We start from the raw sequence: 72,089 nt of genomic DNA, 5'->3' as shown, positions 1-72,089 counted from the left end.
ACAACAGTGCAAAGGAGCCCTTTTTCAGGGCTAGGAGCACCTCTGCTAGAAAAGAAGATGGACAGCAGAGGAGACAGTGAGGCTAGAGGAAGAAAGTGGCAGCCAGACTGGCAAAAAGGACCTGTGAAGAGCAGGGGACAACCGGAGCCATGTAAGGCCATTGCTGGGCGAACCTCTGACAGGCCCACAACTTCACTTTTCCTCATTTTCTTTTCCAACACTTGGGTATAAGGCCCTGGAGCATCAGGCATTCAGGTTTAGCCTGTGGCACCAAGTTGATTCAGGCTCTAGGCCTGCGGCATCAAGTAACTTCAGGCTTTGACTGTGCTGTTCATGATCTGAAGCCTGTGGAGCAACTTAATAACAGCATTATCCTGTGGCAGCAGTAACAGCCAAGGTTAACCCGTGACCCTATTTAATTTATGAGCTAGGCCTGAGTTTAGAATGGCATTAGGCCGGTAGCAGTTAGGAATTACCCTGCATTTGAGACCATAACAGGTCTGTTTCCAGTGTAGTAAATTTAGGAAGCTGTTTTGTAGTATAGCCTGCATTGGAATGTATGGTGTGACTTGTTTGTAGTATTTTCCCTACAAGGAATCCAAAGGCAGGCCCCCATTAAAGGTAAGCTTTTGATATCCATTTCCCATCTGGAAAACTGTGATTTGTGTTAGTGTACAGTGGAGTGTAAGCTAGGGTAGTACACCACACCTAGTGGTAGTAGTCTTATAGTTGTGCAGCATCTGATCACCGAGCTAGTTATTAAGATCAGGGTGCTGCTTTATTGTTTCTGTAGATACCGCTAGTGTGAGAGGAACATCTTAGATAGTAAATAGCTCAGTGGGGTGGCTGTGTTTGTTTTCGCCTCCTTTCTAGGTGTCAATTTGCAGACGGCCATCAAGAAGAGGCGACGATTACCTGGTGAGTACTATCTTTCTTGGTGGGTGCACTCACCAGTTCAATGGTGAGTCGGATATTCGGGAGGGAGACTTCTCTTTCCAAAGTATCCGTAGTCCCAAGCCCAGGCCCAGGCCAAGAAGAAAATGAGGTATCGACAATCGGGGTAGAGTGAAGTGACTCTACTCCTAGCTATCGCCTCAGACACCACTTCTCTTCCATTCAGTATTCTTGTCCATCAGTAATCTGTCTGGGTTCTTCCCTAGATCAAAGTAGTGAGGGGAGCAGTGCAAAAAAGTCCATACGGCCATTAAGTGGACCGTTTGTGGGGAAGTAAAGACATTTCTGTGCAACTGTTGAGTCTCCACAGCCAGGATGAGTTTAGACCAGTGGAACTTGTAGTGAGGTATGCACAGTTTCCCCACAGTCATCCCTCAGGAACAGATGAGTACCTGAGGTGTAGGGAAGGGATTTTTTGGAGTGATAGGTCTTTTTCTACAGTACTCTTTACAAACAGACCTATTTCACCTTACCAGCACTGACATTAAATTAGAAGCATTCAAATTTAATAAATAGACCTATTTCCCCCTAAAAGCCCATAAATTAAATTAAAAGTACTGACTTTTAATAAATGCACAATTCCCCCTCCCCAACAACCTCAATATTTAATGATTAGTATTCACGTTTAATAATTAAACCTTTTCCCCCCACACTGACCCACCATTAAAAAAAACATATGCACAATTAAATCTTGTATATCTCCAATAAGGGGACACGGCCCAAATGACCTCACTCTCCGTCCCCCCTTACAATAGATGCCCAAGATTAAGTACCTCAGTATCTGGATTTCTAGTGACATGAGTCGCTATATTGAATATAATATTCAACCACAGATTGATTACCTGAAAACTCGACTTCATACCTGGAAACATCTACCCTTGACAGTCAAAGGCAGAATTAATCTTGTTAAGATGATCCTTCAGCTGAAGTTCTTATATGTTCTACAGCAATCACCAACTTATATTCCATAATCATTATTCCGCACAATTGACCATCACATCTCCTCATTGGCATGGTCAGACAAGAGGATGCAAATTAAACTTACCACATTATGTAGATCGAAGTAAACAGGGGTACTCGCTTTACCAAACGTCTGCCTTTATTATTTTGCCTCCCAGCTAGCAAACGTTGGGGTGTGGATGTTAACTCAAAAAGATACAGATCTTCATGACTTTCTAGCATCTAAAATAAGTTCTCCACACTCCCAAGTTCAATTTCTTTTAGCAAGTAGAAGCACCAAGCATGATCCTCCTCTAGTGTCCCTGGCTAATGAATCCGACATGCTTCAACAAAATTTATAGATAGTCCTGAATATGACCCAATGACCCCCCTTTGGAGTAATTTAAACTTTAATGAGTTAGTGAAGATGAAAGAGAAAAAGGCCTGGTCCAAATATGGTATCCACCACATTGGTCAAGTATATGAAAATGGAATTTTATGTGCATTTGAGCAGCTACAGAAACTGTATGCTCTCCCTCAGAGCCACTTCTTTAGACATTTACAACTTAGACATGCAATAAAGTCGCAGTTTAATGGAGATGACCCAAGTCTCCACACGGATCTTTTAAGAATGAAATTGGCAAGACTTGGAGCTAGACACCAAAACTCATCCATCTACTGTATCCTAATGAAAAACTTAAATATGGAAGAACTCAGGATACTGCAACTCACTTGGAAGACAGATTTGAGGGAAATTAGTGATAAGGACTGGGCTAATAGACTTGAAAGTCCTTATAAAATCACTGAATCTGCTAGATTTTGTCAGATCCAAGTTTTTCTGCTATATAGCGCTTATCTTACCCCTCAACGATTATTTAAATTTAGTGGTAATCACAAAAAACTGACAGGGCGATTCTGGCATATGTTGTGGGATGTCCGAAGGTGTCTTGCTTCTGGGAGAGGGTTATGGACTGTGTAATGCAGCTTGAAGTAGGGATTTCACACCTTAATCCTAGACTCTGTTTGTTTGGACTAGACTTAAAGAAAAAGATGCATAAACTCATTAAACTACTTATTACCACATTATTTATGTTGGCAAAAGTAATAATTGCCAGGAAATGGATGGCCCCGGAAAGTCCCACATTGAATGATGGATATCTCTTGTCAACGAAACTGTAGGTCACAAAATATTTATATATACCCAACGTAATCGAATCACCAAATATGAAAAAATATAGAATACATGGTTGACTTCTTGTCACGAATCACGGTAGAGAATAGGGTCCCTAGGGCTTGTCAGGCTGGTATCGCTCAGCAAGCAGGTATCTGGAAAGGAGCTGCAGTGATAAAACAATACAGGAAGAGATGACAAAACTCTATGAGCTGAAGTCCTGAGTGGAGTAGCGCTGAGTAGCAGTGAAGTAATACAGGAACAAATGGTTAAACTCTATGAGCTGAAGTCCTGAGAGTAGTTGCACTGAGTAGCGGTGAAGTAATACAGGAACAAATGGTTAAACTCTATGAGCTGAAGTCCTGTGAGGAGTAGCACTGAGTAGCGGTGAGGCAATACAGGCGCAGGTGGTTAAACTCTGTGAGCTGAAGTCCTGAGAGGAGTAGTGCTAAATAGCGGTGATGTAATACAGGAACAGGTGGTTAAAGTCTGTGAGCTGAAGTCCTGAGAGGAGTAGCGCTGAATAGTGGTGAGGCAATACAGGAACAGGTAGCCAGGAGCAAAGAGCCACATCCACAAGCAGTCAGGATGGACAAACGAAGAAAAGGCAACTTGAGTATCAGTACAGGTGCCTTAAATAGTGAGCAGATTGAAGGACTGGCAAATGGAAGCAGAGAACATGTCTGAGATGGCAGGATGAATCTGCGCAAGTGCAGAACCAAAACCAAGATGGCTGCAGTCACCAGAGAGACGCGGCACTCGGCTCTGAGATGTGATACTTCTCCATATGTAGTTGAGGAACTACGAGAAATAGACCCCCTTTAAATAGGTATCCTGTCGCTAACTAACTACATAATGATTTCCTATACACAACAATCATTCATAAATAATATCATAACTCATATATAAAAATACTAAACTATTATTATTATTATTATTATTATTTGGGTTTTTTTGGGTTTGTTTAAATCGCTAATTTGATATATGTTCATTTTCATGACACTGTAGAATCTCCTGCACAGGCTAATTAGAATGTTTAGTTAATATGTATAACTTTACAAAATTGAAATAAATAAAAAGTAAATAATTAAATATTGATTTAAAAAAAGTTATAATAATTAATAACTAGCCCTTCTTCTCCCCAAACTCAGTCCAACATTCAATTAATAGCTAACAAATCAACCAAGCATTAATTAAATAATGCCATCACCCCACCTTAAATTATAGTCACTACCTTGACCCCACTATTAATTTAAATAGTCCACATCATCAAATAAATTGTCCCCACCAATAAATTAATATATGTCTGCCTCTCTTGTTTCTTGCACACAGGGGACTGCACTATGACATGTGCTGTGAGCCCTATGTGTGTTAGGCTGTCAGTGCAGAAAAGGGGTAACGAGATCTAGAGTGTAAAAGGGAGGGCGGAATGGAACTATAGATCTGTGGCAGCAAAATTGCTGGTCCAAAGGGAGGGACCCGTCTGTCAAACAGTTCTAGCCAATAAAGGGGGGTTTCAGGGCAACTGGAAATCATCCCAAGCTTGTGCCTGAGGTGGATCTACAAATACCAGCATGGATGCAAGCTTGGTCCTGTAGTATTACAACAGAAGGTAAGCCACGTGTTATCTATGCTTGATGCACGTCATGTGTTAAGGGAGGGTGGATTAGCGGAGCATGTGTTTAATTGTACAGAAAACAAATTATTTTAATTATCTTACATATAAACATAAATACCATTTACAAGAAATATCTTTTCTATCAACAATAGCAATATTCCAATATTTTCCAAGTGACTTCTTCAAAAGAGGTGTAAAGTAAAAGTAGTCCCTTCTATTGAAAAATGAAGTATTTCATTAACACAGTACTCTTTCTGTCACATTTATATAAATGAACATACAAACTCATTATTTTACCACCTTGGTACTTTGATCCTGACTGTGCATATATGTTTATTACTGATCAAAGCTTGTTTTTAAATTACACTGTCTATAATCCTGATCTCTGCTTGTTGATTAACTTCAGCCCTCTCTTGCTGCTACTGTTCCCTACATGGCATGTAGGCTTTGGTATATGTCTGTCTTTCGAGCCTCCCACTGCTGTATTCTGCAAGCCCGATGGTCAGACACACCTTGGAAATAGTCCTCAGGGAAAGACAAAAATGAACAAAACAGTCAAGTGACCAGAGATCATTGCATAATAATCTACTGGAGCCTCTACAGCAGCCTCTCTTTCAGACTCAGCAATTCTGTAAATCATCAGAGTGGGGCACCTTCATAGAATACATGTGCAGAAAAGCCTTGACTGAAAACAGTGGGTCTCGGGTACAGGGCCAGTTCTAAGAGCTCTGGAGACCCCTGCAGATAGTTGCTACATACGTCATAAGGCCCCTTTAGCACACTACTGCGCATGTATGAAAGTGTCTGCCACACTTCACAAGCTTACTGTGTTCCACCAGTCCTGCTTCTGAGGGTAATCTGGCATCGTTGGGCCCCCCTCATATCCAGACTCAGTGGAGGCTGCACCCCCTGCAGTGTTGGTAGTTCCTCAACTGAGAACATTGTTTTTAACAGGTTTGGAATAGCTGTAGATAGATTTGTAATAATAAAGAATGTAATCGATCTGGGGATACTCTTGTAATTCTATTGGCTAGTCCAAATCTGTATCAAGATTGCTTTCACCCATTTAAAGATTGTTCAAGTATGATATAGTTTTCAGGGATATGGGAAATGTAATTTATCAAGCTCTGCAAGCTTAGCTTTTGGAGGTTTACCCCTCTCACCTCCAGATGCATCGAGACACCTGTGGCACACTGGCTACATTGACATTGCATTCAATATACAGTATTTTACTGAACAGTAAATAGGGTTACTTCCACTGGTAAGCATTTTCAAGCTATCAATCAATTTGGTCCTCAGGCACACAATAGCTATAACATAGCTGTCCACATGGGGTTGCAACAGAAGCACAGTGATGTCATACTGAGATCTTTGGGGTTTTCACAATGTGGGGAAAGTCATGTCAGAATTAACCCTGCTCTTGCATTTAGCTCTGCATTTATAAATAATTGCCAAAAATTATCTATTGCCAGCTGGCATGATATCACTATTTAAAGTTATCTATTACTGGAGAGCCGTAGGCATGACAAAGATTGTGTTTTTCCTGGCCTGACATGGCTCACTAAAATATAATATCAATAAATATAAAAAACAAACAAACATACAAAAAATGTCCCCCACCTCACTACAAGGTCCAACCCAGCTGACAAAAATGATGTCCTCATTCTCAATGACCCTCAAGGCAGAAAATATGAAATAATTGCCCCTGAGAACCAAAATATATCCCATTATTTCTGGGCTCTGTTGGGTATCTATGCAGTGGATAATCATAAAACACGCACATGTATCCTCGTACATGGGAGAGTTAGCACAATATAGTTTATGGAGTGCTTTCCTGTGTTGTGTTGTTACCTGTGTTACCTGTGTTGTGTGTGCAAAACACATTGTTAAAGTAAAGCATTAAAATTACACTATACTTACAGAAAAACATTGGTCTAAGAAAACCCAATCTTGACCCCACCTTCCTCTCTAACTAGTGCCTCATTTCTCTTCTCCCCTTTGCCTCCAAAATACTTGAACAGCTTGTCTACAAGCATCTCTCCAGCTACCTGTGTGACAACTCCCTCATTGATCCTGTCCAATCTGGCTTCTAACCCTTCCACTCCACGGAAACAGCCTTGACCAAAGTCACCAACAATCTTCTCTTGGCCAAATCCAGTGGTCAGTTCTACCTATTTGTCCTCCGGGAACTATCTATGTGGCCTTTGACATCGTGGATCACCCTCTCCTATTGCACACCCTTCACACCATTGGCCTTTCTATCACCATCCTTTTGTAGGTCACCTCCTACACCTCATGGGTCACCTTCTTGTGAATTCCTCCTTCTCTGTTTCTACCTCTGGTTCTTCCTACCCCTTCCATTCTTCCTGTAGTAGTCCCATAGAGTTATGTCCTTTATCCTCTGCTCTTTTCACTGTACACCTCCTTCCTGGGTGAACTCATAATTTTCTTCAGCCTCCTGTATCTCCTCTATGCCGACGACGCTCACCTCTACCACTTATCTCCTGATCTCTTCCCTTTCTTCCTTTCTTGGGGTCCATTTGTCTCTCCGCCATCTCATGTCCTTATGGTTTCTCAAACTTAACATGGCCATAACTGTACTTGTCTGTCACGATCTGCCTGCAGCATACTGCTTTGCCTGGCAGCTCCTGCCTCCTGGACTATCAGACTTTATCATTTGTGTTCATTTTATGTGTTAGCAGCAGTACCTACGAGGCTTCTCATAGTGCTGTCTGCCCCGAGGCTTCTCACAGTGCTGTCTGCCCTGAGGCTTCTCACAGTGCTGTCTGCCCCGAGGCTTCTCACAGTGTTGTCTGCCCCGAGGCTTCTCTCAGTGCAGTCCCTGCCAAGCCTGTCGCCCAGTCTGGGCCTGCTGCCAAGCCTGCCGCCCAGTCTGGGCCTGCTGCCAAGTCCGAACCATCTGTTACAGAGGGTGCCAAGTCTGAACCATCACCTTTCTTTGAGGGGCATCCTTCCCAATTTAATGCCCTTCTGAGGTTTTTTGCTTCACAGATCCCCTCCATACAAAGCCTTGTTAGTAGCCCTAAGAGACAGGTACTATTCCTAATATCCCATTTTAGGAGAGAGGCTTTGGAATGGGCAAACCCATTTATTTAAATGGATCATCCCATCTTATCGGACTCACAATCCTTTATTGAGGCAGTAATCAGCAAGTTTTTAACTCCTCCCGCTATGCCATCTTGCGGGGCCTCTGCATTGTCAGCAATACCACCTATCTCTCCTGGCCAAGAGATACCATTGTGCTCCTCCCAGTTGGCTCAGGTCCCAATCCTGAGGAAGTCCCGTAAAAGGGGAGGACGTAAAAAGAAAGGAGGTTCTGCAGTGCTTCAGCTTCCATCTGGTATGGTCTCCTTTGCCTCTCCGCCCATGGACGAGGGCTTTTCTGCCAGGCCCCCAATTCTGGACTATGATTCAGATGAACTCAGACATTTTTGGTAATTTGGCATCTGGAATCCGCCCTTAAGGGAGGGGGTACTGTCACAATCTGCCTGCAGCATACTGCTTTGCCTGGCAGCTGCTGCCTCCTCACCTATCAGACTTTATCATTTGTGTTCATTTTATGTGTAAGCAGCAGTACCTCTGATCACCAGAGGTGCTGCTATTGTGCCTGTTGTGCTCCTAGTTCCTTAGGAGTTAACACTGCTTCACTCATTATCTCATGCACCTGGGTGTGTTCCATTTATACCTGTCTCTCCCAGCATTCAGGGCTGGTTATTGTTGTCCCATCCTGTTGTTCCTTTTCTCTGCTGTGCTTTTGGTTTCATGCTGCCTGGATCTCTCCATATTACCACTTACCTTCATCAGCCATCTACCCGGTATTTATTCCTGCATATTCCTGTATATTCAGTATTCAGCAATAAACTTTGTGTGTTTTTACCTCATTCCTGGCTCCTGAGCTGCACTTGTATTTGAACCGTGACATTGTCTTCACTCCATAAAGAGTCTCCACCTCTCCCGACCTATCACTGTTGACAAAACCACTACCTTCTCTGTTCCCCAATTCCGCTGTCTGGGTGTCATTCTTGACTCCTCCCTCTCCTTCACCCCAACATTCAATTTTTTGTCCAGTCCTTTTGTTTCAGCTCTGCAACATCACTCATATCAGACCTCTCCCAGGATGCTAACCAAACCCTTACAAAATGACTCACTGATCAATTCTAGTCTCGACTACTGCAGCCTTCCCCTTACTGGCTTTCTCCACTCCCATCTTGCTCCTCTTCAGATCCCCTTACACTGGTTCACCCCCATGTGTCAACCGTTTGTCTGCCCCTTTCCCTTTAGATTGTAATCTCTAATAAGCAGGGTACTCTTCTCTCTTGTTCTCATCACCTATAACTTTTGCGCACCAGCTACACTACGCACCGTCTCCTTGAGCTCACTGCCCCCTCCTCCATTGTCCTTGCGACTCTTTAATTGGCTCTAAACCTGTTAGTTGCTCCCACCCTAATGAGAGGTTTCTACTTTTACTGCATGTCTGGCGCCCCCCTGCAAAAAAAATTACGCCCTCCTCTTGTATAAATTATTTTTTAATTCAATAATGCTTTGCATCTTTTAATACAAATCATATAATAAACCGAACTTCCTGTCCAAATCTCACAATCTATATCTTTCCCCAAATATTGCTAGGAAGATATAATAATAATAATTGAAACTCCCTGTTCTGGTTTGTAGTGTGAGATAACCCTCTATTTGCAGTCTACTCTCAGCCTTGACTGCAGGGGTAAAATCCCTTGGGCTATAACATTCTTCTCTAGAGTTCTCTCTGCCCCTCCTGGGTTTTCCCACAATTGCCTGTCTTTGCTACAATCTTCTCTCTTTCTTTTATCCCTTAGTGTATGCACGTTGCCACTTGTATCCCCCTTCCCTCCAGGGGTCTCTCCCCCTTTTTGGGGCACACATTACTTGCCCTTTGCTGCAGCCACCATGCTCGCATTCCCAAGCAATACCGGGGGAGCCCATGACCTCCTCCCCAGTCCCAGGTGCCTGGCTGTGACATCAATTCTCCTCACTGTCTGTGCTACAATCTCTTGCTTACTTTCTCTGCCTCTCCTTTCCCCCAACTTTTTACCAGTGGTAATCATTTTCGCAATGCTGGGAAATCTGACAGTATTAAGTCCTACAAAAAAAAACGATTTGTGAAAAATACGACTACAATCTAAACAGACTTACTTGAACACCGATTGTGCAGCTTTCTGAAGGAACTGCCATGCTGACAGCCAGGGCTTTCCCAGCATCGTGAACACGTACCCAACCTCTTTTTACAGCCCTTCCTTCTTCTTTTTTTAATCTCTAGCGGACTGGGCTAGGTTGCCAGCATAACAAAGTAATTAAGTGGGTTTTATTAAAGTATAATACAAACAATGAGGACACTTACAGCTAAGATCTATGTTAGTGGCATTCAGGGAGGTGCTGGCAACATTAAATAAAGGGGTATAGAGTAAGTTGGCAAAAACAAATGATAACAAAATATTGCCCAGACTCTGCAAAATAGCACGTGCTTAAAAAAAATCACAGTGGTGCCTGGAATATTTTGGAGGACTTTCCATATGCAGGTTTACTATCCCCAACAGTTAATTTAACAGGTATCTCCTAAAAGTGCCTGTAAAATACATTTAGCACTGTTGTTATTCTTCTCATCAAAACCCGTTACCAAAAACAGAAGGTATCTCATACATGCCAACTTTCAAAACTTCTACCCCAAAATGTGACAGGGGGTAGGAGGGGCATTCACCATAGCCCCGCCCCACTATAAAATGCCGGAATTCACGGCATTGAATAGCGGAGGCGGGACTTAATGACTCCCTGAAATTCGTGAGCCTCATGGGAATTCTGGAAGAGTAGGCAAGTATGAGGTATCTTTATGGAGTCTCTCTTTCATTTTTTTCTCCTGAATGAGCACACCCATCCCTGCCTTCATCTTTTCTTATATGAGCTTTTAATACTTTTACATGTTGTTGTAGCTTCTCTTTTGTATCTTTGATTAGTATTATGTCTTGCAGTTCATGGTTCTCTACAACCAGTTTGTTAGCTAATATAAGGCCACTGTTGTCCGTGTGTCTGGTTCATCCCTCTTTTTACCTACCTGCTTCTCTATGGCTGTGATATCAGTTTGTTTTAGTGTTATGTCCTCTTTACTTTGCTCAATTTCATTCCATGAGCTATTAATTTCTAAGCATTGCAGACAAAGGTACACAAGTGCCACACCAAACATATAGATCTACACCAACTTATATCTACTACAAATCATATAGTGAGATCCCCGACAGCTGTTCCCCGCAATATTTCTACTGAATCTTTACTCTGAACTGTTAGCTCTGTTGACACATACTGTAAGTCAATATTTTGTTCTTCACCCAGTTGTTAATAGTGAGCCTAATGCACAGTTGGCTGCAAAATGTGTGTAATTTACACTAAAAAAAGTTGCGTGTAAAAAATAGTATATACTGAGCCTTACACTGAGCCTCTCTAATACAGCAGAAACAACTTAATGTCCCGTGTACAAAAAATATGTTTTATTTAAACATACAACTATAATGTATGCCCGAGCAATGAATAAAGCACAATTCACTGCTGTAATAGCAAACAATCATTACAAGCAGTTCACCATCATTATCTGTTATTTACAAATCCCTCTGACCACCCACAAATAATATGGCTTTCTATGCAAGTATTTGTTTCCTGGATCTGTTTGCAAATCCACAGCTCTCTCCATGCTCAGGCTGAAATATGCGTGTGGCCACTTTCTGGGCATTCACAGAGCGATTTCACGCAAACTACGCTACGTAAACTGACATAGTACTCACATTGCATCAGTCCCAGGGTGTGAAAATCAATAGGATCATATACATTATTATTCAGAGAGGTCTTTGTGAACATACATACCCTAACCTTCCTCCACCTAACCCTGCCCACCTCCAACCCTCTTCTCTATCTTTATTTATATATTTTTCTATAACTTGCCCCTCCTACTTACTCCTGTGCTTCCCTCACCCCAGTGTTCTCGTCCCTCATCCCATCTTGACACTCTGTGTCTCCTGTCATTCTCCCTTTAGATTGTAAAAAATGACAATGACATGCAGGAGATGCTGTTTATGTCCAGAAAAATGTAGGGTAATTTTTGGGACTCTGTAACAGCATGTAGGAGAATGCAGCAGCTGCAAGAAGACTAGCATTTGAGGGGAATGTACTTTAGTCCAGCGAAGTAGTCACCTATGAAGAGAGTGCAGACACGATTAGCTTGAGTCAAGTGATTGCCTTAATTATCCTTTTTGAGAAGCAGATAGAGAAATTTTACGGATGAAATAAAACAAAGTAAATCTGCTAACTATATTGTAATTGTAGATTAAGTACTTAATTCGCTTCACAATCTTGTAATGACGTCTACTCCTTCAGTTTCTCGGGCAACTGCTTGTCGAAAAAACTTAGCTTTCCCAAGACACCCAGTGGTGATGCAGATAAGTCAGCACGATATTTTGATATTTGCTCTGCTCTAAAAGAATTGCCCAAAAATCATGACAGCTCTGCCATAAAATGAACTACAAATTCCATGAGGAAGGCCATTATCAAAAGTCCACTTACTTCTGTGATGGAGGATTCCAGCGGGGATGAATTAGTATTGTTTGAGGAAGATGTACACAATGATGAGGGTGAATATGATGACAGTGTAGATTACAGGTGCTGTAATCTAGCTAAGAGAAGGGAGCTACCTGATGCTGGTATGCCTGGTAATATTTTGGGTAGAATGGCATGTTGGCAATTTTATTTTTTTTCTACATTAAACTTTCACCTTTAGTTTTTTTTCTTTAAAAAGGTACAAGATTTTTATTTACATTTTGGCACCAGTCCTGATGATAGGAATGCCTGTACGTCATCTGCTAAAGCCTATGTTAAAGACTGAGGTGCATAGTGTTTTTAAAGTGAGGGAAAACAAATGTAAAAAAACACAATTTTCCTTGGTAAATTAAAAAACACCTGTAATCAAGGCAAAGTTAAATGGGGTAGGGACTGATGTGAGCTAACATAACTTATAACTATATCTTCTAGATATCTACATAACTAACATAACTTATAATGGTTTCTGCTTAGTTCTCATCTGCTTTGTACAGTGTGTAGCACTGGATATATTATCTATTGTCTATATTGAATATGTGAATTCTCCACAGATGCGGATACTTCCCACTTTGTCCTTCTTTACCATGGGAAATAGATGGGTAGTTCATTCACTCCATTCTACAGGAGAGAGTATACCAGAACCTTCCAGTTTCCAAAATTCCTCCCACCACCCATGGTCGGATAACATATGGTACTGTACGGGCTTTATAAAATTTTGGAATGGTATTTGGCTACAACTCTATACTAGCCTTAGTGCCCTTTAATGTGCCTACCCCTTTGTTGAAAATGGTTTGAGTGGCAGCTAGCAATTTCGAAAGTCTTTTAGTAGCTACATCATTATTAAACACATTAGATATGGTAGGCTTAAACATGTGAATGAACTGCCAATTGAGTTGATTTGTCCTTATCCATTTGCGGCCCAATAGAGATGTCCACCCTGTGAAAGTAGACATAAATACAATTTATATGTATTGCCTTTGTATTTCACCAGCAGTGGGGACAGTGGTTCGCCAGTATATGTGTGGAGCATTGCCAATGTTTTCTTTAATGGAATCCTTGCAAACAGGTGTTTGTAGTCACTTGCATTTATCACTGACACAGCAGAGCCTGTATCTAACACCAGTTGCAATTTATTTCCCTCCACTTCCATACTGACCCAGATCACTGGACACTCTTTTGTTCTTATGGTGTGCACCTTTAGTCAGCTTAGACCATTTTCTTTCCATTACTATCAGTAGAGTCTGACTCATTGTCAGCTACCTGATGCACCAGTGGTGTTGTGTATTTTCTTCCAGGGTCTATTGAAGCTTGCAGGAGGTCGGCTTTTTTCCCCGACCAGCACACCCTTTTAATATGGTCTTTTTTGTGACATTTTCTATACACTTTGGGCCTGAGTCATTAAGGAGAGCAAAGTATAAAGAAGGAGTAACTTTGCACCTGGGCAAAACCATGTTGCATTGACGGGGGAGGTAAATTTAAAATGCTGGGACAGATTTATAGATGGGGTAGGGCATAGCCTAGATAAACTTTAAATTTCAGTGTAAAAATAAAGCTATCAAGTATTTGTGTGCTACATGAAAAAACAGCCAGTATTTAACTTATGTGAAAATAATAAACTAATTTGCACCCCTTGCATTGTAACATGGTGTCACGAAAGCCAGAGAGTGGGAATGGTCTTGATCTTTGCTTGAGTGACAGTTTACCCACAGAGAGGTGTGGAGTCTAACGGAAGATAGGTATTCATCAGGGTGTTTTCGCAAGGGAATATGGTCTTAGCTGCTTTCAATCGCAGGTCACGGTCCTCTAGGGGGCGCAGAGCAGATAATTTAGAGAACCACAACGTAGCTGTAAGGCAGAATGGAATGTGGCCTCAGGTATATGAAAATATAGGAACTGGATGGATGATGAGCAATGCTCTGCAGTGAGGCCACAGGTCTTGGCTGTGTAATAAGCTGAACAGGTAATGCTGTAAAGCGATGAACTGCAGAGAGCAGAAGCACCGAGAGCCACACAGGTGTTATAACTCTGGAACAGGACTGATAACGAGTGAAGCTGCAACTGATGAATGAATGGCCTAACCCACGAAGTCAGGAACAAAGGTACATATAAGCATGAACAGGAGTCAGAGGTGATGCTTCCTATCAGGTAGGTAGACCTGATGATCTGAAACCCATAGAAAGGAGGAGGACCCTTATAAAGGGAACTGGCTGGTGATCATCCAGCCAGTTCCCTGGCTAGATGAACCTTTAAAACCTTGCGGAGCAGAGGTTTTAAAGGTTCCCGGGGTTGCGCATGTGCAGAATACTTGACAAGATGGCGTCTGAGGATAGAGGAACGCCAGGCTGTACAGCAGATAGCAATAACCAAGGGAAACCAATGTGCATAAGGATCAGAATAGAACTAAACCGGTGAGATGCGTGATACATGATTTGTGCAGGAGAAGACTTACTCCTTTTTTTGCTCCTTAATGACTCAGGCCCTTTGTCTTTAAACCAGCACTGATTGGCATCCTGTGAGGACTTACCGCAGAGGAAACAGGACTGCCTTTGATCCAGTGGATTGGATGTGTAGTACATTCTAGCACCTTTCTGTGCAATTCTGATGCATCCCTGGCTGCAGTCTCCATTGAAATATGATGGGCCTCCATCAGTAATGAAAGTAAATGAAATGTTAACCCAACATAAAAATAAAAAAACAGGCCCAAAAACATTTTACATTGGAGAGGGAGTTACATTTGTATTCTGGAGACAGATTTATATTTGGGGTAGGGCATGTCCTCGATCAACTTTGAAAGTCATTCTAAAAATTAAACAACTATTTTATCCATATACTAGAGATTCAATAGAGAACTCACGTATCCTGATCTACTCTCTGAGCTCCTCCAAGAGCTGTGGTTGATGCCGCCGTAAATCACTCCAGCACCGCTGGAGCTGACTACAGTCCTGCGGTTGTGAAACCGTAGCCATAAGAAGAGGCAAACCATGCGGTAGGCCCGCAGCTTCATTTCATTTGAAATGTAGCGCCCACTGGGCATATTATCCCTGCCCTCTGCCAATAGACGCAGCTCTCTACTCGCAAAGGTGGCATACCTCATTTTGCAATAGTTACAATGCTTTCAATACTTTCCAGTATTCAACTCTGTGATTGGTTCGCAGAGCATGTGTGGGAGGGCTTACGTCATGTCTTCCATATCTGTGTGCAAAATGTCGGCTTGTCATTCATTTCCCATATCCTAGCAAATGGGGGTGGACCGATGGGAATTGTACTCCGCTATTTGCAATTACAGGCACCTGATAACAGGTACTAGGTTTATAAGTGTGGTAGTTTTTGTCCAAGCTAAATTGTAAAAGTGTAGAAAAAAAAGTGTAAAATTTTGAGGTAAATACCAGAAAAAGCAGCCAGTAATTTACTTATGGTTTAAAATATGTGTCTAATTTAAAGCATGACTTTGTGATATGGTTTTGGTAAGGTTCAAAGTAATACATTTATTGGGCCCTAAATTGCCTCATGAATGTGGTCCTCCTATCCTCCTCACAAACTTACTGAGGAATTACATTTTAGGCAACACATAGGGTAGAGTGGTGTTATTGACAGTGAGTGAGAGGGGAGGCCAGTTGGTGACTCTGGCATGAGGGACACTATTGAGCTCTGTATGATTTGCTTTAGCTATCGATGTGACAGCCATGGGGAAAATGCAGAAAGACAGTGGTTTTCAACAGATAGGCCTGAAAGGAAAAGGTCAGGGAATGCAATGTACATTTGGGTGTCCTCGGAGTTGAGGTGGTATTGGAGGCCAAATGACTACATTAGTACCCCAAGAGAAGAGCTGTACAACATTAAAGTACAACATTTAGAAGAAAAAAAAAAAAGAGCCTTGAGAGACCTCAATAGAGAGTGAGAGTGGAAGGGAGAATGTGCCAGAAGTGGGTACAATACAGGAGCTGTTAGAGAGGTAGGAAGTGATCCAGGGGAGAACTGTGTCTAGATGGAGAATGGAGTGAAGGATGTGTAGGAGAAGAGGGTGTTCAACAGTGCCCAAAGCAGCAGAGAGTTACAGGAGAATGAGTATTGCAAAAAAATATATAGTATTATTTATTTATAAACATTATTTCAGTAATCAAATAAAACACAAAATAAAAACAAACTTTAAATATAAATAAAAGATCAAATACAAACACATGCATGTTGGTTTTATCCCATTGGTTAGAGGTGTTGCAAGGCAGGTCATGCTGGAACCCATAATAGCAATCTTCTTTATCTGTTTAAAATATTAGAGAGAAGATCAACCTTAGGCCATTTTGAAACAAAATATTACTTGACTTTGTGTACTTTGTATACATCTGTATTTCGACGCTGTAAAATCTATAATTTCTGATAGCATAACTGTAACGCAGGTACCCAATAACCTAAAATGAATAACATTGTTACTATAGACACCTACATGCTTACAAAGGCAACACCTTCATGTCCTGTTCCTCCTCCTCCATGAAATGATCCTTACCGCACCTCCTTGGTGCTCCAGCTGACAGCTGGGACATATGTCTGTTGGAATAAATTAAACACATTTAGCTATTTTATAAAATGTTGTCTATTTCTAAATTATCAACAAAATTAAAGACTATCTTTCATAAGGTATCTCCATTAGAACACATTGAAAATTCAGTGCCTTAAAATCAATAAACAGACAACACTTACTTTATTTACCTGGGCAGAAAAGAACATTCACATAGTGAGTCAGATATATGATTAACACAGACGATGGTTGCTTACTGGTTATTTTTCAGGTAAGGCAGACATGTCCCAACTAAGACCTGGGGGTAAATGTATGAAGCTCCGGGTTCTTCAACACCCGCGAGTTCGGCGCCCCGCTGGTAGTATATCTATGAAAACCTTGGTCTTTTTACAGCTAAGCTCTAACAGTCAACCATCAACATTATTTTTATAAGTGTTATTGCTAGAAAACTCACATCCGAAAATCTCAGTAGGGGCAGAGGCAGCCAGATTACAAAATAATGCAAATTTCAAAAGGTAAACATTTTTTTCAGTCAAAACTGTCTGGTGCACGCATTTGTTTATGTTTTGAAAAATGCCTTTACTTTCATCACCAAACAACAAATGTACTTTTAGGATGTTAGACCATTTTAAAATTGTGATATAAACCATATTAGAAAAATATTTTACTTTGCAAATCAGTTTGGAACCTGAAGTGGCCTTCATCCACAGTTTCAGGAGGGCTGTGGATCTGTTGGATAAACATGTAACATGGGAAAGTGCCAAAACACATAAGAATCATCTTAATAGATATTGTATTGAAAAGCTTCACATCACCCCCCCCTCAAAAAAAAAAAATATTGGGTTCAAAATTATAATACACAAAACACACATGTTAAAATGCACATTACATATGAAAAATGAGATGCACCATTATTGTGGAACATAAAATATCTTACAAACACAAACTTTTAAAGTGTCTATAAAAGAGTAAGAGAAAAGATAATTCTCAATACAAATAAAAGTCCACTATACAAATCCACACCAGTAAACTCCACTATAGACTCCTAACCAACTTCAAGTGTGCATGAAGAAGTCTTTTATAGTGGATTGTAATGAGACAAGTATATGCAGGTGTATGGCCCACTGTGGTATCAGGTGACAAGATCTGATGCTGCGTATATGCAATGCTGTTTATGGAAATCTGCTTAATTTTATACTGATCAAAATATGTTTGCGTTTTTTTCTGATTGTGATTTATTCTGATGTGCATTTGCATAGACATTCTTATTTGAAACTGTTGGAAAAAAATATGATCCTTCATGTCGGTAATTAAGAAGGTGTGTGCAATTGTTTATTCAATTATGCTCATTAACACTTTAGGTTGCCACTAGTGCCTGTGTTGTGTTGTATTGTATTGTATGTTTGACCAGCTGCCAACAGTAGGGTCATGAGTTCAAATCCAGAGTCATGCCCATATCTGTGTGGACTTTGTATATCTCCATGTTTCTGTGGGTTTACTCCAATGTGCCACTTATAGAAGAGAGCACTAGTATGTGTGTTGGCTCTGTCTATAGTGTATTGTATTGTGCATATATATTTATGATTGTGAATTATTAACCTTTGAATTCACATCCACATTTATTTTTATTTAACCTAATAGGACTATCAAACATGGTGCTTGTCATTCAAGTCTATGTAATGTATGTAATGCTCAATCTGCATGTTGCCTTAGTGCTTAGACAATCCACTTTTCATAAGTGGGGTCATGAGTTCGATTCCTGACCCATTTTGAGGAAAATGCCTTATATTGCATATTGAAATTTGTGTGGAGCTACAACAGAGACAAATAGCTGTTCAAAATAAAGTGAATCCAACCAAATAGAAAATATCCACAGATATAAATAAACAACACCTAAGTTCCAAAATAAAATGGCAGAAGGCAATTTTAGATTGCAAATTATTAATACTGTGGATTTAGGGCAAAAATATTTCCTTGTATAATTACTGACATTAATAAAAATTTAAAAAGAAAAAAGTTTGTTATGAGAGAACTTTATGCAGGTGTATGTTGTGCATATTTTTTTTATTATGGGTTTTTAAATCAAACATTGTTTTTAAAACAGTTTAGTGTGGTGGCTTATTTGGCGCTGCTGGTATGTGTAATTGTTATTTTTTCACAGTAACACTTTAGCTTGCCAGTAGCACTTGACTTACATGGAATGGTGTATTGTTGAGCTTTTTGTTCTAGTCTATATCAGGCACATACTGTTTCCATCTGCAAGATGGTTTAGTGGTTAGACAATCCACTTTCCAACAGTGGGGTCATGAGTTCAAATCCTCAGTCACAGCCTTACTCTGTGTAGTTTAAATATCCTCCCCATGTTTGTGTGGGTTTACTAAGTGTCCTTTATGGAAGAGTACACATGGTTTATGTTCGCACATTTATCTATATAGTTTTAACAAATAAAGCTGTTATGCCTTTCATTTATACTAGTGTATTATTATCCGTTTAAAAAAAAATATCAAACAAGGTATAGGCTAACTATTAGATAGTACACATCAACCGCTTCACATTGCAATTTATTACAACTGTGCATCCACCATGGTTGTTGTTTTTTAAAAAAAAGTATGTTGTTTAATGTTTGACATTAATCTAAAATACAAAAACAAAAAAACAAAAAAAAATTCTGAGTAAAGTGTATTAAGATGCATCTTGTGCATTTAGTTGTGAGTGTTTTAAACTAACAATGCTTTTTGAACAGTTTAGTGTTGTTATTCAGCGCTGCTGCTATCGCTTTTTTGGATTTAAACATGACTCCAAGCTTCCTTAAGATTAAGCATGAAGTTAAGAAAAACGGAAAGCATTTCTTCTAATCTAGTCGACAGATCCGGAGGTAAACACCTACTCTTCTTAAGTCAGTACGATCTCCGCCCAATCACCGCCCATTCCCAAACCTTTTTTCTTAAGTGGTCAGAGAACTTCTTAAGTGAAGTTAAGAAGGATTTTCATCTTAACTTAAGAAATGCTTAACGTACGCAGCAGATTTTCCATCTTTTCTCCTCTGGGCATGCGCAGAGATGATTTTCGTAAGATTCGCAAAAAACAGCAGATAAGATCAGTAATGAATCAGGCCCAATGTGTTTCTATAGTCTATCTTACTTGCATACACATGTTCTGTGCTACTTAATGGCAGGCATATGTGTACCTTTAACATCGAAGACTATGCAGTGACAGTTGTCATCATGACTCTGCATGTACACCAGCCCTGTAGAGGGTGGAAATGATATTGCTGAAAACAAGTGCCTTTGCGAGAAAACAAGGACTTGAATCTGGAGCATCTGCGTCTGCAGGCCCTTACTGTACATGGCTATGTAAGTCTGCCCTTTCCCTCCCCCATTCAGTCTCTCGAGTTGTAGGCAGTAGTAAGTGTCATTTGCATTCAGACATAAATTGCATGCAATTGTGCTAATTGGCATAAGTCCCATTTCTGAGTATGCGCAGAGCTATTTCACGCAAGAAACGTTACGCAAATGGACGTACGCCTAAACAACAATCAGGCCAAGAGAGAGAGAGAGAGAGGTGATATTTCCCCCTCTGAAACAAGTCCCCAATAACTGGAGGTTTTTAAAGGATTGATAGTCATTATGGGGTTACAGGGAAATAAGTTTGGATAGGAATGAGAAAGTGTTTACCCAGGAATGGGGTGAGATCACAATTAATAATATAAACAACAATTAATGTTCCTGTTGCATATTTTTACTTATTCTACAACCTATCATAAATACATAAATGAAAAATGCAGCGCTACAGACCTATCTGTCTAAAGATGTATGTCATACAAAAAAGAATAAAACAGGATCACGAATAGACTCATATATAAATTTATTCCATGTAATTCCACATATAAATTACCTATTACTGCTGATTGCAATATAGTAAAAGGAAGACACTTAACATAAACTCGGTCACCGTGCACTGTGACAGAGATACAAATTAAAAAACATATAAAATGTATATAAAACGTTGCTCATGAGATAAAATAAAGAACCACAATGCTACTGATTGAAAAATCGCGACAGCTGTCCTAATGTAGCCAGTATTGTGGTAAGTAGTATAGTAGTACAAAAAAAACCTTTAAAGTGGTCTCCCTACACAATGCTCAGGGGCGCACGGAGGATTGTCGGGGGGGGGGGGGGTTTCTCCCCGTCGACCCCCAAAAAAACCCGAGAGAGAGCTGCTGCGCATGCGCCCGCGCATGCGCAGCAGCTCCGTTTCGCCAGCGCTATCCTATACAGCAGCCACGGCGCTGTCTAAGAAGCGTCTGCGGCGGTGCTGTATACAATACAGCACCGCCGCGGACGCTTCTTTGACAGCGCCGCGGCTGCTGTATAGGACAGTGGCCACTTAGTTAGCGCAGGGGGGGGTTTCTAGAGACTCATAAACCCCCCCTGCGTGCGCCACTGATGCTAGTATCAGTCGTGATTAGCAGTCAAAGGCTAAAAATATGTCCCGTTTGGGTAATTAATGGTGTCCTGATAGCTGTATGCAGTTCTGTCTAGACACATATGGTAGAGAATCAGAGCCGCCGTTATATCCTATGTTTCAAAAGTTCTACTCCATACCCGCAATGATAGTATAATCCAAAACGTGAGTGCATATAATTGTTAGTACTCACTGTCTCTGTCCGCAGAATAGTAAATCACTCCACTCCCACCTTCAGGGATAGCTCCAACGGGGACTTTTCTCTTAGACGGTACAGATGACCGATAATATTAGAGATATACGTCCTGCAGGGAGCGGGTCTGTGACTCACCGACACCCTGGAAATGTTCCAATTTGAGCGGGGTCCTGAGTGTGTGCTGGCAGTTACTTAGTTTATCCAAACCTGGCGTGTATATGGTTCTTAGCCGAACGGGTCACAAACACCGCACTACACCCAGTACCTGATGATCAAGTCCAGCTGGACAGCGGGGGTAGGAGGAGAATCGGAGCAGGCAGTTCCTCAATGATATCATTTGAGATAAGATGCAACAGCTTACATGTGCGGATACACAATTTTAATAACCGGCAAAACTAGCTTTTTGTATGACATACATCTTTAGACAGATAGGTCTGTAGCGCTGCATTTTTCATTTATTTATTGCTAGTTTGTGGGTGGACGCAGCCGCCTTTTTTTGCAGCAGCTTGACCACTGTTTTACATCAATACAACTATTTTCTAATTGGTACTGTGATTGTACACCTTATTCAGTATCTAAACCACATAGTTATATATTATTTTGGCGCCGTAGCAGGGTTTTTTTTGTTTTTTTATTGTCTCTATCATAAATACAATTGCAATTTTTTTAACATATCCTACAGATTAAATGCTAAATAATTATATTTATAAACACTTATCATTACTTTCATTAGAAAATATTGTTACTACTAATAGTAATATACTTCTAAATAACTGGGACTGATGTGTTCCTAATAGAAGTGGTTTAACTTCCTGCCTGTTTCTGAATTGTTACAGTGGGCTCACAAATGTTTCAGTAAATACGAATTGTATTACTATCTGGATGTCACCATCCTCAATAATTTGTTGCTAATATAGAGCTTATGCTAAGTACAGTATTTGATTAGTGAAATTAATTGCATATATGGAATTTACCGTTTAATATTGTTTTTATTTTGACATTTGTTAAATAATTGTTTGGGGGTTTTATATCTGACGAATATATCATTTCATTTTATTCAGTTAAGGCATATGCATATGCAGCCTTCCCTTTTCTATTGAGTCTGTATTTTTGGGACTTACAGACCCCTTATATGTGTGCGACTAGCATTGCCTATAGGTTATAGTCTTAACATTTACTGTATTGAACTTTTGAATTGTTTTAGCACCATAGACATTTCTTTCATTGTACAAGGGGATGCATAGGTTACCAAAGATCTGAAATACTAATGTTAGAGGAACATTTTTATACCTGTAATTTCAATTAGGCATTTAATATCTGCATTTCCTTACCTATTATTATCAATGTAAATTATGTGTTCCTGTTACTTGTGCACTAAAGAGCGCTTTAGGAAGCATTTATACAGGAACAATGGGTTACAAATTCTAGTGATTAAATGCCTAATTCATACTGCGGGTGTCTCAAGTGACAATAACCAAGAAAGCAGTTACTTCTAAAATGGCTAAATCATACCTGCAATTTTTTTCTTTTTTTAGAGTGTGACAGTGTGATCTTGTGGGTTCATGTCTTAAAAATATGCATAGTGGGACATGTTACCGGAAAAATGGAGTTAGTGTGCACTCTAAGGTAGATATTTATAATTAAAGTCCATATGCCAGCGATAAGTAGGATTTTTTATCGCATGTATTTCAGCGATAAAAAATTTGTTGTCATCAAAACAATTTTGCAAGAGCAGCTGCACACTCTGCTACTATGGTAGTTACATCTTTTGTCCAGGGGTCCCGATCTTCTGCATTAACAGTGTGGAAGTCAAATAATTGGTTGAAGTCATTCTAAATTAGAGATGGTCACTGACCCCCGTGTTTTGGTTTTGTATTCGGTTTTGGATCTGGATTACCGTCGTGTTTTGGTTTTGGTTTTGCAAAACCGCCATAGCGTGTTTTGGTTTTGGTTTTGGTTTTGTTTGGTTTTGTTTTGCAATTTGTTAAAAAATTCCATTTTTGTAGCTTAAAATAACATAATTTAGGTATTATTTTGTACCTACATTATTATTAACCTCACTAACACTAATTTGCAGTCATTTCCATTCAATTTTGACCACCTCACAGGTCACAATATTATTTTCATATACTTTCAGCCAAATGCTGCAGCGAGCTGGCTGGATGTTAAGCGACAGAGCAACGACACAAAGACCATGCAGTTTATATCACATCTAGAAAACATTGCCACACACCAGTGTCACAAACTCATCGGTACAGAACGTACACAAACAACATCCATGTCATCAACATCCTCATCCTCTTGCAATTCCAAAATAGCATCCTCAATTTGGGTATCAATGCTTTTAGTGTAGCAATCTAAGCTTTATTAGTTAATGAGATGTCTTATAGCAATTTGCAGTACATTCAGTAAGTACAACCACTCAGGTTACTTATATATTTATCCACTAATTTTGTAATATCGTCTATAAGATAACTTACATTTTCTTTGAATTTGTATGCAACCATACTGCAGCAATTGCTCCTAGCAAGTCCAGTTTCAAATACCATGTCAAATCCTTTCCTTTCAGTAAATGACTTATGTCAGATTGAATTAATGTATAAATTGGATACATTACATTAAATTGGATACATTGTAGTTTATGCAATGTCCATCTATGTCTGTACATAGTGTAAACATTTTATATTTTGACATTTTCTCCCAATTACTGATGTCATATGATAATGTTATGAAGGTCATGATGGCTACACAGTAATATAAATTCTAATCTGCTAAGAAAATATATAATTCACAATAACAAATAACCATTTTCACTCTCAGGCTCCCACTACTACTCTTTTGGTTCCTGTCATAAGAATAAAAATTGTGTGAAAATCATTACCTGGTGATATTGTTCTGATCTGTTTACATAAGTCCTAAACATAAAAGTACCCTGACTGACTTACCTTCACCTGTCAGTCAGACATGGTCTCAGTACTTTGCTTGTTGTGACCGGAGCGTTCAGTAAAGGGAACACATGTAAATCAGACTGGTGTATAGCTAAGTATAATCTCCAGTACAGCTCAGTGCATAAGTTCCTGACAAGGAGGAGACACTGCTCTGACAGCCAAACCCCTTCCTGTTTCACCTTAAAGACACAGCAGACTAATCATGATACATTACAAAACTCGCGAGATACGGGATCCGATGACGTCACGATGACGTTCGCCTCGATTTGGAATTTGAATTGGCGGGAAGGTACCGAGTCGACTCGGCTCGGTACTCGGATAGCCTAAGTTCGGGTGGGTTCGGTTCTCGGGGAACCGAGCCCGCCCATCTCTATTCTAAATTAACAAATATCAATTGTAATAGTTTGCCGTGTGATTGCGACTAGTACGCTATGTCATAGCAGGGTTAGTAACGAATTGCACGGGTAAGCAACACACCCACACTTATATTTACACTTACATTTGTAAATAGTACCATGATGATGCATTTTACAGTAAAGTATATCTGAATACATTACACAAGCGGCCCCTGTTACTGAGCCATCTTCTTGTAAGGTCAGTTGTGACCAAGCAAGACCTTGTCATATGGACTCCAAAAATGGTGCCCAAATACTTTTACGTGTAAAAGCCGAGCTGGAGTAAAACAGTAAGGCATTAGAGGAAAATGTATGTTCAGATTCAGAAATAACACCAATCCCTGAGGAGAGTCCATCCACGAGTGCTATGTGTAATCGTGACCATTCTAATAGTGTACTCACTATTAGTGGGTGGAAGGGCCGAAGGACAATTCCATCTTGCACCACTTTTCTTTTCTGCCATTGCTGTGTGACAGTGTGTCCTAGATGTGCTAGGAACTGCCGTGTGTTTGAGTCAGTCTGTCGCTTAGCATCCAGCCAGGTCGCTGCAGTATTTGTCCGAAAATGTATTAAAATATTAATGTGACCTGTGAGGTGGTCAAAATTGACTGCAAATAACTTGAAATTAATGTTAATGAGGTTAATAATAATGTAGGATTAAAAAAAGAGCAAAATGATGTGATTTTAGCATATTTTAGCAATTTTTCTAAAAAAAAATCCAGATCCAAAACCAAAATCAAAATACGAAGCTAATCCAGATCCAAAACCAAAACCACTTCACGGGGGTCAGTGAGCATCTCTATGTTTCATAGTATATTTAGGCACTGAATAGGTTACTGGCTGTTAAAAGTCTATTAAGTCTCTGTTGAACAGTCAGCAGACACACATACCAATGAGGTCATTGTCCAAGCAGAAATTTCAGACAGTTTTCACCACAAACTTAGCTAAATAAAGTATTTATGTCTAAAGTGTTTTTAACAGGTATTTACTTTAGACTACATACATCCACTTAGGCAATATTTGGGAACGTATGAAGAAAGTAAAGTGTCACAGAGAAAATAGGTTATCGTGGCAACTGAGATTATACTGTAGTTCAATATAAAATGTATGAATTATTGACAGATGTATTGACAGATGCCTTTTTGATTATAACAGATGTCAGGAGATGTAAGAAGTTTAATCCACAATTAACCAGAAAGTTGGTTTATTAGATACAGGATGCAAATTATTGGTTTAATGAACGATCAATTCTGGAAAACAAGATGAATAAACACAATAAGCTAAGTACTACGTCACTAACACACAAATAAGTTGCGGACACTGCGCATGCACAGCAAGCATCCAGACGGGGGCTGGACAACACAGCACATCCTACACCTGATCACCGGAGACAACATGAAACGCCAATCTGTCTCAACTCCCTCCCTTTACATAGAGATATCTCCAATCAAAAAACACAATTATTTATCATTAAACTTTTACATGGTTTACCTTTATCTGAAACATGGGGATAAAGCAACATATAATGCAAAAACAACAGTATTCATAACATTCCAAATCACATTTTATACAAAATGCAATCAACAATTGTGGTGTAAGTCCTTTTGTAAGCATATCAGCTGCATTCTGCTCACTTGCAATGTAGCTTACACTAACTGACTTTCTCCCAACAAATTCCCGAATGAAATGATGTCTAATAGACCTGCCATGATGCTTAGTACTAGCTGACAAATCACCTTTGTTGTCACATTTGGGGGTATATTTACAAAATTGCGGGTTTGAAAAAGTGGAGATGTTGCCTATTGCAACCAATCAGATTCTAGCTATCATTTATTTAGAACATTTTACAAAATGACAGCTAGAATCTGATTGGTTGTTATAGGCAACATTTCCACTTTTTCAAACCAGTAGTTTAGTAAATATAATCTTTGATGTTGTTAGTCACAATTCTACTTAAAAGATGTAGTTCACACAAAGTTTCTTTATTTCATAGGGTTCCTTTAGCTGCTTCTGACAAAGCCATAAACTCTGCCTTGTTACTTGAGCGAGTCATCCTACTTGCCCAGCTGACCGCTGCACCTGCTAATCCATACAGGTAACAAGTATATGAATGAAGATCATCTTCATCTGCTCCCCAATCTGCATTGCAGAAAATTTCTATTTCCGAAGACTTGGATTTAGAAAACTTTATCTTTAATGACTTTCATGATTCTCTTAACACCCGTCCAGTGATGTTTCCTGGGATTTATTGCAAATTGACTCACTACATTTGTGTTGTCGGGAAGAGTTCCAACACATGCATACATTAAACTTCCAGTTGCATTCCGATAGGGGATTTCTTTCATTTCTTCTTTTTTAGATTCACTTGCTGGTGACATACTTTTGGCTAATTTTACTGGTTTAGCATCTGTCATCGTGTACAGTCATGGCCAAAAGTTTTGAGAATGACACAAGTATTCGTTTTCACAAAGTTTGCTGCTTCAGTGTTTTTACACCTTTTTGTCAGGTTTTGCTATGGTATACTGAAGTCAAATTACAAGCATTTCAGAAGTGTCAAAGGCTTTTATTGATAATTACATTAAGTTTATGCAAAGAGTCAATATTTGCAGTGTTGACCCTTCTTTTTGAAGACCTCTGCAATTCGCCCTGGCATGCTGTCAATCAACGTCTGGGCCACATTCTGACTGATGACTGCCCATTCTTGCCTAATCAATGCTTGGAGTTTGTCTGAATTTGTGGGTTTTTGTTTGTCCACTCACCTTCTGAGGATTGACCAGAAGTTCTCAATGGGATTAAGGTCTGGGGAGTTTCCTGACCATGGACCCAAAATTTTGATGTTTGATCGCCGAGCCACTTACTTATCACTTTTGCCTTATGGCAAGGTGCTCCATCATGCTGGAAAAGTCATTGTTCATCATCAACCTGTTCTTGGATGGTTGGGAGAAGATGCTCTTGGAGGATGTTTTGGTATCTTGACTGTGTTCTTAGGCAAAAGAGTGAGTGAGCCCACTCCCTTGGCTGAGAAGCAACCCCACACATGAATTGTCTCAGGATGCTTTACTGGTGGAATGACACAGGATTGATGGTAGCTCTCACCTTTCCTTTTCAGGACAAGTGTTTTTCTAGATGCCCCAAACAATCCGAAAGGGGATTCATCAGAGAAAATGACTCTGTCCTCAGCAGTCCAATCCCTGTACCTTTTGCAGAATATCAGTCTGTCCCTTATGTTTTTCCTGGAGAGAAGTGGCTTCTTTGCTGGCCTTCTTGACACCAGTCCATGCTCCAAAAGTATTCGCCTCACTGTGCGTGCAGATGCACTCACACCTGCCTGCTGCCATTCCTTAGCAAGCTCTGCGCCGCTGGTGCCCCGACCCCGCAGCTGAATCAACTTTAGGAGACGGTCCTGGCGCTTGCTGGATTTTCTTGGGCGCCCAGAAACCTTCTTCACAACTATTGAACCTCTCTCCTTGAAGTTCTTGATGATACGATAAATGGTTGATTTAGGTGCAATCTTACTAGTAGCAATATCCTTGCCTGTAAAGCCCTTTTTTGTATAAAGCAATGGTGACTGCACATGTTTCCTTGCAGATAACCATGTGTCAGACTTAGAGATAGCTGCGGACTCAAGATGCACTGAAACCCACTAACTGGTATTTACACCACTGAACTAGGAGGTGTAGAGTCTAACTTACCCCCAATGTTCACTAGCAGGGCTGCCAAGAGGAATTCAGAACCCCGTTACAACAACTTTATGGCGCTACCCGTATAGTTGAGCATGGGAAAAAAAATTGAAGTAGCTATAGGTGGCTTTATACAATTGGAGGCGTGGCTATGCATCATTGGGGCGTGACTAGCAGGTGAAAAAACGCTAGGCCACCCTCCTACAGAAAAAAAAACCTGCATTGTTGTGCACTCCTGACTTTCTGAACATCTAGCACCATAGTGTAGTATATAAGCAATGCAGTGTGTAAACAAAGAGTTAACAATCTTGGTCTGCCCCTTACATTGGGTAGAACATTCACCAAAAATTGGGATTGTCCCACTAGAATCACAACATTTCACAGACTGTCCTGCTCTCTCCTACCTGTTCTTGTCACTTTCACTACCCGTGGCTGCTGGTTTCTTTAGTTGTGGTTTGTCTGGATGCTGGAATGCTGGGGGCCCTATTTTGAAACAAAAATGGGTATATTTAGAAAATTTCAACCAGTCCCAGAGTTAAATCAATAGCACCCACAAGTAATAATTAGGCCTTCCTCCACCCCCAACATTAAAATAATAATATTCTCATTTAATAAATTAAACTATTTCCGTCCCTGCAAACAGCCCCAGCAATAAATTAATAGTATTTACATTTCATAAATATACTTTATTCCCACGACCATCACTGCCATTAAATAATTCATAGTCACATTTAATAAAGAGATCTCATTCTCCCCAAACTCACCTCCACATTCAATAGCCCCCAAACTACCCCTTCTTAAATTGATAGTCCCCACTATTAAATTGTTCCACCATCGCCCCACAAACAAAATAGCACCCATTAATTAGCCACTACCTACCTCACACACACTACATTGCTGCAAGGCCATTGTGCCATCACACACACATTACTGTGCCCCTTCATCATCACCACAATTTGACCCCTTATGATCACACTGTGCCTTCACCCCTCCTTCATCACACTGTGCCTTCCCCCCTTCTTCATCACACTGTGCCTTTCTCCCCCCTTCTTCATCAAACTGTGCCTTTCTCCCCCTTCTTCATTACACTGTGCCCCCCCTTCTTCATCACATTGTGCCTTCCCCCTTCTTCATCACACTGTTCCTTTCTCCCCCCTTTTTCATCACACTGTGCCTTTCTCCCCTCCTTCTTCAACACACTGTGCCTCTCTCCCACTCTTCTTCATCACACTGTGCTTTTCTCCCCCCCTTCTTCATCACACTGTTCCCTTTCTCCCCCCTTCTTCATTACACTGTGCCCCCACTTCTTCATCACACTGTGCCTCACCCGCTTCTTCATCACACTGTGCCTTTTCCCTCCCCTTTTTCATCACACTGTCCCCCCTTCTTCATCACACAGTGCCTTCCCCCCTTCTTCCTCGCACTGTGCATTTCTCCCCCCCTTCTTCATCACGCTGTGCCTTTCTCTCCCCCCTTTTTCATCAAACTGTGCCTTTCTCCCCCTTTTTCATTACACTGTGCCTTTTCCCCCTTTTCTTCATCACACTGTGCCTCCCCCTCTCCTTCTTCTTCACACTGTTATTCTCCCCCCTTCTTCATCACACTGTTCCCTTTCTCCCCCTTCTTCATTACACTGTGCCCCCACTTCTTCATCACACTGTGCCTCACCCCCTTCTTCATCACACTGTGCCTTTTCCCTCCCCTTCTTCATCACACTGTGCCTTTCTCCCCCTCTTCTTCATCACACTGTGCTTTTCTCTCCCCCTTCTTCATCACACATCACACTGTTCCCTTTCTCCCCCCTTCTTCATTACACTGTGCCCCCACTTCTTCATCACACTGTGCCTCACCCCCTTCTTCATCACACTGTGCCTTTTCCCTCCCCTTCTTTATCACACTGTGCCTTTCTCCCCTCCCCTTATTCATCACACTGTGCTTTTCTCCCCAGCTTCTTTATCACACTGTGCCTTTCTCGACCCCTTCTTCATCATTCATCACACTGTGCAACCCCCTTCTTCATAACAGTGTGCCTTTCTCCCCCCCCTTTTCTTCATCACACTGTGCCTTTCTCCCCCCTTCTTTATCACACTGTGCTTTTCTCCCCCCCTTCTTTATCACACTGTGATTTTCTTCCCCACCTTCTTTATCATTCATCACACTGTGCCTTTCTCCCCCCTTCTTTATCACACTGTGCTTTTCTCCCCCCCTTCTTTATCACACTATGATTTTCTTCCCCACCTTCTTTATCATTCATCACACTGTGCCTTTCTCCCCCCTTCTTTATCACACTGTGCTTTTCTCCCCCCCTTCTTCATCATTCATCACACTGTGCACCCCCCTTTTTCATAACACTGTGCCTTTCTCCCCCCCTTTTCTTCATCACACTGTGCCTTTCTCCCACCTTTCTTCATCACGCTGATAGGGTCTGAAAATAAAAAAAATAAAAAAAGAAGCTGGAAGACAGAAGCACTTCAGGGGCTAGATTTACTAAACTGCGGGTTTGGAAAAGTGGAGATGTTGCCTATAGCAACCATTCAAATTCTAGCTTTCATTTATTTAGTGCATTCTACAAAATGACAGCTAGAATCTGATTAGTTGCTATAGGCAACATCTCCACTTTTTCAAAGCCGCAGTGGCATCCATAGCCAAGAAGTTGTAGTCTGTGGAGGTTGTGCTGGCACGCAATCCCGATTTCAAGAAAATTGAAAAAGTGGGTTTTGTTCTCTGTGGAGAGAAAGTGCATAAAACACTACCTTGCAATCCTATGGAAATAGCAGCCATGAAATTCAAACCTTACCTTACGTGACGTGGAGCGCAGTTTTAGTGCATACAAGTGAATTTTAATGGAGGACAGGAGAGGTTTAACTCCTGAAAACCTGTCAAATTACTTCATTGTTTAGTGTCATGTTATGCGTAGGAATGTTCTAACTTAGGAATTTCAAATGAGTAGTTTTCATTTACGACACAGTGTTTCACACATAATGGTATTTTGTATTTCATTGTTAAGTCTCATGATAGGAGTTTCAAATGTAGTTCTCATATGTAATTCATATATAATAAAGGCACAGTGTTTCAAACATGCTCTATCCCTCCCCCATTACGCCCATGAAATCATAGCTTGCTGGAAGTGCCCTTTGCATTCGAAGTTGAATTGTATGTGTGTGCGTTCATTAGCATATAGTACTTTTCTGAGCATGTGTAGTGCAAGTTTTAACAAAATATGGCACATATAGGCATTTACGTTCAGACAGTGTTGTTCCTTGTCTAAGAAGCTTAGGAGTTTTCATAAAATTACCAGAACGGCAGCGAAGCCAGCATATGGTGATTACATCATCTTGTGAGACCAAGAGCTCCGCAGCCCACTGTCAAGAGTCACTCACCGAATGGCCAGGGAACAGAAGAAACACAGCACTGTCATCAGCTCTGGTGAGTGGTGCAAACACCTACACCCAACCACAAGCCCCCTCCCCTCCTTCCCACTTAAAAATTAAAAAGTAAACAAAATAAAATGTATAATAATAAACATCAGGGGCCTGATTCATTAAGGATCTCAAATGAAGAGGATACTCATTTCAGTCTCCTGGACAAAACCATGTTACAATGGAAGGGGTGCAAATAAGTGTTCTGTTTTACACATAAGTTAAACACTGACTGTTTTTTCATGTAACACACAAATATTTGATAGCTTATTTGTACACTGAAATTTAAAGTTGATATTTGTGTGTTACATGAAAAAACAGGCAGTATTTAACTTATGTGTAAAACAGAACACTTATTTGCACCCCTTCCATTGTAACATGGCTTTGTCCAGGAGACTTAAATGAGAATCCTCTTCATTTAAGAACCTTAATGAATCAGGCCCCAGGAGAGGTCCGGACCCCAGTTCTTTGTACCCCCCTGAGGTCTTTGAAAGTGAGTGACCATAGATTGAATTGAATCTTAGGGGCTAGCAATTTTGTGTAATATCTTAAAACAAATAAATAGCTCTGCTTGCTTATATAAAGTCATAGCTAAAGTAATACTTTCATACCTTAATTTGGAGGGGAGGTATGAAATGAAGGGGGTTGGTGCAAATTGATGACCCTATTTGTATCATGCCTTTACAAGCCATCACCACTTTAAAATTTCCCTGAAAAGTTGCTGATTCCCGGCGACTTGCAGAAATTGGAGCTTCATACATTTACCCCCTGGTCTCTCAGTGTTCACTGCCCACCTTTTTATTACCCATGCATGAAGATTGCCTGCTACATCGATGTCCGGGAGATCTCCCCTTAACTCAGGAGTCTCTATTGCTGAATGGTACAGATGTGAACGTCCCCATGTGGACTGGTCTGAGACTGCATGTAGCCCTCTGCCTGGCTAGCTGGGGGGTACGGCAAATTAGACCAGAGGCCCCCTCCTGAATACAGGGTTGTTTAGTTTAAAACAGGGATTTGGACACTAGCATAGTGTGTGGTCCAGTGCAGGTAATGATGGGCGTGAGGCCCTCTCAGTTTGAATGTAGAATATAAACTTTATTCAACTCCTCTTCCTCAGGCACATTAATCATAACAGCTACAAGAATGTACACACATAAAATGCCAGATTCCTCTTGCACATTGCTTCAGGAAAAAGTAAGGAGAGGAAGGCACAAAAAGGAGTAAATTTGATCCTGGACAAACCATCTTACTATGCAAGGGGTGCAAATTAGTTTATTATTTTGCATGTAAAGAAAATACTAGCTGCTTTTTCATGTAGCACACAAATACTTAATAGCTTTATTTTTACAATGAAATTTAAAGATGATCTAGGACATCTCCTACCCCAACTATAAATCTGTCCCCACATTTTAAATTTACCCCCCCCCCCCCTCCTCCAATGCAACTGCAAATAAATAATCACTGGAAAAAATATGAGAGCAGACAATTATGTACCTGGTTAAGTGAAGCATTTTGGAAGGTAGAAATGGATAAAAGGCCTGAGATATATGCATGGTGTAACAGTTTGGGTCATTCCCTGTCTGTTCCTTTCAAATATTTGTGAACATGAAGACATTCTGTTCTTATTCACTGGACATGACTGTGTTATCCTATACTAATGTGCTACTTTTTCCCTCCCAGTATAATAGAAGATCGGTTGTCATATTGTCCAATAATTATATTGTCCAATAATCAGACCACATCTCCTTTGGGACATTGTGTTACTGCCTGTAGTGGCCTGCTTTTGGACACAAGTGTGCATTGTTCTACACACAAAAAAGACCATTTAAAGTTCAGCTTGTTTTGCCTGAGCAGCAAACTCTGCTGTAATTCTCAAGAAACACATAACAAGCTAAACTTGGCTGAGCAGTAGATGCATAAATTAACAGGAGCTTAACTGTCAATCCCCAGCTCATAGCCATAGATCAGATCAAGTAAAATCCCATTAGAAGTATGTAATAACCTATGTTTAACCCCTACGGGACCAGGCCATATGACAACTAATTTCCACATTGTCTCTAGGCTGCTTCCACCAGAAATAACTTTTTAAAAATATTTTTTTGAAGTGGGTGGGTGTTGGAAGAAATGTAATATGCCAATATTACATGATGTGCTATTCTGTACGTGTCGGATTGCCAAAATTAATCCTAGTATGTGTGCATCTCTGTAAAGTGGTGCATAATATCTAGGAGCTATATAAATGAATGTTAATAACGTGTATTAGCAGTATAAAATGTTTATATAGATAGATATATATATATACATATATATATATATATATATATATATATATATATATATAACCACCATGTAAAACAGGATTGCCTACTTAGGAGAAAAAAAAATGTGCCCCTTTATTTAAAATTATTCCCCTTAAGAAATTACAAATGTGTTTCTTTAGGCATAAAAATAGTGATCAGACCCTTATGATTAATGATAAACATCTGTGCCCCCCTTATGTATAAAAATAAAGATATTCCTTAGATTTGTAAATAAATAATGAATATTTCCCTTTTAATATTTATAATTTTATAGCTGCCATCATTTTTTCTGTAGAGTAGTGCTCATAATAAAGACTTACCTGGAAATATCTTCTTTTCTTGATCCTTTGGAATAAAAACAACACACATAAAACAACATAATAAAACAACACACGTAGATGACATGGACCACTCCCAAGGAGCTCCTGTCGTGAAATGAGTTAATGTCCAGTAAGCCCGCCTACTTAATAGATGGGCAGCGAATCAGGAGCTGACTCTTATCCACTGTTTCCAGTACTTGTCTCCAGTAGGCCAAGCAGGTGTTGATACCTCTTCCTTGTGAACATTCCATTGATGCAAATGTCCCTTAATGCTTGAAGCAGGATAGTCAGTAAGAGGAGTGATAAGTGCAGCATTGGATAGTTACAGCTAACAGGGTTGCCAGCAAACAACCCATCATGCTTTCACTTTCTGTATTTACTCCGTCAACTCGACCCAGTACTATCCCGACCACACAACACAACAGAATTAATTACCCATTGTTTTCCCAACTCTATTAATATTAATAGACTATACAATTCTGCATAGTGCAAATTTACAGAGCATGAAATACCAATTAGAGGAACAGGGGTGGATTGTGAACTTTATGTGGCCCTGGAAAAAATTATTGAAGTGGCCTCATGTAGGTGGGACCAAAACAACTGTAAGTGGGGCCAACACAAAAGTAGGCAGGATTTAGAACTACTAGAATTTGGTTGTAGTAACATGTAGGAAACCCTAGATGTGATGACTTAATACACAGTGGGTCATCTCTAAAGCAATGCAGGGCAAAAGCTACCAGTCCTGTGCTATAAAATTACATGAATCCTTTTGCATTATCTGCGACTGATTTATGCCTCTATGCTCCATTTTGTTTAGTTGTCTATTAACACATGCTTCCAAAATTCCCTTCATAGAAGCATATCTGACTTTGTTTAATAAGTTTAACTATTTCGAAACATTTTGGCACAATCGTATTTGATCAGTCTGCCAAGGCAGCATATGAGCACCTAACGCACTGCTGCATCTTTCCCTGACATCATGAGATGCAAATTACCAGTCAAATCTCTCTCTATGTAAAATATATAAATATATGTACTGTGTGTTTCGAAAATGCATTACAAATAATCCTTTAAATATAGTCCTGTACAGGTGCGATCATCACAAAGGTGAAATAGCATCTGCAAGAAAACACTTCTTTTGTAACAATTTTGTATGAGCCTAAATGTGCCTAGTGATTGGGGATGGTTTGAATTAACAGTGCAGGGAGGGTTGGCAGACAATGGCATAAGTGAAGGGGAGATCTATTCCAAGGATTTGCTGGTGATCTAGTAAGTGCAAAGGAGGCATGATTAATGATATTGCCAGTGTAATGCGGGCTGGCCATATGTTCAACAAAGTAATCTGAGAATGTGATCAGTGCAAGGTAGAAGGCAGGCAATGGAATCAATGCAAGAACCACCAAAGTATCACCAGAGCTGGAATAAGGCTATGGGGGGCCAGGGGCACTTAAGACAGGATGGTTATCATTTTAGATACATTTTAGACAAATATGCAGGCAAAACTGTGTGCACTACTGTTAGGTGCTCTGCCTTCATGAGCAGTACAATGTGAAGCAGGACATACTTCCCAATTGTCCTTGTTGTTGGACCAAATCCTGGCTTAGCAGACAGTCCCCAAATTTGGGACTGCCCCACCAGATTCAGGACAGCTGGCAAACTGTCCTGGTCTCTCCTACCTGTGTCTTTAGCTCAGTTGCTGCTTGTCTGGATCCTGGAAAGCTGGAGGCCCTATTTGAAAAAAATAATGGATACATGACATTTAGAAAACACCAACCAGCCCCGGCATTAAATCAATAGCACCCACATTTAATAAATAGACCTATTTCCCTCCAACCAACCCCAGCACAACATTAATAGCATTTACATTAATATTAACATTTCACACTACCATCTCAGGCATTAAATAATTCATATTCACATTTACTAAATAACCCTCCTCCCCAAACTTAGCCCCACATTCAATTAATAGCCCCAAACCACACCAGCATTAAATTAAAAGTCCCATCACCCCATCATAATTTAATAGGCCCCATTATTAAGTTAAATAGCCCAACAATAAATTAAATTGCCCCACCATCACCCAAAAAATAAAAGAGCAACCATTAAATAATTAGCCACCTAAATTCCACTATTAAATTAATAGCCTACCTCCCACCCAAGTGTTGTTGAGACTGCCCCCTTCCTTCCCTCATATCACACATTATATTAAGAACCCACCATTCCCTTACACATTATAGCAACATACCCCCCTCTTTCCTCACACATTATAGCAACATACCCCCCTTTCCTCACACATTATAGCAGTGCCCCCTCCTTTCCTTCACACATTATAGCAGCCCCCCTCCTTTCCTTCACACATTATAGCAGCCCCCCTTCTTTCCTTCACACATTATAGCAGCCCCCTCCTTTCCTTCACACATTATAGCAGACCCCCCTTTTCTTCACACATTATGGGAGCCCCCCTGTCCTTCACATGTTGTAACAGCCCCCTAGTCCCTATAGTTATTATATGCAACCCCCTCTCTAAAGTTTTGTATATGCTGCCTCTCTCCCTTTAGATTTCTATGCGCAGCCTCCTCCTCCCTATCGTTTTGTATGTGCAGCCCCCACCCTATAGTTTTGTATGTGCAGCCCACTTCTCTATAGTTTTGCATGTGCAGTCCTCCTCACTATAGTTTTTTTTATGTAGCCTCCCCCTCCCTATAGTTTTATATGTGCAGCCCCCCCTCCTTATAGTTTTGCATGTGCAGCCCTCCTCCCTATAGTTTAGTACATGCTGCCCCCCTCCCTATAGTTTTCTATGTGCAGCACCCTCACTTACATTTAGGTGCAGTGACTGTTCTGCTGCATCGATCCTCAGACCAGACAGACAGGAAATAAAGTAAATCCTTCCTGTCTGAGCGCACAGTATTATGGGAACCCATTCAGCAACAAGTTTTCCACTGACCGCCAGTTTCTTTAACCGGCCAAACCCTCTTCCCCCCCTCACAACCACTCCTCCCGCGCACTGGGTTGCGAAAAAAATAATAATAATAAAAAAAAAGAAAACTAATTCAAAAGAACAAAGTCATAAGGAGGCTAAGGCCTATGCTCAATCCACCCCTGTAGAGCATACTTGCCAACTCTCCCGGAATGTCCGGGAGACTCCCGCATTTTGCGAGAGTCTCCCGGACTCCCGGGCGAGTGTGGCAATCTCCCGAATTCTGCAAACTTCACTAGGAAGTGCCCACTTCCTAGTGAAGTGGGCAGAATTATATCCCAAACACCGCGATTCCCGATGAATGACGTGATTTTGGCTGCCCCGCCCCCTCACGCCCCCTCCACTGGCTGTCTCTCGAAAGGGAGCTAAAGAAAGTAGGTAAGTATGCTGTAGAGGCATAGCTAAGCAAAGGCAGCACTCCAAAATTGTTTAACTGGAATTTGACACCTATGCCTGTTCTGCTGGAAAACTCAATACAATGTGATATTTTTCTCACCCTTTAGTAAGATTCAAAATACTGAACCATTTCTTTGTTTATTATTCTCTGATTCTCTGTTTATTTTCTGATATTATTTAAAGATAAAATTACCCTGTAATACAATAATTATAATACTTATACAGAAAACTATTCATTGGGGGGAATTCAATTGACAGCTTTACGTGTGAGAATAATGTGGCCTGCACACTATTACCGTTAGAACAGTAATCTTAATGCAAATTTCTGCTCGCGGCTCTCAGAGTACTAACAGTAATAATGCGCACTATTAACGTAGTAACGGTAATAGCGAGTGGACCGTGTTATTCTCATGAGTAAAGCTGTCAATTGAATTCTCCCCCATTGAATGTTACAACATAGCAATATGTGAAAATGAATGTTTAAAATAAGTGAAAAGTTATTATGACGAGCTATTGCTGAAATATCAGGTTGGTCATTTAAAAAATAAAATGAACCTCTACCTTGTAAAATATATTTTGGCAACATGAGAATTATGTTTTATTTTCATCCAATTTCCAAATATTTAATTTTCTTTATGTATTTTTTGCCAATGCCTGTGATGCTTAGCTTACCTTTGACCTACAAAGGAATATATCACTCCTTGATAAATATTTACTGTATTTGCCATTTTCGTTTGCTACGCCTTTTAGAGTAATGGAGGTGGAATGCTTGAGGGTTTTTTTTATTTACATCTGCCTCAAGTTTTTATAGGAAATAAAATATAAAGCAGTTACAAAGAAGACAAGTGGTGAGGAACTTAAAAGTATGGCATAAATGCTGGCAAAAGGGTCTTTCACCACTTTTTCTAATTTGCCAAATGGTTTTCAGTTCATACTTTTGAAAAGTAATAAATGGGATATGTTCTATATCTTCACTGTCACTTACTGTGAGCTACCACTAAATTCTCTTTCAATCCATAATAATAACAATGTGTTATATGGGCTGAGTACACAGACAGTTCTATAATATTTTGATATGCTCTGATTACTCTCTGTCCAAAAAGTGGAAGATGTAAGTAGATAAAAGTGTTCTAGTGGCTGAATCTAAGACGAAGATGGTACTCTTTCCCGGTTAAGCAGGATTGCAATGCCCACTAAAAATCTGTTGCAGGAAGAAAATGAAGACGGGACCTACTGAAAGATAGATATTAGATATATGTAGATATTAGAGCTGAAGATCCAGACAAGTCCTATATGTAGTTCTTTCAGTGTGTTTTATATTTGGGACTATTATGTGGTAAGAGGGTGTCCTAATTTAGTAGTTTTATTTGTGAGAAAGGTGAAATACTGAGAACAGTACAATTGCACTTTTATATTGGTTTTATGGCTTCTATTGTGATGATAAGCTTTATTTCAACATATTTATAACTGTGTAATATACGCAATTTAAATTGCACTTGTTTTATGCTGTGTGAGCAGTGCCTTGGAGAGATTACATCAATAGACATCCAGGGTTTGACTGAATGTACTTATACTACTAGGGGGAGTGTGTAACTACTTTAGGCTAAATACTGTGAGTGGGATGTGCCCATCAGGGGGTAAGCAGAAGTACTGCCCCTAAAAATGGAATTTTAATTTAGTGGTGGGAGCAGAGGATTGCAATAGAGCCCAGATAATCCTGCAGTAAGTTTGAGTGGAAATATCATATTCGAGAGGAATTTGATATACTCCTGGAGCATGTATGCCTTGCTAATAGACAGAGGCCTGAATCTGATGAATCTAACTACTAGAGATGCTCACTGACCCCTGTGTTCTGGTTTTGGTTTTGGATCTGGATTAACTTCATGTTTTGGTTTTGGTTTTGTCAAAACTGCCCTTGGGTGTTTTAGTTGTGGTTTTTGTTTTGGATCCCTATTTGTTTCTAAAATCCCTTTTTTTTTTTTCTAAAATCACATAATTTTGCTTTTTTTCCCGCCTACATTATTATTAACCTTAATAACACTAATTTCAAGTCATTTGCAGTCAATTTTGACCATCTCACAGGTCACAATACTATTTTCATACACTTTCAAACAAAGACTGCAGCGACCTGGCTGTATGCTAAGTGACAGAGCAATGACTGAAATACATAGCAGTTCCTTGCACATCTAGGAAACATTGGCACTCAGCAGTGGCAGAAAAGAAAAATGGTGCAAGATGGAATTGTCCTTGAATCATGAACCCAGTTATGGTTCATTTGATAGCTCCACCCGTTTCTTAACTGTGATAACTGTGGTAATTCTACAGCTAATACATGGCAACGAGCACTGACCCCCCGGGATGCGTGCTTTTATCCTACCCAGACCAATCCAGGGTGCCAGACAATGCACTAAAAAGAGCCATTGTAATTCAAAGCAAAAAGCAAGTTTATCACTGAGCTTCGAATCAGCCCCAATTCCCACAAAATTATAATATAGTTAGGTACATTTGACATAAAGTGCAGATTACAAACATTTGATGAAACAGCAGCAAAGTGGGAGGTAATACATATACACGTCTATTTAGACATCCATGCTTACATTACTTCTGCAAGCAACGCTGTTCTTTGCTAATAAAACTGTTGTCTTTATACCGTTCAAAAAAAATAAATAATAATCCTCCCCCATTGTTTGGATGTTGATAGATGATAGTAGGATCAGGTGAAGTTACTGCAGAGGTGTCACTAATTCTGGTCAATTCTTTTACAGTAGATAAAGCCAGATGTCAAAATGTTGTGCTAAGTCATCTGCATCATCAATGGGTGTCTAAGATTTCTGCTAAGCACACAACAGTATAGAGTACATGTAGGTAACATTGGCACACAGCAGTAGCTGAAAGGAAAAGTGGTGCAAGATGGAATTGTCCTTGGGACCTCCCACCCACCCTTATGTTGGATCTTAAAAAGGACATGCACTCTTTAACAAACAAGCACTTCAGCGACAAGGAGTGCAACTTTTGAATCTGATGTGCTTGGTTTGTTTGGGCCTCCAAAAAACAAGCTAACAATGGGCTTAAGGCACCTAAGGTAACAGTGCTGTTAATGAACTCTACTGTGGCAAGATGTTTGTCACACGCCGCTCACCCATGGCTGCCACCCGGTAACCTGAGTATTATTCATTCCTTATTCCCTGCTTCTTCCCCGGCTGTCAGGCCAGCAATCAGCTCTGCACATGTGCAGGTAATCAGCTCACCTGTGTTCACCTGTCCCGCTCATCCATTGGTGACCTCTCGTTTATAAGGCTCCTCCCAGCACCTCTCAGTGCTGGTTCTTCTAGTCAGACTCCTGGCCTGGAAGCAGCACATGCACTCTGCTGCTGCAATCACCTATTACCTGCTCCACTTGTTAGTGGTAACTCCTGCAGATCATCGCTGTCGTTTCTCTCTAAGCGTGCAGCTGCAATCACCTATTACCTGCTCCACTCATTAGTGGTAACTACTGCAGATCATCACTGTCATCTCTCTAAGTATATTGCTGCAACTCACCTCCTACTTGCTCCACTCGTTAGTGGAAACTACTGAAGATCATCGCTTCCATCTCTCCAAGTGTAATGCTGCAACTCACCTACTACCTGCTCCACTCATTAGTGGTAACTACTGCAGATCATCGCTACCATCTCTTTAAGTGTATTGCTGCAACTCTCTCTCCAAGAGTGCTGCTGCAATCACCTATTACCTGCTCCACTCGTTAGTCGTTACTCCTGCAGATCATTGCTGTCATCTCTCCAAGTGTGCTGCTGCAAATCACATATTACCTGCTCCACTCGTCAGTGATAACTACTGCAGATCATCGATACCTTCGCTCCAAGTGTTCTGCTGCGAAATCACCTATTACCTGCTCCACTCGTCAGTGATAACTACTGCAGATCATCGATACCTTCTCTCCAAGTGTGTTGCTACAAATCACCTATTATCTCTCTGTGGACTATCACTGACTATCACTCAGTTCTCCTACTCATTTGTGGCTATCTATTGACTACATTCTCCTCTGTACTTGGTTCACTGTCGCTGCTCACTGGGAATTCCCCTTGAGGGCCGCAACCTGCAGGGTGGAAGCTGCCAAGCCCAAATTCCCTTGCGGGAACCTTTGGTGAAAACATTCCACTTTGTTAGATTCCACGCCTCTGGGTGAAGTACCATCAATCCCAGGCAGAACAGAAGGATCCCAATCATCCTAGTGAATCCTGACAATGTTGTCATCATCCTCAGCCTCATCCTCACCCTCATCAGTTTGCACATCATCCTCACACATTAATTCATCACCGCTGGAATCCATCATTACAGAAGTCTCAGTGTTTTGATGTAATTGGCGGGAAAGGCCTTCCTCGTGGAACTTGAAGTTCATTTTTATGAACATCATCTTTTCCACCTTTTAAGGAAGTAGCCTCCTAAGCCGATCACTGACAAGGTTCCCGGCTGTGCTGAAAACTCTTTCCGAGTACACACTGGAGGGTGGGCAGCTTAGGTAGTGCAAAGTGAGTTGGTACATGGGTCTTCAAATTCCCTTTTTTGCTGTGTCAGTTGGAAACAAAGAGAAGACATAGCACTTAAAGCGAGGATTAAGCACAGTCGCCAAAATGTAGTGATCTAATTTCAAGATTTTGATAACTGTTGGATCCTGGCGAAGCGAATAAAGTTCTTGATCTAAAGTCTGACATACTTAGCGTAATTGGTTGTTTGCTTCAGTTTCTCAAGCTGCTTTTCCAAAAGTCTAATTAAGCGTGGATGGCTTTCACTGTTCCTCCATCCGCAGAAGAATATACAGGGTGGAATTCTCTCTTGTCACCACCTCTTGCTTCAGTTAGTGGCAATGCAAATTAATTTGCTCTTGTAGCTGCTGCAATCTTCTAGATGCTGTTGCCGAATGCTGGAAATGTCATGACATTTTACGGACCACAGACAGCATCTCCTGCACTTCCCAGTCAGTTTTTTAAAGAGCTCTGCACCACCAAGTTTATTGTGTGAGCAAAACAGGGATTGTGATGGAATTCACCCAGCTGTGATGCTTTCACAATAGTGGTGGCATTATCAGAAATGACATATCCTCAGGAGAGTCCAAGCAGGATAAGCCATGTTGCAATGACATCCTTTAGTTTTTCAAACAGGTTGTCAGTGGTATTACCTCTGACCTGTGTCTTGTCTCGTCTCTGATAACCACCTCTCACTACCGCCTTCAAGACTTCTCCCGTGCTGCTCTCCACTTTTGGAATTCCCTACCACACTCAATCAAACTTTCTCACAGCCTTCAAATCTTTAGCTGCTCTTTGAAAACCCATCTCTTTTTTAGAGGTGACCTTATCCTCGATAACACTATTCACACTAATGCACCCTTACAACTATCCCAATCTTCACTCTGAGCCACACTCGCTCCTCTTGTTTCTGCTGTGCCCTCTTCCCTTTAGAATGTAAGCTCTCTAATGAGCAAGGTCCTCCATACCTTTTGTTTTCATGTCTCCATTCATTTTGTCTGTCTTGTCTGTTCTTGTTTTACGTATGTCTTGTTTTATGTATGTCCTTGTCTTCCCTACTGTACGGCGCTGTGGACCACTGTGGTGACTTACAAATCTACAATAATAAAAATAATACTAATAATAATAATAATAATAATATGCCTCTTAGTGAAGCAGATGATACACAAAGCAGCCTGTCTCTGAAAAATGTGACGTACTTGGGTACATGCTTCTGCTGTTCCTGCTGATGAAGGTGAATTACCAGTGGGCTGTCACATACTCTTTAGTTTGCCCAGTTCCGCTTGTCCACATATCTGTGGTTAAGTGTACAGTGGGTAGAATGGCATTTTGTAGCCAAATAATTACATTTTTACGAACCTTCTGGTAGAGGTGTAGAATAGCTTTTCTAGTAAAATGGTGTTGTGATAGAATTTGGTAACGGGGACATAAGACCTCAGCTAGTTGTCTAAAACCAACTGCATATGGATATTGGACGCAGATATAATACTAGCATAGTCGCCATGGCGCCTGTGATCTGCTTTGCGACTGGGTGACAGCTTTCATACTTACTAAGGATTGTTTAACAGTCAATTTTTGTAAACTACTAGTAGTCTTCCTCTTGGTCTGCTTCTGTGTTGAAGATCTACCCCCAGCAGCAGTGGGCCTATCGCTCAAGGATTCTTTTGAGGAGTCCTGGATAGGGGAGGAGTCATCTCGCATTAGCAACATGGATGCAGGACTAACTCCGATCACTTGTGAGGATATTGATGATGATGGTGTTGGGGGTGTAGACTGCAGGTGCTAGGATCTAAATGAGAAAAGGGAGGTAGCTGATGCTGGACTGCTTGTTGTTATTTTTTTAGCATAAGTTTCTGATATTCCCAAGAGCTTTCTATGAACTCGCTTCAAATGGCGTAACATGGAAGAATATCCTAGATGGTTATGGTCCCTACCTCTACTGACTGTGGCTTTACAATGCTACAAATGGCTAGACAACTGTTGTCAGAATTTGGGTAAAAATAATTTCACACATAAGAGGTGGATTTTTTTGGGTCTTATGCCTAGGCATGACAATGGCCTTCTTATCACTGGCAAGAACTGCTGCAGTCATTGTTTGAAAGTGTATGAAAATAATATTGTGACCTATGAGGTGGTCAAAATTGACTGCAAATGACTTGAAATTAGTGTTGTTGAGGTCAGGGTCGCCATCAGTGGGGTACAGGGTGAGGTACTCTTGTACCGTGTCCGGGCTCACCAGCAGGACCCTCACTGCCCACTTTTTTTTTTTAGCTTTTTTTTATTTTGTCCATTTTTATTTTTTGCTTTTGTTTTGATGTTTTTGCGTGGGGGGTGGGGGGCTGGTGTTCGGGGCCTCGGTAGTTCGTTGTTGGTGGGAGCAGGGTAGAGAAAAAAAAAAACACATAAATACTCTCTTGATTGCAACGTCGGCGTCCCTCCTCCTTCCTCTCTGCACTATTTACACTGAATGTCAGGCGTGACGTCATCAAGTCACGCCTGACACTCAGTGAGGAACTGTGCAGGGAGGAACAATTAAGAAGCAAGAAGACAGAAGAAAAGAGAAGAGAAGAGAGGAAAAAAGCTAATATAAAGTTAAGTAAAAAAAGGGAGAAAGGCACACCATGAGGAAAAAGTAGGGGGGAGAGGCACAGACAGTATGAGGAAAAAGGAGGGGAGAGGCACAGACAGTATAAAGAAAAAGGGGGAGAGAGGCACAGACTGTATGAAGAAAAAGGGGGGAGAGGCATAGTCAGTACTAAGAAAAAGTGGGGGGGAGAGGTACAGGCAATATGAGGAAAAAGGGGGTAGAGGCACAGACAGTATGAAGAGAAAGGGGGAGAGGCACAGACAGTATGAAGAAAAAGTGGGGGGTAGAGGCATAGACAGTATGAGGAAAAAGGAGGGGAGAGGCACAGAGATTATGAGGAAAAAGGGGGGCACAGACAGTATGAGGAAAAAGGGGGGAGGCACAGACAATATGAGGAAAAAGGGGGGAGAGGCACAGACATTATGAAGAAAAAGGGGGGAGAGGCACAGACATTATAGAGAAAAAGGGGGGAGAGGCACAGACAGTATAAAGAAAAAGGTGGGGAGAGGCATAGTATGAGGAAAAAGGGGGGGAGAAGCACAGTGTGAGAAAAAATTGGGGAGAGAGGCACAGTATGAGGAAAAAGGGGGGAAGAGAGGCACAGTATGAGGAAAAAGGGGGGAGAGAGGCACAGTATGAGGAAAAAGGGGGGAGAGAGGCATAGTATGAGGAAAAAGGGGGGTGAGAGAGGCACAGTATGAGGAAAAAGGGTGGAGAGAGAAGCACGGTATGAGGAAAAAGGAGGGAAGAGGCACAGTGTGAGAAAAAATTGGGTAGAGTGGCACATTATGAGGAAAAAAAGGGGGGAGGCAGCAGAAAGTCACCGAGTGATGGAGAGGTGGGGCAGGATGGCACAGAGATGGAAAGGGGGGGCAGGATGGCACAGTGTGATAATGGTGGTCCAGGTGAAGGGGGAAAAGCAGCATGGATGGTGCAGTGTGATCATAAGGGGGCACAACATGGTGATAAAGGGGCACAGTAATGTGTGTGTGATGGAACAGGGGGCTTGTGGCAATGTAGTGTGAGGTACTTGGTGGCTAATTAATGGGTGCAAGTTTGTTTGTGGGGTAATGGTTGGGCAATTTTATAGTGCAGACTATTCATTTAAGATGGGGTGGTTTGGGGGCTACTGAATGTGGGGGGAGAATGAGGTCTCTTTATTAAATTATTATTATTATTATTATTAATTTTTATTTATAGGGCACCACAAAGTATCCGTAGCACCGTACAAGGACAAACAATGGCACAGTACAAGGTGAAACAGCACAGTACAAGTAACAGTAAGCACTATAACTCTGGGGGCTCAGGCACAGCATGAAAGTGAGGGAGGGAGGGGAAAAGTGAGTATAGGCAGGTAACTATGGCCCAAGAGGGTGGGCACGGATGACAGGTTGAGAGTCACTGAGGGGAGCAGAGAGAAGCGAGAGGAGACAGAGGGCAGAGGGACTGAGAGGAGGTGAGCTGATTAGCTGGAGAGCGCAGTTAAATGTGATGGAAACAGAAGGTAGGAGAGCCCTGCTCAAAGGAGCGAACAATCTAAAGGGAGGGGAAGACAGACAGACACATGGATGAGATGTAGAGACAGGAGAAACGGAGACGGAGTCGAGGAAGGGGGAGAAGGGAAGAAGGGATGAGAAAGAGAGGTAGATGGCCCTGCCTGTGACTAGGAATTATTTAATGCCAGTGATAGTTATATTTCTGAAATGTAAATACTATTAATTTATTGCTAGGGCTGTTTGTAGGGAGGGAAATAGGTTTATTTATTAAATGTGAATACTATTATTTTAATGTTGAGGTTGGAGGAAGGCCTAAGTATTAATCGCGGGTGCTATTGATTTAACGCTGGGGCTGGCTGTAATTTTCTAAATGTACCCATTTTTTTTTCCAAATAGGGCCCCCAACATTCCAGGATCCAGCCAAGCTGCAACTAAAGAAACCTGCAGCCACAGGCAGGGCCATCTTAACAACATTACGGGCCCCCGGGCAAAGCACTGGGGCCCTTTTATATATTTATAAATATAGATGTATAGAGATACAGATATAGATATAGATATAGATATAGATATAGATATAGATATATAGAGATAGAGATAAATAGATGTACTTGCTCAGTGACCCTTGAAGGTTTTTTTGAAGGTTTTTTCTTTTGCAGGATTATTTATTCTAATTAAGAGCCCTGCCTATGGGGCCCCCTTGCCCGTGGGGTCCCCGGGCACCTGCCCATCGTGCCCAATGGAAAAGATGGCCCTGGGCACAGGTGGTCAAAGTGAGAAGAACAGGTAGGAGAGAGCAGGAGAGTCTGTGAAATGTTGTGATTCTAGTAGGGACAATGCCAATATTTAGTGAGTGTATATATATATATATATATATTATATTATATTATGCCCACCATGCCCAGTCAGAAAGACGGCCCTGGTTCATCGGAGGGGGGGGTGTCATCGGGGGGCCCTGCTTGCTTCATTTGTACTGGGCCCCACGATTTCTGATGGCGTCCCTGATTGAGGTTAATAATGTAGGAACAAAAAACTAGCAAAATTATGGGATTTTAGCTATTTTTTCAAAAATACAGATTCAAAACCAAAACTAAAACACACGAGGGCAGTTTTGCCACAACCAAAACACGAAGTTAATACAGATCCAAAACCAAAACCAGAACACGGGGGTCAGTGAACATATCTAGTTTAAAGGCAAATCTTGCCTTTAAACACATTGCCGTTTTAAATTTAGCTGTCAAACTTGCAGAATATCTACGAGTTGCTAAAGGCGCTGTTTAATACATTTACCCTAAGTGTGTACACCATACTTACCGACTTTCTTCAGCTCTCTTCCGGGAGCCAGCCAGTGCAGGTGGGCGTGGGGCAGCCAAAATTGCGTAATTCCGGCCCCGCCCCCTGTGTCGTCATGACGCAAACGCATCATTTGACAGCGGGGGGGCCAAACGCCGCGAATCACCGGGAATCGCAGCGTTTGGGATCTAATTCTGCGGGGTACTTCCTATTGAAGTGGGCAGAATTCGGGAGATTGCCACACTCGCCCGGGAGAGTTGGCAAGTATGGTGTACACTGAGGACACATAAGTAAATAAAGTAGACAGCATTGGAAAAGCTGAGCAGTGATGCAAACACTCCTATAAACAAGTACAAATACTAGTGGGTATGGGGCCATTTGAGACCAATGGGTTCCATTCCAATAACCATTAAAACTAATAAAAGCATGTATTTTTACACCAGCAGACAAGGACCTTTAAAGACATCATTAACCAATTCAGCTCAGGTTATTGCAATAGTAAGCAAGTGGGGAAATCAGATGTACACTATTATAATGCTGTGGGTCTTCTGTGAATTTAGGAACACACCTTATTTTATTGGAAATATGCTAACAACATATAAACGAATGATAGCTGATTTCCCAACAAAATATATTTTTACATTAATATACTCCTACAGATGTTGTTCTGACCTGTTTGGCCAAATTAATTTAGAACATTAACATGGGAGAAGACAACACAAGAAAACGTCATAAAGAGTACCAAGCAAACATCATAAAAAGTAAATGTTTTTTATTGATTTCATTCAGTGGGGCAAAGTACAGCTACTTTTATAAAAAAAAAACTGAACCAATGCAGCAATCAGAAGTGTAAATGCAGCTTATACAGCAGAAAGAAAATGTACTGTATCTATTGGTGAGTGAAAATTCCCAGGCCTTCTCCACTTCCTAAAACACAGTATGATGGTCTAAGCGTCTTCTCGTGTTTTCCACTCCAGCAAATCCATAGAGTGCTCTCATGTTGCACGTAGCATGCAGCTTTGATGTGCGAGTACAACACCATATGCCAGAATAAACAGGAACAGACTCCCTCTGTTTCATCTGCAAAAAACACTTTTTCAGGTGATGGCTGCAGTAGAAAAAGAGAGAAAGCAAACCGGACTGTCTAGCAAGCTCACATCTGAAAATAATCAGTTTACATTCAGCTACTGCCTCCCAAAGTTTATTTTTGGACTAGCGATCAAGAGTCTGAACTTCATTAGTATTCTAAGCCCCATAACGAATTATACAGTACACAACCAAAAGTATTTACCATTGCTGAAAAGAGGACAACCTTAAAGGCTAAATATATTAAACATATTAGGCCCAACATACATATTTGCCAATACAAGAAGGTACATGTGAGCTTTACTTTGGAAGAAAAAGCAATGGATAGCATCCTGTGGAGTATTATTGTTTTGTTTGGTAGCTGTGGGAAACAGACACTCATATGTGACAAGTAAGAGGCAGTGATACAATTAGTGCTGTTATTGGATTTATTTTTGCAATGGATTTTGTACGTTGTAATTTATTGCCACAAACATTGCACACAGAGTAGGTCATTTATAAAGTGCAAAAAGTTGCTTTAGTAGTACAACTGCAGATTTGTACCTACCACATAGGTAGTCGTTAGGTCTATTCCTGTAGGTTTAATGATGTGCAGTGTAATGTTTTTTCATCTTTCATTGAAGTGCAGAGTCTTTTCCTGAGAGTGTAGAGTACACGTGCACCTTCCCTTTCCTGGAGCCCTGGGGGCTGCTTCATACAGGCATTCTTTCTTGAGGCTGTGGGGAAGGGTTGAGAGAGGGTGGACCCTCCTACCCAGCAATTTTAAAGTGTCAAACTTAAATATGAGAAAAGATAGGTGGTTGGGCAGCTTTAATTTAAGATCCAAAGAAATGGGTGACAAAACAATCCCAAATTTGGTAATTGAATTAAAAAGTTATTTTATGATACAAAGATACACAAATGCAGAGTACAATGATACATTTCATAATACTAGCCCACCTAATAGATCCCTGAAGATAATGTAATCTTGTTAGAGACATTACATATCACTGCTGTGCACATGACGTCTCTTTTGGCTTGCTTTTCACTGCGGTCATTTTGTTGACCCCAGACTCATCATACTTATATTACCAATGGCCTATTTGATCATATTTTCAGTGATCTGCTGTCTTTGAATCCCACTGAAGGTTTACAATCTCTGTGACCACTCAGCTTTCACTGTCCACTAACTCAGCAACAAAAGCTCTCTGTAGTTGAAGCCACTATTGTGCTGCTTCATCACACAATATCACACTGATTTAAATATGTGAAACTACTTGTGATGACATTGAAAGGAATCCTTGCAATTGCACTTGAACTGTTCACAGTGGTTACGACAATAATTGGTGCACAATAAGTATTCCTGAGATCTGCTAGTTTTCTAGCATTTTAACAATATTCCTCCATCCCTTTGGCTCTCCACACTTGCACAGAATTTTCATCTCTACATTTTCAATTAGAGAGAGTGCAAGATAGGAAAACTAGAGGAGGGAGTTGAGCTGTAGTGGGCATGAAACAATTATGCATAGGACATTGGTGTATAATTGGTTTAAACATGATAATAATGTGGTTGGTTAAGAGCGTACTTGCCAATATTGTAAATTCTTCTTCCGGGAGGTCCGGGGTGGGGGGGGGGGGGAGCAAATTTGCGTCATTTGGCCCCATACCTAAGCTGTCATTTTCATTTTGGCTTGTACCAACAGGGGGCGAAGGTCAGGATGCCACGTGAATCACATCACTAAGCTCCGCCCCCTCCTTTCAACTTTAATAATCTGTCCGGTATCTGGGAGGTTGCCCTGCTTTCCTGGGAGTTTCTATAAACTTCGCACACTTTGACTTTGCAATTCTATCCCACTTTTAACTCTTACTGCCGCCACCATGCTTCACAGTTGGTATGGTGTTCTTTGGAGGTCGAAATATGCTGTCTTTGTGCTAAACATATCTTTTAGAATTAAGGGCAAAAAGTTCCACCTTGGTGTCATCAAACCATATGACATATACCCACATGATTTGGAGAGATTAAATGTATTTATTGCAAAATTTTGATGGTCTGGATGTATATTTTGTGAGAAATGGCTTCTATCTTGCTGCCAACCCCGTAGCCCAGACACATACAGAATATGAGAAGTTGTTGTCACATGCAGAGTTTGAACAGTTCCTGCCAGAAATTCCTGCAGCTCCTTGTAGCCATAGGCCTTATTAAAGTAATTCTATCATTTTCAAATAAGCCTTGCATAGGCGATTGTATTGTGTTTCTAACGCACAAAGTGATTTATTTTAGCAGATGCAGAGTTTAACAATTCAATACATTATTATTATTATATAATACAGTACATTAAACCCAATACCAAAAGATACATACATACCGCTGCGCTACCATGGGCACCAGTGTACAGTAGTTCACCCTTGAACACTGTGGTCAGAGTAGACTGAAGACTGGGAGCGCAGCTATGATTATATATACATTCAGTGTTACAGAGTGAACAATGCAGATGACTTGGCTTGCTTCTACAGGTCCAGACTTCGGGTGGGTCCAGGGTAAACAGGTCATAGGCTAGTTCAAACAACCCTCTCAAAAGCTGAGGTCAACATTCCAGATGATTCTCCCGCCCAGAAACCAGTTACAACTAGTCCATTAGCATTTTACAGTCTGATATCAATCTGACAAGATATTGCCTAACATCAATAACTAGAATATGTCACGGTCATCTGAATTTCTTGATCCGATTCAGGCAGCGCCGGTGCTAGGGTCCTTGGCGCCCTAGGCACAGTTTGAAAATTGCCCCCCCCCTTTAAAAATCGCCGCTGCGCTTCCCTCCCCACCCCTCCCCATGTCTTTCTTTAACTTACCTGCATGAAGCTGCTCCTCTCTGCTCTGTCTTCTCCCCTCCACTCACAGACACTGTCGGGCCGTGATGAGCGGAGGGGAGAAGACAGAGCAGAGAGGAGCAGCTTCATGCAGGTAAGTTTCAATAGCCCCTTCCCTCCTCTCCTCCCCGTAGATTTCACTTTTTTTTTATTTCGAGGCACCCTGCAGAGCCCGGCGCCCTAGGCAATTGCCTAACCTTGCCTAATATAGCAGGGGAATGAGCAGTCTGGAAATGCTGACAGGAGCACTGCACTTTAGTTGTGCAGACAGGAGCACTACATTTTAGTTATGCAGACAGGAACACTGTACTTTAGTTATGCAGACAGGAACACTGCACTTTAGTTATGCAGACAGGAACACTGCACTTTAGTTATGCAGATAGGAACACTGCACTTTAGTTATGCAGACAGGAACACTGGAACCAGGAGCCAAGAACTATCCTCTGGAGAGAAGTGTGTTGTTCTGGCAATGAACAGATCACAGCAGCAGGTTTAAATAGGATGTCCCAAACAACTATTGGCTGATCAGTTCATGTGATCACAGCTTCTGAATCTGGTTGGTTTGGAATGATCACCTGACTGCATCCAAGATGGCCGCGCCCGTGCAGCAGAACACACAGTATGTGTTTGTTTACAAACGGAGGTGTGGAGAAAGGGAATGCTGCAGATGACCAGAAGGGACCCAGGTAGCCATGATATGACAGCGGCGGATGAGGTAAGTGCGGCTAAGATCCCGATTTGTGACAGTACCCCCTCCCTTACGAGTGGCCACTGGACACTTAGATTGGGGCTTAGTTGGAAACTTGCGGTGAAATTTTTTAATGAGAGATGGAGCGTGAACATCAGAAGCTTTGATCCAGGCCCTCTCTTCTGGACCAAAGCCTTTCCAGTCGACTAGATATTGTAAGGTCTTATGTCGAAACCAAGAGTCCAAGATCTCTTTAATTTCATATTCGTCACCATGTTCAGTCTGCACTTCAGGAGAAACCAGTTTGGGTGTATAAAACCGATTTAGCACCAGTGGTTTTAAGAGAGAGATATGGAAGGTGTTGGGTACCTTGAGGTAAGATGGTAGATGTAATTGGTAGGACACTGGATTGATCACTCGGGAGATGTTAAACGGTCCAATAAAGCGAGGAGCGAATTTCATAGATGGAACTCTGAGGCGTAGATTGCTAGTAGACAGCCAGACTCTGTCTCCAGGTTTCAAGCTTGGAATGGCTCATCGCTTTTTGTCGGCCTGAATTTTTTAGCGTTGGGACGCTTTAAGTAGAGATTCCCGTACCTGGCGCCAGTGGCCTGAAAAATTATTTAGGAAAACTTCAGAGGCAGGTACTGAGGCTGTAGGAAGTGGAGTAAACAAGGGTACCCTGGGGTGTAGGCCATGGTCCGTATGAAATGGAGTGTAAGCAGAGGATTCGTGATAATAATTATTATGAGCAAATTCTGCCCAAGGAAGCAGATCTACCCAGTCGTCTTGAGAAGAGGATATGTACAAACGGAGAAATGTTTCTAGGTCTTAATTAACTCTTTCCGTTTGCCCGTTGGATTGGGGATGATAGGCCGAAGAGAAGTTTAGTTTGATCTGTAGTGCTTGGCACAAGGATCTCCAGAATTTCACCACAAACTGAACTCCTCTATCTGAGACGCTTTCTTCAGGACACCCATGCAAATGGAAGATCTCCTTTATAAATTGCTGAGCCAGGATAGGTGCTGATGGGAGTCCACGGAGAGGAACAAAATGCGCCATTTTAGAGAATCGGTCAACGATGACCCAGATGGTATTGAAATTATTAGAATTGGGCAAATCGAAACAAAGTCCATAGAAATATGGGTCCAGGGTTTGGTGGGAATAGGCAGAGGCAAAAAATGACCAGCTGAAGATTGTCTTGAACTTTTATGTTGGGCACAGCTGCCACATGCGGAAACAAATTGCTGAACATCCTAATGAAGTGTAGGCCACCAGTAGCTTCTCGATATGAAAGATTTAGTTTTGCGGATGCCAGCATGACCGGCAAATCTGGAACAATGTGCCCATTGGAGCAATTTTTTACGCAGATTCTCAGGAACAAAAAATTTCCCCTGGGGAGGTGTATTGTCGGGTCTACTGACTGCGATGCTGAGTGGGCTGATAATAGGCCGTGGATCCACAGTGATGGAATCTTCCTCTTTTACCATAGAACATGACAGAGCATCGGCCTTGCGATTTTTGGAACCGGGACGGAAGGTGAAATGGATATCAAATCGAGAAAAGAATAGTGCCCATCAGGCCTGACGTGGATTCATGCACTGTGCAGTTTTAAGGTAAAGCAGATTCTTGTGATCAGTGTATATTGTGACAGGATAACGAGCTCCCTCAAGTAAATGCCTCCACTCTTCAAGCGCCAATTTGATGGCAAGCAGCTCTTTGTCCCCTATGGCATAATTTCGTTCAGCTGGTAAAAATTTTCGGGAGAAGAACCCGCAGGGATGCCATTGCTCATCAGCTGGTTTTTGGGAGAGAACTGCCCCTACTCCGACAGATGAGGCATCAACTTCCAAGTAGAATGGACAGGTTAAATCTGGTTGCCTGAGTATGGGAGCAGAAATAAATGCTTGTTTCAGAAGTTGAAAAGCAGATTGGGCTTCTTCAGACCACTTGGCAGGATTAGCTCCTTTCCTGGTGAGAGCGGTGAGTGGTGCTACTACAGTAGAGTAGCCACGAATAAATTTTCGATAGTAGTTAGCAAATCCCAGAAATCGCTGTACTGCCTTTAGTGTAGATGGTTGAGGCCAGTTAAGAATAGCTTGCACCTTCTCTGGGTCCATACGGAGACCAGTGCCCGAGATGATATACCCCAAAAATGGAATGGATTCAACTTCGAAGGTGCATTTTTCAAGCCTGCAATACAGATTATTCCTTCTGAGACGGCTGAGGACCTCTTTAACATGTCTGCGATGGGACTGGATATCAGAGGAGAAAATGAGGATATCGTCCAAATATACCACAATAGTATGGTACAGTAAGTTCCGAAAGATTTAGTTTATGAAATTCTGAAAAACTGCTGGGGCATTGTTCATACCGAATGACATGACAAGATAATCGTTGTGCCCATCCCTGGTGTTAAAGGCGGTTTTCCATTCGTCGCCACGCCTGATACGGATCAAATTGTAGGCCCCGCGGAGATCCAACTTCATAAATATTTGGGCACCTTTGACTCTGTCAAATAACTCTGTGATGAGGGGCAGAGGATACCGGTTCTTGATGGTAATGTTGTTGAGACCTCGGTAATCGATGCAGGGACGTAATCCACCATCCTTTTTCTTTACAAAAAAGAACCCGGCTCCTGCCGGTAAAGAGGATGGGCGAATAAAGCCCCTTTCCAAGTTCTCTTTTACATATTCACACATAGATTTTGTCTCAGGGATAGAAAGAGGGTAGACTCTGCCACGCGGTGGGGTTTTACCCGGAACAAGATCAATGGGACAGTCCCAATCCCGATGAGGTGGTAGAGTTTCAGCGGCCTGCTTACTGAAAACGTCTGTGAACTCTTGGTAGGCAGAAGGAACTGGCAAAACTTCCTTATCAGAGGTGGAGCATGTGGAAGAACACGTTGTAAACAGGACCCGAAACAAGTTGGAGCCCACCCCAGGATTTGTGGAGTCGACCAGTCAATATGGGGGTTATGCGTTTGAAGCCATGGAAACCCGAGAACCACAGGGCTAGTGGCTTCTGGGATGACCAAAAAGGTAAGAGACTCGAAATGCAGAACTCCTATTTGGAGCGTCACTGGAGAAGTCTGATGCGTAATGGTACCCCCTGGAATAGGGCTACCGTCAACCGCAGAGAGAAAGATGGTCACTGGAATTTTCTCTAGTGGAATGGCTAGTTCAGCAGCTAATTTGGCAGACATGAAATTCCCAGCTGCTCCAGAATCCAGCAGGGCTGAAATGTATTGGGAGCCTTGAGCGTGTTTTAGAGTGACTGGGATAATACAGTCCTTGCCTTGTGGGGAGCAAAGGGCCACTCCTAGGCTCACCTCCTCATCGTCAGCTAGGAGGGTGTGTTTACCCGGCTTACGAGGACAATGATGTAACATATGTCCGGAACTGGCACAGTATAACCAAAATTTCTCTCTAACTCGCCATTCTCGCTTGGTGGGTGAAAGACGTGCTTTGCCTAATTGCATGGGTCCTTCAGGGAAAGGAGACGGTACACGGACCCGTTGAATAGGGTGGAACTTGGGGTATTTCAGCTTCCTCTTTTCTAGAGCTCTCTCTCTGAACCGAAGATCAACCCGATTGCAGGTGGTAATCAAATGGTCTAGCATTGTAGGTAAGTCCCGTGACGCTAATACATCCTTAATGTGGTCAGACAGGCCCTGCCAGAAGACCGCAACAAGAGCATCATTATTCCAAGATAGTTCAGAGGAAAGTGTTTGAAATTGAACGGCATATTGGCCCACAGACTGCTGCCCTTGCCGAAGCCACAGAATATCTAAAGCGGCTGACGTTGTTCTTCCAGGCTCGTCGAATATTCTGCAGAAGGTAGACAGGAAGCTATCAATATCAAATAAAATTGGGTCAGATTTTTCCCAGAGCGGTGATGCCCATGCCAGAGCTTGCCCTGAAAGTAGCGAAACAATATAAGCAGTTTTGGTACGTGCAGTAGGGAAATTCCTGGGTTTTAATTCAAAGTGTATACTACACTGGTTGAGAAACCCGCGGCAATTCTTCGGATCGCCATTGTATTTAGCTGGCGTGGGAAGAGGGAGTCCGGATGAAGTAGGTAGTGAAGCAGATATTACTGGCTCAGGCGGAGTATGGGATGGTTGACTGCAGAATAACTGCAAGGTATCCATACGAGTAGAAACATCCTGCAGCAATCTCAAAATTTTCCCCTGGTTAGTTTCTTGTCTCTCAATGCGTTCAGCTAATATTTGGACAGAGTCCTCCCTCGGGGTATGTTCCCCTAGCGGATCCATTTGGCCAGAAGAAACTGTTACGGTCGTCTGAATTTCTTGATCCGATTCGGGACCCTTGGGCCTAGCTGGAGCAGGACTGAAACAGAAACTAGCAGCCTGGATAATCTTCCTGCTCATGTTCTTGCTGAATGTAAAATATAGCAGGGGAATGAGCAGTCTGGAAATGCTAACAAGAGCACTGCACTTTAGTTGTGCAGACAGGAGCACTGCACTTTAGTTATGCAGACAGGAACACTGCACTTTAGTTATGCAGACAGGAACACTGCACTTTAGTTATGCAGACAGGAACACTGCTCTTTAGTTATGCAGACAGGAACACTGCACTTTAGTTATGCAGACAGGAACACTGGAACCAGGAGCCAAGAACTATCCTCTGGAGAGAAGTGTGTTGTTCTGGCAATGAACAGATCACAGCAGCAGGTTTAAATAGGAAGTCCCAAACAACTATTGGCTGATCAGTTCATGTGATCACAGCTTCTGAATCTGGTTGGTTTGGAATGATCACCTGACTGCATCCAAGATAGCCGCGCCCATGCAGCAGAACAAACAGTATGTGTTTGTTTACAAACGGAGGTGTGGAGAACGGGAATGCTGCAGATGACCAGAAGGGACCCAGGTAGCCGTGATATGACAGCGGCGGATGAGGTAAGTGCGGCAAAGATCCCGATTTGTGACAGAGTATAGATAAATACGTGGAACCGCGCTCTCTAATAGGTTGCGCAAGAGCTGCACCAGCTAAAGGGTATCCCCCCCTTAATATCAAATAGATAACAGAAATAACTGGGCGCTCATTGACTATGGGTCCCTACCTATTGAAAAATAAATAATGAAGTTCTTTCTGTATGTGAGATGACAATGAGGTATAAAGTATATAACAATTTAATGCAATTGAAAGGATGCAGACAGTAGTGACACAATAACCTGCATGTCACCGATGTTAAAAACAAAACATAACAAACAATAAAAACAACATTATGAATGCCAATGTGCAGGTTCCATCAGCATTATAAACAAATAAAAACCAATGCAGTCTTAATACACAATAAAATCAACGTTATGAATGCCAAAATGCAGGTTCCATAAGCATTCTACACAATAAAAGACCAATGTAATCGTAATATACAATATAATTGTCAATAGCCTCCAGCCAATAATGTCAATTGATTGTTGTTATGCCGAATCCAAGAGGATTGTGGACTCAGAGGTGTTTGTCAGGCATACATATAGTCAGAAAATATTCCTACCACTACTTTGCAATTCAGTCCGTTCCATATCCATTCTCCATGCTTATATCAGCACTATATCATTATAACTACTACCTTGTAATTGCAAATACATTTACAGATAATTCTCTAAAAGTTTTCAGACGATTTTAAGCTCAATTTAGTAGAGCAAGAGCTGATTGAACATTCCGCTTGATGGTGATGCACTTAAAAATGCAAAATGAGTATGCCCCCATTTCCCATCTTGACAAAAACCCTGGGCAAGCTGATTTCACTGATTTCACGTGCGGAAAAATTTCAAATAGCCCTCAACTGGAAAAAAGTAGTCCCCCTACATGCCAAGAGGTTATTAACCATCTATGGTTCATATCCCGGATGTAATATATTACCAGTCTCTAGAATAACAAAGTGGCCTCCTTTCACAAAATCTGCGACGTCTGGTACTCGTACTATAAAACAACCTTGCCCGGCACAATATAAAGCCTTCTTACTCCTCAAATTGAGTAGTAATTAGGGCACCCTTTGTGGTTCACAATAGGTGAAGAGTACAACATAATTTGCACTACTTTTCCCTTCCTATGAGATTCAAAATGCACCCAAATGAACCACTGAAGAGGCAAGCACAGAGAATGTAGGGGTAAAGATACAGCAAGCAGAAGAGATATGGTGCAGACAAACAGCCTTAACCCCCCCCCACCCCCTTTGCCTACTTCTACATAGGTGTGCACCTATGCATGTCTCTTGCTGACATACTGTTACTCTCAGGAGTATTTACTCAGTTTAGATTGACACAGGCCTAACAAGGCACAGCGTCTACCAGCCCCCTGGTCTTCTCCAAGAACCACTGCAAGGCAGGATGGGTTTAGCTGCTAGGAGACTGCAGGTTGCGGACATTGATTCGGTCCATAGACGTGAGAGAGATAGGCGAAATGGCAGCAGAGCAATAAACTATGGCAGTAACTTAATAGACACTGGAGTGGATAAGATGATTGGAACAGAAGGCAATCTTACCGAGGGGAGATCCAGGAAGGATAGTCGGTGAATAAACCAGTTCCAGTACACAATTCAGATGGTAGACTAACACAGGGATGAGGCAAGAGAAAGGTCAGTAGGCAAGTTGTGTCCGGTACACAGGTCAGATGTCCATATAGCAGAAGGAAGATCCGAGGAGAATAAACAGCAAGCAAGCCGAGTCTGGTACACAGGAGGTTAATCAGCAGTCAGTGGAACCACAAGGACAAGCAGATCTCACATGAGTCAGAAGGCAAGAAACCTGTGTTGCTCTGACACAGGTTTAGAGTCAGGGAGTCTCTTTTATATAGAAAGGGATTCAAGTTCCCAGCCGCGGGATCATGTAATCATCCCCACGAGGAGTCATGTGACCAGCCCCGCTGCGTACCTGGAAGTGCTGCGCGGCTGTCAGAACAGGGCACATGACCCAGGAAAGGAAAGTTTTCTGACACATTGGCATTTAAGAAGGCATCTTAATATATTCTTTTTGTCCCTTTTTCCTCAGGAGGCAATGAAGAGGTAGGTCCAATGTGATCCCAGCTGTTGTCTTGTCCTCGGTCTGCAGCCATTTATGTCCCACAAGCGGACGATTCTTCCTCTTTTGCAATAAGAGTAGCAATTTGGCTGGAAATATTGTTCTTGGCAATAGAGTGTAGCCTCTTATGAAAAGTGATTTAAGAGCGTGGCAATTAAGTAACCAACGCGTTTCACCTCATGTCTAGAGGCTTCTTCAGGGATATGTCAATATAAGTCTCTACTCAGCATGCAAGTTTAAATATCACTTCTCTCAGTGATTGATTGGTGGTTCCCTGAAGATAGGAGGTGCTTATAGGGGCTTGTTGATTTGTGGATGTTAAGGTTTATCCATATAATATTTGTAAATTACAAACATTATATGGATGGACTTTACAATATGACCTATATGGACTTTTATAAACAGAACACTCTGCGGCAACAGACACATCTTTTCATTGAGATCATCAGATTTAAGTTTGAACTGCCTGGAATACGCTTACAATAAAGTCTCTAGATAAGCTCTTGTGAATCCTCTCCCCTTTAAAATAAAATCATGGAATCTTCTACCTACCAAACATTAGTCATCTGTATTATATAGTGTTATTGTCCTGTTTGGACTGCCCCTTTTTCTTTCAGCGTGTCCCATTTGTTATCTCTATGCATGAAAACCTTCAGTGTTACTGAATGGACTTTACAATATCACCTATATGGACTTTTAAAAACAAAACGCTCTGTGGCAACAAACACATTTTTTCATTGAGATCATCGGATTTAAGTTTGACCTGCCTGGAATATGCTTACAATAAATACTTTAGATAAGCTCTTGTGAATCCTCTCCCCATTAAAATAAAATCATGGAATCTTCCACCTTCCAAACATTAGTCATTTGCATTATATAGTGTTATTGTCCTGTCTGGATTGCCCCTTTTTCTTTCAGCGCGTCCCATTTGTTATCTCTATGCATAAAAACCTTCAGTGTTACTGGGCATGCTCAATTGTGTGTGGGAGAAATTCCTGAGTGTATTCAGTACACACTCAGGAGAAGCATGCATGGTGCTTCTCCCAGGACTCTCAGTTACTACTAATCAAAGAGGATCAGTGGTCTATTTAAATTTCTGTGAGAGTGAGGTCTTGTCAGATAAGTGACTCTGTTACTGTCAGGGGAGGGCTATTTTAGCCCGGGGGGGCAATACTCGACTCAGCAGCCTATTTTAAAGGAAAAAATGCAGGTGGCCCAGTGACCCAGCCCAAGGTAGCCCACTATGGGACTTGCCCGGGGGGGGCAAGTTCACCCATGCCCCCGAGTCTAGCCAGCCCCTGTGTTTCCAACCTTCTGGAACTTTACCTGTTTTCCTGATCACAGATGCATTGTCCTGGCTTTGTTGTATGATGTAGTTTGCTGCCTACCCTGAACTCTGGCCCTGACCTCTGATGAAGGGTCCATGGATTCTGGTTTGTGTTACTGTCTGCTTCTCCTTTCTGAGAGTTTCTATCAAACACATTTCACTGGTTTGTGTTATTCACCACTAAAGAATTATTTATTCACATTCCTTCTGCCTCTGCCTGAGTTCAACTAGATTGCTTTTCCAAGATGCCTTATTTTGTCTATCTCAAGGCTTTACAGTCTAAATTCTTCTTGTAAAATTCTGCATCAAAGAAATCTGCTGTAAAATGTACAAATGGTTTCTGCGTTTTGAAGATATCCTACAAGAAATTATTCTGCTTTACAGCAGCCAGATCTACAGGCTCTATACAGTGTTAAAAACAGAAGTAAATGTAAAAAATGTGTGGGATCCTCCCTCCTAATGATATTAACCCTTGTGCTCCCAGCCTAGTGCTGCATATCATAAAATCCGGGAGAAAATAGGTGTGGGGTTCCCCCGAGTTCATGAAAACCAACACTAGGCATGCCAGCTGGTACTGGTGGTACTATAGCATGCAAGTGGGGTCCCCTTGCCGTAATGACACAAACTCCCAGGCTGTTCAGCATGGGGCTAAATTCCTTAGGGAGTGGAGTCCGCAAAAAAAAATGTGTGAGTCCCCCCTCTAGCGACAACCAGCCTAGTGCTGAAAGCACTACGGCTTTTCTCAGTTGTGAAAATATAAAATGAATAATGTATGTGTAAACACTATTTTAGTTTGTGGAGCTGCAAGTCCAAGCCAGCCTGGGTTGCCATTAACAATCTGCGTATGGCCGGTGCTTGTAGAACTTATAGTTCTGTGGCAGCCAGGGCACAACCTATAAAAGGTTGTGTTAATGTCAAAGAAGGGCTAATAGCAAGAGAAAATAAATTAACGGCCATTTAATATCTAATCTCATTAATTAACCACTCACAAATGTAGTTTCCAGTTTACCCAGAATACAATTCTTTTTCTGTTCTGAATTAACTCATTATTCAATGTGTATAACTATATATTTTTCAGAAACATACCATGGCAGGCATCCATGGACTTACAATTATAGACACAATGGGCTTGATCCATTAAGGAAAGTAAGGCAAAATATAAGTAAGTTTTCTCCTGGCCAAAACCATGTTACAATGCAAGGGGTGCTGTGCAGATAACGGGTTTATCTGGCCCAATGCTACCCACTTCACTCTGGCTCGCTGGGTGGGGTACGGAATAATGGTTGCCATTATTCCGACAATACTTACCCCAGCGTGGTGACCCCGAACGGCTCCTTCCCGACCTGGCTCCAGGGCAACTGCAAGGAATCGCGACCTATGAAGAATACAAACAGTCTTGATGACGTCACTGCCGACCGTGACGCTCTTTTCCTTGCTGTTAAGGTGGAAATGTAAGTATGCGGGCACACGCAATGTACTTTGCTTAGCGTTGTACATTGTGTATGCCCGCATACTTACATTTCCACCTTAACAGCAAGGAAAAGAGCGTCGCGGTCAGAACGTTGGGTAAGTATTATCGTGGTAGTCAGCATCGATATGCTGACTACCACCGGGCTGGCTACCCACGGGTGCCTTCCTAAGCCAGGGAAGACTACCCTGGTTAGGGTGATATTAAAGTTTTGTTTCACAACATTCCTCCCCCATTTTTTTAATCCTTTTTCCCTAGTGGCTTCCTTGCCCCAAGTAAGACTTTCTCCCCCAAGTCCAAAGTCTCTGGCCTGCTGTGGTTTCACCTGGGTCTGATGGTAAAGTAGACAGCAGTACACAGTTCCTCAATCTCCCACCAGGGTCCCATGGGTGCGGGCATATCATCCCACCCAGCTGGAGTGGGGCTTTATGCTGCCCTGTGCATAAGATGAGACAACATTAAAACTGGGCCACTCCTGTACACACATCCATGGTAGGAGAGTTGTAGCCCAACATCCCTTGGGTGCCTTGTCCACCCTTAAATGCCCAACTGCAAATAGTCCTTTGGCCTGTCCTCGGTTTCTGGAGACCATGCTCCCCTCCCCCACACATTCGAGTGAAAACTGCCATTGGGCCGTAAAGCTTTGGGGCTCCTTGTCCGGTTGTTTCTGGCAAATATCCAATCCCCCTCCCCAAAGCTCGCAAGGGACAACTGCCAAGAGGCAGGAAAACTTTGGCGGTTCATGTCCGGTTCTTGCTCCCAAAGATCCAATCCCCCTCCCTCAAACACTCGAGGGACAACTCCCCAGTGGCAAACATGGGGTGGCTCCATTAATTCTTTGCTGCTGGGGAATCCTCTGCCCCTCCCAAACCACTTGTGGGTGCTGCTGTATGTAAATTTGAGTGCATCTCCCATCCCCCGCTACCACATCCTCGTGTTGCACTACTTCCCTCGCCTCTGGTACATCGGGGTAGTGTGAATCCTCATTGGACCCATACGTGTCCTCCTGGCAGCAAACCAGAGTGGATAGTCCAGTGCAGGCCTCTGGTAATGGGTCCTGGGTCCCCAGATTTGGAGCTGGAGTGCGATGCTTCAAAACTTGTGGGGTTGGTGAATCTTGCTGTGCTGGTGCCCTCTCAGACAACCACTCATTCAACATCTCCTCATCTACCAAATCTGCATAAGGAAAGGTGTAGGAGTAGTTTTCCGAAGGCACCATGGTAGTGGCCCCTGACATGACAATTCCTTTATCCTCTCCCATTAATTCTGGCATACAATTTGTAATCATGATTTCTGCTGAGATCATATGTTGAGAAAGTTTATGTTTCTCTTTTGTCACAATTGGGTACAGCTGTATCTCATTTGCACTGGAGAGCATACATGCAGTATCATTAGATAGCACATTTTCAGACACAATAGGGGTGGATAACTGGCCTTTTCTGCAATTCTGTTCTGACACAGTCTCAGGTGCCAATAACTCTGGCAAATTATCAGAAGATGCTACTACATGGTAGCTTTTTCCATCCAAGTCACAAAATGGGAGGATTTCTCCTAATCCTTTCAGAGTAGTAAGAGGTACGTCATCCTCACCAAGCAGTTCTTTTCCAGCCTCCCCCAAGATAGTAGCTTGGGCCAGGGACATCTTTTCCATTGGGCACGATGGGCATCTGCCCAGGGGCCCCACGGGCAAGGGGGCCCCATAGGCACGGATCTTAATGAGAATAAATAATCCAGCAAAAGAAAAAAACCTGCAAAAAAAACCTTCAAGGGTCACTGAGCAAGTACATCTATCTATCTCTATCTCTATATATCTATATCTTTATCTGTATACATCTATATATCTATATCTAGGGGCCACGGTGCACTGCTTTGCCCGGGGGCCCATAATGTTGTTAAGATGGCCCTGGCTTGGGCAGCTGTGTATAATCCACTGGGATGGACCACCCCCTGATTAACAGATTGAGCAGCCCTTTTTTTTTTAAATGTGACAAAAGATATTCTAATTGACATTTTTCAGTATTTATTCAATAACACTGATCCTGCCACATTTCAGTGTAAGTCCTTGTCGCCATATCTAGTCCTCTGCTTCTTCAAAACTCTGTTGCAGACATTGCATTTGTTCCCAGAGAGGTATGTGGGGACTTAAAGTGAGCATCCATTTTCTATAAACACTGAAGGCATTGATGGGATTCTCCTGATCTTTTAAAAGACGTTTGAGGATATCCCAGTGCATGCAGTACAGGTAAGGTACACCCTGTATCTGGCATTCCACTATTAACTCCTCCATACTCATAGTCTCTAGTGGATCTGTATAATCTGCTAATGGGACAGATTCTATTAGTACATTTGCAGGGGATTCGTCAGGTATGTCCCTGTGCTGTAACAGTCCATTTTCATCTTATTTGTACTGCTGACTATTGTTGTAACTGGATTTTCCCTTGGCCAGATTCTGCATAGTACAAATAACTTCATTTGTAAACTCATCCCATAAAATCTGAGTTCTGATGTGAAAAGACCATGAATGTTCCCTTATTTGAAATGTAAAAAAAAAACACTCAAAAATATGAAATTGGACAGGAACTGTCATCAGACAATCCCTTGATAATATGGTGAGCAGGGTTGAGAAAAATGTAAAGGTGCGCTGCAGGATATTTTTGCTTGGCCCTGCATTTGATTGGACCTAGTCCAACTTCATCCACATTGTATTTTAAGGGGTGTCAGACTCATCAGCACCATACTGTGCTTTTTTTCTAAACTGAGTGGTGGAGTTGTCACACAGGAGAGGACTTAGTCCCCCTCTGAGAAGATCTACATTTTGTGGCCAGAATACCAGGCAAAGTGCTTAGCCTTCTGTAGAGTCAAAAAAGAGGAAAACCCCGTGCTGGGCTGCTCCATACTTATAATACACATGCCGCAGCTGAACAAATGGGATAAATTGCTAATTCCCACTAAAGAACAATCAAAAACACACACACACAGAGCAGTGCTGAAAGGTGATAAATAAGTTGGTAATCGATGAGCAAAATCACTGTAAACCATGGCAAAATGCATATAAATCGGTCAAACCAGAGATAGTTATATAAAAATATTTAATAACTCAATAAATGGCAATATGTTTGCAAAACAATAAAACCAATAATAAACATACAAGTAAAAATATAGATTATATATGCATATAAATCACAAACACTTGTTTGTAAATCGGACATAGTAATGTGACTATCTGTATAAACCTAATAATAATAATAATAATAATAATAATAATAATAAAGTGGTCAGTGTATGTAGTCACAATATACAGAATGGTGCTGTTGTTTATAAGATAATTCTACATCCAGATACTCTCATACAGTATCCATCAAAGGACTTGTATGATAAGGTAACTTAATACTTGGACTCTGATGTACTCAGTGATATTGCGGCTGAAGCTCCCTGTATATGTCTACATCCGGGTGCTGGAAACGCAACCATTCAGAAACTTTACCCAGAAACACGGCAGCACATCTCCTCACCGTTGCCTATGACACTGCTGTCAAATTCCAACAGAGTTGCAGATGCAATGGAAAAGTTGGTAACTGATTTCAGTAATGTTGACAGATCACGGTAAGTCCAAACGTTCACTGGGGAGGTTAGAACTGATTTCAATGCAATGTATAAGTCTCCGATAACAGATGTCAAATAAACAACAGTCCCAGCACCCAATGACTGATGCGTTTTGTCTGCTATGATCAGACTTTTTTAAAGATAGGATAAGGTTCTCTATATATGCAAGGCACCTAGTGCAACTAATATACTGTATAGACATTACCTATGATTTCTGGAGTTGGGGAAACCAGCCACAAAAGTTGATCTCTGATTAGCTCCTTTCTGATACAGCCAGAGGAGAAATGGGCTTCAGTGGTGGTACACGACTGATGTACAGAGTAAATATATAGAGTTGAATGGCAGCCCAGGTAAGTGATGGAGAGAGTGAATGATAATATTATGATGAGGGGGTAAAGGATAATGATGATGAAAAAGGGTTAATAATTGTTACGCTCAGGGGTACTTTGAGTCTAGATTTACTCAGGCCTAGCAAGGCATGGAGTCTAACAGCCCCCCGGTCTTCCCCAAGAACCACTGCAAGGTGGAATGGATTTGGCTGCAAAGGGGCTGCAGGTCGCGGCCCTTGGATTGACCCCTAGACGTGAGAAGGATAGGCGAAAAGGCAACACACTATATAAAATGGATGGTACCTTAGAGGGTGATGTGGAATGTTATTGGATACGGCAGGCACTCCGCAAAGGATCGGTCCCACAGGAGATATCAGGATACAAGCAGGGTTCGGTACACAGGTCAGATGTCAGACAGCACGCAGGGATGAGCAAGGAGGAGTCAGGAAGCAAGCTAGGCTCGGTTCACTGGTCAGATGGCAGACAGCAATAGGAGAATCCAAGGGAACAATAAGCAAGCAAGCAGAGTCTGGTACACAGGGAGAAACAGCAAGCAGCAGGTTCACAGGAACAAACTATCCACGGAGTCAGAAGGAGGCTAACCAGTTGATCTGGCACAGGTATACCCAGATCCTGCTTTATATTCAAACTCCCCGCCGTAGGATCATGTGATGATCCCCGACGAGGAGTCACATGACAGTCCCCCAATGCAAAACGGGAAGTGCGGCTGACATTGCAGGATCGAGGACAGGTAAGAATCCTTACAATAATAGACATAGCAGACTAGACATTTTAGTGCCCTGAGAGAACACTGGTCCATCCATCTTGATGGGAGTTATAGTTCTCCATCAGATGGAACATGACAAATCCACTATGGAGTATTACTAGCCATTTACAAGTGCTAGATTGCACTCTTACACGTTCCCCAGGACCTGTCTGTCTTCAACATTGTGGATTCTTATTGATCTTTGTTTCAATCTGAATCAAAGTATTTTCTGTGGTGTCAAAACATGCCAGCTCTATTAACAAATGAATTTGCTGTTGAATTAAAAATCAATTAAATAAATTGTAACAAATAAATTGTTTTTCCCATTAAATCTCTCTAACTAAAAGAAACTGTTAATGAAGAATCAAAACAATACTGTACAAATGTACAAATTTTTATCAGTGTTTCCCAATTCCACTTCAGTTGCGCATTCAGAGTGTCAAGTACATTAACAAATTGTCTTCTGAAAAGCCTGCCCAGTGGTTATATTGAAACCTTAGTCATTAATCATAGTCAATTCTTCTTCTTTCTTTTCCTCTTATCAGGACATTCTAGAGAAAGATCCATTTTCTGAGCATGATTAGCTATAACGCATATATATTTATACTGTAGTAAATTCTTAAGTTCACCTATCAGTTTTACAGATTAATCAACAAATAACCTTTTCTTTTAAAAAGCTGGGTTGTTATGTTCAATATTAATTATAATTCTGACCCACATCACAATTGAATTTAAAACTAATTTGCAGCGTCAGACTCCCAGCTGATAAAACAGTTTCTGCATATGAAGTCTCTTAGTTTGTAGGGATCAGTCTTCCACTGAGGCCTTGGCCAAAATATCTAGCCTTCCCCCTGGCAAAAGATTACGTGAGTGTGGTTCTTCTGTTTCTGTGTATTATTTGTTTTATATTAAGAAACTGCTTTGCTTTTATATGTCTATATATCAATTTGTTTTAACAATTTTTTTAAGATCTGTTTATTAGGAGAATCAAACAAATACAGTCAAGGATCAAGTAAGTATTCTGTGGAGAGACTAAGCAAATCCAAAAGAAGATACATTGTAATACAATGTTTGTAAACAAATGTAAATGCTCAACAAAAAAAATATAAACGGAAAAACATTTTAATGCCAGTTTTTTTGTATGGAAAATTAAATGGCCTTTAGTTAAATAAACAGGTAGGTTGAGGGGTACCAGATTTGGCCGAATTAGACAATGTTCTTTCAACGGATTTTAAGGAGTTCCTCAGAATGCTGGTCCTGAGCTTCATATCACTTTTTTCATGAAAGCTGAAATAGTTGGAAGATGCTGAATTTTCCCGTTAACTTCATGACAGATGAACTTATTTAAGTGTTTGGGGAGATTTGCGATGGTTAGTGGGAGTAGGAAGTACTTTGGTTGAAGAGATTTACAATAAGATTTTAGATTTACAACCAAAATTTCTGAATGATGGTAAAGTGTTACGAAATCTGCTGGCGCTATATAAATTAGAGATGGGCAGGCTTGGTTCCCCGAGATACGAATCCATCCGAATTTAGCCTATATGAGTACCGAGCAGAGCCGAGCAGGCTCGGTACACTCCCGCCCATTCAGAATTGAAATCGGGGCAAAACGTCATTGTGACGTATTCGTATTTCTGAGCTCGGTTCTCGCGAGATTTGAAAAGCATAAATACCAGACTCCACAAAAATCCACCGCCATTTCCCAGAGGGAGAGAGCAGGGTTAGGTCACAGGCTATATTAGCACAGGAACAGAGCAATTATTGTACACATAACTGTTTCTATTCTATTCTATACAATTCTAATATAAATACAATTTGCAATTGTTAGAGCAGCAATAGAGGAGGATAGAGGAGGTTTTTTTTCTTTTTTGGCACTCCAAGTGCTTTTGGGGTGTCTCATGTTCCCCAGTGTTTTACACTAAATTTTTCTGGCTGTCTAAAAAAACTCATATTTGTCAGTAGTATCTAAAACAATATTTTGCACTCCAAGTGCTTTTGGGGTGTCCAATATTCCCCAGTGTTTTACACAAATTTTTCTTGCTGTCTTAAAAAGTCATATTTGTCAGCAGTATCTAAAACAATATTTTGCACTACAAGTGCTTTTGGGGTGTGCAATTTTCCCCAGTGTTTTACACAAATTTTTCTGGCTCTCAAAAAAACTCATATTTGTCATCAGTATCTATATAAGACAATTTTTGCCACTACAAGTGCTTTGGGCTCATTAAAATGGATTCAAAACAGTCCACATATGAGCAGAAAAAGCAACCAGGTTCTGTCACCAGACCTGATGGTAGTGTTTCCAGTACGTCATTTGTGAAAGGCGATGTAAAAGTACATAGCCTTGTTAAACCAGGTAAAAAAAACACACACCAAAAAATTTTCTACCGTGTTGAAGCGAAAAAGAAGTGAAACTAAGGAAAAGTTAAGTGCCGATAAAAAAAAAATTGCCAACATGCCATTCTACACACGCAGTGGCAAAGAAAGAATGAGGCCTTCGCCTTTCTCTATTAGTGGCAGATCCAAAAATGTTACTGAGCCTTCTTCTTGTACGGTCACTCGTGACCAAACAAGACCAAGTAATTTGGAGTCTAAAAATGGTGCACAACTACTGTTACGTGTCAAAGCCGAGCTGCAAGAAAACAGTAAGGCATTAGAGGATAATGTATGCTCTGAATCAGAAACGACAACAATCCCTGTGGAGAGTCCATCCACCAGTGGTATGTCTAATCGTGAGCATTCTGTTAGTGTATCCATAAAGGGCCCTTTCAGCAGTTCTGCTGATGTGTGCCTGAACAGCCCGAGTGTAGCCGGTGATACACCAATTGAGGATGCCACTTTGGAATTAGAAGAGGATGAGGGGGAGATTTGTGTAAGCGACGAGGGCGCTAATGAGGATGTTGATGATTATGATGCAGACAGATACCAAATTGCCTCTCTCAATTTCTATTCTAGATTATATAACGGCTGAATAGTTTTCTATTTTACTCCTAGTGGAGAGGGGATCTGATGCAGACAGATACCAAACTGCCTTTGTCCATTTCTTTTTATATTCTAATTCTACAGTCTATGCAGGCTGCTTTTTTTCTATTCAACTACAAGTGGAGGCCAGGGGGGGGGCATAGACAGCCACCAAACTAACTTGGTCCATTTATTTTTTATATTGTTCAGCCTATCCAGGCTGCTTTTTTTCCTATTCAACTACAAGTGGAGGACGGGGGGAGGGATGGGGGGGCATAGACAGCCACCAAACTACCTTGGTCCATTTATTTTTTATATTGTTCAGTCTATCCAGGCTGCTTTTTTCTATTCAACTGCAAGTGGAGGGCGGGGGGGCGGGGTCATAGACAGCCACCAAACTGCCTTGGTCCATTTATTTTTTATATTGTTCAGTCTATGCAGGCTGCTTTTTTTCTATTCAACTACAAGTGGTGGGCGGAGGTCGGGGGGGGTCATAGACAGCCACCAAACTCCCTTGATCCATTTATTTTTGATATTGTTCAGTCTATGCAGGCTGCTTTTTTTCTATTCAACTACAATTGGAGGGGGGGGGGGCTATAGAGACAGAAACCAAACTGCCTTTGTCCATTTCTTTAGATATTTAACTATAAGTGTAGAGTGTAATATACACCCAAAGACGATGGCTGCATTGCCAATAGTTGTGACGTTGTGACGTGTGAAGTGAGTGCAGACTCTGCTAGCTTGAGCCAAGTCATCCTTTAATTAGACTATTGGAAAAGCAGCTTGAGAAACTGAAGGAGGAGATGAAAGCAAGCAATTTCGCAAAGTATGTTGGCCTTGTCGATCAAGTACTTAATTCGCTTCACAATGATCCTCGAGTTATTAAAATCTTGAACTCAGATCACTAAGTTTTGCCCAGTGTGACTGATCCAAGGTTTAAGTCCTACATTGAGTCTTTGCTTCAAAATGAGCGAGATGTGAAATTTTGCAAGGAGCTATTGCTCAGCAAGTTGTCCGCTGAACTGGGCCTTGGCTTGACGACGTGTCCTCCTTCAGTTTCTCAAGCAGCTGCTGCTCGTAAAAAATTAAACTTTCCAAAAAGAAGCAGGGAAGACGCAGAGGGCAGACCAGAACAGTTTAACATCTGGGCTGGTTTGAAGGAATTTTAAAAAAAATGTGTGACCTTGCCCATAACTCCATCCACTATGAGTATTAACATGCAAAGGATGGTGGAGGCTTATTTTCAAGAGGTAATTGATATGGAAATGTCAGACAGTCCCTTTCCTTACTGGGAGGAAAAACAAGCCATTTGGAAACCCATGTACAAACTTGCTTTGCAATACCTAAGCTGCCCACCCTCCAGTGTGTACTCTGAACGAGTGTTCAGCACAGCCGGGAACTTAGTCAGTGATCATCATAGAAGGTTACTCCCCATAACAGTGGAGAAAATGATGTTTATAAAAATGAACTACATCTTCCACGAGGAAGGCATTCAACATCATGATGTACACACTGATGAGGGTGAGGATTAAGCTGAAGATGATGACGATAATATGTTTTTAAAACTTTCTATTTAAGAGTAGGGTGCAATCTACCCCCAAAGAGGAAAGGGACTTGGGGCATTTCTATATCACGTACCATCTTGAAAGGCTGCTGTTTTGGCAATTTCTCATTATAGGTAGGGTGTCATACACACAATGAGCCCAAACTGCCTTTGTCCATTTCTATTAATATTGTACAGTCTATAATGGCTGCATTTTTTTGTATTTTCTACAAGTGGAGGGGGGCCTATAGAGATAGAAACCAAACTGCCTTTGTCCATTTCTTTACATATTTAACTATAAGTGTAGGGTGTAATATACACCCAAAGTTGATGACTGCATTGCCAATATGCATAGTTGGAGATGAAGACAATATGGTTTCTGTGTAGAATTAATGAATGCCTACCAGGAATTAAATTGTTTTTTGGATAATTTATTAGCTTTACAATTACATTACTTATCCAAGAAACAGGTGGAGCACTAAATTTGGTTATTTTATGCCCAAAAACATTGATTTTTGAACAAAATATCGAAACAAAACCAAAACACGCAATGGCGGTTAAGGCAAAACCAAAAACACGGGGGTCAGTGAGCATCTCTAATATAAATA

General features: G+C 41.4%; 2 long non-coding RNA genes across 3 annotated transcripts; both read right to left on the bottom strand.

Moving 5' to 3' along the window:
- Positions 1–16,483: 16,483 nt before the first annotated feature.
- LOC142140396 (uncharacterized) lies at positions 16,484–34,649 on the bottom strand. 2 transcript variants are annotated; one of them, XR_012688449.1, is made up of 3 exons: positions 34,550–34,649; positions 16,756–16,856; positions 16,484–16,572 (listed from the first exon to the last, which is right to left on the bottom strand). It is a non-coding gene; the product is annotated as an uncharacterized LOC142140396 (long non-coding RNA). The 2 variants fall into 2 exon arrangements; XR_012688450.1 differs by lacking the exon at positions 34,550–34,649 and adding an exon at positions 17,085–17,190.
- Positions 34,650–48,578: 13,929 nt separating this feature from the next.
- Positions 48,579–49,617, bottom strand: LOC142140395 (uncharacterized). Its single transcript, XR_012688448.1, has 2 exons — positions 49,455–49,617; positions 48,579–48,929 (listed from the first exon to the last, which is right to left on the bottom strand). It is a non-coding gene; the product is annotated as an uncharacterized LOC142140395 (long non-coding RNA).
- Positions 49,618–72,089: the final 22,472 nt, after the last annotated feature.

The sequence above is a fragment of the Mixophyes fleayi genome, chromosome 2, assembly GCF_038048845.1.
Source record: "Mixophyes fleayi isolate aMixFle1 chromosome 2, aMixFle1.hap1, whole genome shotgun sequence".
NCBI lineage: Eukaryota > Metazoa > Chordata > Amphibia > Anura > Limnodynastidae > Mixophyes > Mixophyes fleayi.
This window is presented reverse-complemented; position numbering and strand designations above follow the sequence as displayed.